Consider the following 72,089-nt stretch of genomic DNA (forward strand, 5'->3'; position numbering starts at 1 on the left):
GAGGAGTCGAGCCCAATCGAAGTTCCGAAACCTCAAGAGGAGGCCGGGCCCGATCGGGCAAGCATAGACCCGATCGGGCGAGGCAGCAGCGTAGAGGCTTGGTGCGTGGCCTAGGCGCGCCTGATCGTGCGAGGCTTAGCACGATCGGGCGAGGTGCGCAGCAAGGGAGCACGAAGCAAAAGGCGCGCCCGATCGGGCGCGTGTTTCTGGAAGTGCTTGTTTGTCAAGGCACTTAGTTTCTAATTAAGAGTTGTTAATTAATTCGTTTAAGTACGTTTTTAGGAGAATTATTTTGGGTACTCTTTCCCTTTTACTTTCTCTCTCTACTTAATATTTTCTCTCTCTAGACTTTTCTCTCTACTTTCCCTTGTTCTTGACTACTTTGTAATTCTGCCGTCTTGGTACGATTTCTATTTTAATTAATTTCAGTAATTTCTTCCTTTCAATTCCTTATGACTTATTTTATTACTCTGCATGCTTTAGATTTAATTATGTCCGAGTAGTTTAATTCTAGGGTTTATGGGGATCCATAATTAATATGAAGGGATAATTTGTTATTATTGATTATTGATGTTGCATGATAATTTCTTATTGAATTGTTTTAATTCTTTGTAATTGGATTATGAATCGAGCAGATGTAATTTGATTGTGAATGTTTAGCAATATTGAATTAATGAATTGAGCAGATGTTAATGTAATATTAAAGGCTATTTTCAATAGGAACTTAGATCTAGTAAATTGCGAGAGCCTATTAGATCTATGTTGGTTAATAAATTGCGAGAGCCTGTTAATTATGTTAACTGTGCAATGTTGATTAGTTGATTGTTATGTTTTATCCCGGAATATTAATTATTGGTGAACCTGTGACCCTATGCCTTCTTATTATTGATTTTCTCCCTAAACTTAATCTCCGTAATATATTTTCATATTAAAAACAACAAATTGGTTACCTTAATAATTTAGATTATAATTAATTAATTAGGAATAAAAAGACTTGTTTCCCTGTGGATTCGACCCTACTTCCCTATCTACTTTAGTTAGAGGACTTAGGTAATTACTTTTGATTAGGTGATACGACTTTAGCCTGTCATAAACTAAAACGATCGTTGTTGCAAATCGTACATTTTTCATACCCTCTTTCATATTGTTGTGATTTATAGTATTTTTCGACTAAAGGTCAATCGATCTGTTGTAACCCTGAATAAATTTTTTGCCTGCTTGTAATCAAAGAATTAACCTCTTTCTCGATCCCGCACAAATCTTTACACAAAATTGAAAAAACAAAAACAAAACTATAGCAAAGCCTGCCATAAGGGCACTTACTATACTCAAACCCACTATATAAAGGGGTACTTACTGCTTTCAAAGAGTGTATATTTATTGAATTCAATAACAAAAATATAAAGAAACTAAGGGGGAAGGGTATTTTTTGTTGAATTATTTAGAGAATTGTAGACTAATTTCATGTTATTTAATTGATTTACTTAGGTTAAGGTGTTGTATTATTAATTAAATAAGTAATTACAGCAAAAACCACAATTAACGGTTGTTGTCGATTTTACAAATAACGTGTGTTTAATGCTTTGTGTCGTTTGCCTTGAATAGCAAAACAAAACTCAAGTGACAGTTGTGTCAGTAAGTTTCCTTACATTGTTTAGCTTTGGTATTATGCTTCATATATATATGTTTAATAACATATGATGGATATATTCAAGAGATTAGTCAGTTTATTATTTTCTTTTTAAATGCTATTCCAAGTCACAATAATTATCATCATCATAACTACTTGTAAAGCTAGTATTAATTTAAATACAATGCTTATACATTGTGTATTAACTACTGTCCATTAGCCTTGTTCAGCACTATAAATTGATATGGTTTTATCTTCTCTATTATAGAAGTGAAAACTTTCATCTTTTTCCCTTTCTACTCTTAGTTTCACTTCACATTTTAGCATGGCAGAAAATGGTAGTAGTATATTTTCTAAGCAACCTTCTACCTTCCAAAAGTGCAACATGCAAGCTAAGCTCAGCTTCTTGAACTTAGAGAAGCTAATTTACAAGTCCAATTAGCAGATGCAAGGGCCATTCATTATGATATAGAAATAAAAGCAGTTGGTTGAAGTGTCAAATGAAATTTTAGAAATTAGGAGCTATCATTAGACGAGGCTCAAAATGGTTTATCAAAAAAGATTGCATATTTAAAGAGTGAACACGGTATAATGGGCTACAAGGGGTGCCTTTAATCATGGGTATACCTTGTACTTAATTCGGCGATTTTGTTTTTTTTTTTTTTTGCTCATTTTATTAAAAGAAAAGTAAATGAAAGTCCTGTAAAGTAAAAACTAGAAGAAAATGAAAGGTGCCTATGCTAGACTTATTGGGGAGGGGAAAAAAGAAATAGAAAAAGAGGTCGCAAAATCTTGTCGTTGAAGCTTGCCTCTCATCTTGTGCCTTGTCATCACTCAGTCTTCTTGCTGACTGGAGGTATAGGAAGCTTGTTATTGTCGATCAAATATTGGATGGCCTCCTTTAGCTTCCAACAGCTCTCAGTAGTATGACCCCTACCTTGATGGTACTTGCAATGTGCATCTGGATTCCAACTAGGCAATCTCTTTTCAGGTGCTGGATCTTGAATAGGTCCAATGGGAGTAATGAGTCCCTTAGTATGGAGTCGATCAAAGGCAGCATCATAGCTCATCCCGATAGGAGTGAATTCTTTCCTTAATCTTTCTTGGATTCTTGGTTATTCATGGCTAAGACTTCATTGAGGTCAAAGGTACTAACATTGTTACTAGAGTGGGTGTTTTCGGAAGAAGAAAGATTGTCATTCTTCTTTCCTTTCCAGCCACTGTGGTTGCTATTGTTAGTAGCTTTTTGCTTTGCAAGGTCATCTTCAATCTCAATACCTATGTCGTAGACTGCCTTGAAAGTGTTCAAGTTGTGTTGACATTTCAAGTGTCTTGAATACTTTTCTTGTAAATTCTTGATAAACAACCTCACAGACTCCTTCTCAGTAGGGACTTCAATCATATTAGCGGAAGTTTCCCTCCACTTGTTGAAGAAGGAAGTGAAACCTTCGTTTTCTTTTTGTTTTAGTATCTCAAGCTGTCTATGGTCAGTTTCAACTTGAATGTTACATTTATATCTATCGATGAAAGCGTTTTTTATTCCTTTGTAATTGGAGGTCTTTTCCTTATCAAGGGAAAAGAACCAATGTTGACAAACGGTTTCTAAAGATAGTGAAAACAAAGTGTGGAAAACATTCTTATCAATCCCCTTAATGTTCATTATAGTTTCAAAGGCCCTTAAGTGAAAATAAGGATTGTCCGTTGGCTTGAACTTAGGGATGTCATTGGCATTGAACTTCTGCGGAAGAAGATCCTTGTCCACCGAGACCCCTTGTGAGCTAATGCCCTGGAATCTATAGTCATTGGATAGTTTGCTCAAACTTTCCTGAATGAGCTCCATTTGTTGTTGTCTTGCAGGGTCATTGATTTGAAGAGTTAGACCCTTCAAAATCTCAGCCAGGTTAGCCACCTCTCCCCTAACTTCATTGAGTTCTTCTTGACTTGCCATTATCTTCTTAGCTTTTCTTTTCCTACCGACTGGCTTATCAAAAAGTAAGACTTGAATGAAAGTGTTGTCCTTGATTAATCGCCTTTCTCTCCTTGACCAAGTACTGTGGAAAGGGAAATTAGGGGTAAGTTTTATACTAATTATTTTGACTCAAGCTCTATTCAACCTGCAATAGATGGGAAGAGATCATGGAAGAATGAGAAGAATGATATGCATGGGGAAAGAATGTAGTGACTGGGAAGATGATGTAGATGGAAGAATTATGGAGGAAATTAGAAATAGAATGAACCCCCCACCCCCCCAACTCAAATGACGAAAAAAACGACTCATGCATGAACCTAAGACATGGTCATGGTGACATATGCAAAGTGTGTGCTAAGACTAATGATTGTAGGTGGCATGTTAATACTTGTGTCATGACCATGTGGTAGACCATGTGACTAGACTCAAGCAAAGACTAAGTTAAGACTTCACGTATGTGCATTAAAATGGATAGACTGTGGTATTTTAGTCATAACTTTTGATCTTTGACTCTGATTGGAACAAAACCAACGCCAAATTAAAGATAAAACTCGGGGCTACAGATCCATAGGTTATACGACTCGTATTTCTTCCTAGAACTCTGGCTATGACCAAAACAAGTTGACGCATATGCAGTATACGGGAATAAAAACCGGGTTGACTTAAAGGAACTATGACTCGACTTAAGACATATTCATTAGTTTAAATTAATTAATTAATTAATTAAAAAAAGTCCTTTAGTCATTGGTTAGTTTATTAAGACTTATTTACAAACACGAGTCAAACCAAACAGTTAGTTTAGTCACATGTAAGCTATGCACAAGTAAGAGATGCACAAGTAGTCACAATATGATGCAATGAGTTTGCAACCTAACCATGGCTCTAGTTCTCTAAAGTTCAAGGATATAGGTTAGTCAAAGAGGGTCCATGGTTATGAGTCCGGATGCATCGCGCGGAAGCCTTACCTTTAGAAGGGTTGGCGCATATGGATGGGACCCCGCAAGTTAAAAACTTGCTTCCACGGTTTGGTGGATTCACAAACTCGAATGTACCCGTCGTTGCCAGGAGCGTTCGATTGGGTAAATGGAGCGTGAACCCCCAGAGGGTTATGGCCATATTTAGAACACATATGGGTTTCAGAAAAGAGAGAAAAACTCAATCAGGAAGTTGGTTCGAGCCAACAGTGCTAGAACCAGTCAAAACAAGAAGGTAGAGTTCTGGCTCGGTATTGGAAGAACTTGGCGCCAGACTACAGAGACTGTTGCCACAAAAGTAACCCTGTCGCCAGACGACAAAATTGTCGCCAGGCGACAAAGCCACTTTACGAGCGACAAGCTCTGTTTTCTAGACGCTAGTTCCTACATGCCTCAGTAGGTATCTGTGTTCTTAGAATTTTCCAGTTTTCGCAGTATTATTTCGATTCTAATTGTGAAAGATATTTCTCAAATTTCCTACGTGTAAAAATCCTATGTTTTTTACTCATTTCGGATGGTCTTTCGAATGAGGACCTTTTTTATGCATATGACAATAATGTTAATCAAAATTACGCACATAAAATACTTAGAACTTTTCGAGTCTCGTCCGCTCATTCTAAATCATTGCCAAAATAAATTTCAGGAATTAAAATAGAAATCCTCCCCAGTGGAGTCGCCAAAAAACTGTAGGGAATATTTCAAGCATTATAACCCCAAGCTTGGACCCCACTGTGATCATACATTTAAGTATGGTGGCGTCCAAAGGGAAAGAAAAGAGAGCAAAAGAGTCGCCAACAAGTTATAGGAACTTGTAAACCAATCACAGGGTGAAGGTTACACCCCTTAATGATCCATGAGATCGTCAACTCCATAAGGTCTTGAACCAAATAGGGTTCGGGGATGAAGGTACGAATCCAATCTACAAAAGAAAGGACCCGCCCTATAAAATAGGCCTCTACTTTATTCTACTCGTATTCATGTGCGTTTTTTGACTAACATGCAATCATTAGATTTAGCCCTAAACCTGTTTATCTATGTTGGTTGAATATTAATGCACAAATAAAACTATTATTGGCGATCACTTGAATTAAAATCACATTAGCCTAAACCAAAATATTAATTATCTTATTAAGCGTGATTTCAAGTACAAATTCCGTTTAACATGCATAAAAGGTGTGATCAAGCAATAACAAATAAATAAATCAAGCAACATAATAATAATCAGAAATAATAATCAAAATTATAATAATGATAAAGCATAATAACAATAAATATAATCATGATAATAATAAAGCTTAAATATAATAGCAAGATCCTAGGCATGATACTAACAAGATTAATAACAAATCCTAGCATGTCACTAAGCAATAAAGATCAAAGCTTTAAACCTAACATGGTACTAACATGCTATTAGAAAGAATAAAAGGCACCCTAAACATGATACTAGAAAGTAATAATAACATCCTATCCTAACATGATACTAGGAATTAAAATAAAATCCAAACATGCTTTCTACAAGAATAGAGCAATGAGATTACATACTTTGATGCCTCGTACCTCTTTCTAATAACAGAATACACAAGTTAGTAAACTTCAATGAAAATAATAAATCAAAGAATTAAATTAAATGATTGAAAGAAAGAGTTAAAAAGTTTAGACTGGATTTGGGACCAAACCCTCAGAAATTATCAACCTTTCACGTCTAGGGCGAAGGTAACTTCGAACTTGGCTAGGTGTTTCAAGATCTTGTGAATGCGGAATTGTGTTTGATAAAAAGCTACTTAAGAAAACAAGAGGGAAAGAATAAGCTATATTGCTTAGAGAGAGAATAGAGAGAATTAATGATTGTTGATTGATTGAAAACGGAGGTCGAGGACCCTATTTATAAGAAAAATAGTCCGGAAATTGACAGAATTTGATAAGGAATAAAACTACACGTTGTCGCCCGAAATACACTCTGTCGCCAGGCGACAGACTTGTCGTTTGGCGACAGCCTGGCTTTCACGCGCTTTCCACGCGGAATCCGATTTTTAACCAAATTTGATCTACGGAATCCGTACAGAAGCTAAAAACGTATAATTAAAAATAATAATATAATAACAAAATAATAATATTTTATTCCAAATAAAAATCCATCTTAAAATAATCATTAATCCTTACTCTATTAGAATTTAAAAGAACCTTCTAGAACTTCTAGAAAATCATAATTAATCCTAATATTTCAGGAATAATAATTAACATTGGGCCCTCCTCTAGATCATTGGGCCGTATGTAAATAACGAACCGGGCCCAGTTTAGTATTTTGGCCATAACTTCCTCAATATTCATCGGAATTGGGCTTATAATATATCGTTGGAAAGGTCTTTGCGAGCCCCATCCAATTACACTATTATTGGACCCTTATCATGGACAAAACTAAACTGGATTGGCTATTTTTAATAAAATAAGGTTGTTTTCAAAAACAGAGAGAAGAGAAGTTTAATAAAAAACTAAACCGCAACACTTGACTTTCCACACTTTCACCTCATTCGATTATGTTTCGACGTGAAAGGCATTCATCACTGGGTTTGGTTTTGGGGAGACACAAATGGGTGTCTACATACGCCTAGCTTCTTCATCTAACAAATCTTGAGTAGCATGTACACTACAAGAAGAAACTGGATCCGTCTAAGACTGTAACTGCTGCATTCCACCCATAGACATTTCTTTAGACCTTGAGTCCACCCACAGTCACCATAGGGAAATAGTAATGAATATTGCAAAGGATCATTGCAACCATAATAATGTTTGATTCTATGAGAAGAATCATTTTGACTAGTGACCAATATGTGTGGACTCTCAGAAGAAGTAGTCTATGGCCAAATAACAGCAACCTCATCTGAAGCACGAGCATTATAAACACGCTAATCTGGATGTAGTCTTATTCAACAGAATTTGTGTTGAATCACTAATTGAGCTCCCCTCAAAGATCGAAAGAATTTGGCATATGGGTTTAGATTAGTAAACTCCATCAATATAGCCAAAATATTCTCTCTTAATGTAGGAAAACATTTAAGACGATTAGCTAATTCTTGTTGACCATCATAAAAATACAATTGCATATATTTTGGCCCTTCACTAGGAATATGATGATAAATATGTCCATGTTATTTAAAAACATAGATTCCTTTCTTTGTTTTAGCATCATAATCACCACCCAATGAATTAAAAAAGAAAAATTATTATATAGTCACACATATTGCCTGAAATATTTCGCTTCTTCATAGGTTGATTTGAATAACCTCACAAGCTGTGAAGGGTACTCATTAATAGCAACATTGACTTCTCCATCATCACAACAGAAGTGAAGTGCTTCAAAGGCAAATTTTTTAGTCATACACGTATGACAGTAAGTAGGTGCAGGAAGCAGATAAGCTTGAGTAGGGATTTTTTATTCCCAAAATCTGCATCGGAACCCTCTGTGAGAAATACGAACAATTGTCATTACAAAATATTGTTTTTTTTTGTAAGAATATTTGTCGTAAACATGTGATATCAAAAAAGAAGGCTCTTAAATTACTTGTCACTTGAACTCTGCTGCTCTCTATGTTCTAAGAATTTCCATTAGCTTGTCTTGTAACCTTTAAAATAGTATTTGAAACACATACTCAGTTAAATTTTAACTATGAAAACAAATAACAATAATACACCATAATCTTATATTTTGAAGTCTATAATTAAAGTACAAAGTCTAAATATACCTTTGTATTTGATCACTACATTCACCCTCAAAATATGTACGACATTTATTTTTGTAACTCCTTGTTAACGAAGCTGCTTATAATAGTAAACATCAAATTCGGAAGCCAAAATCTTTAAATCAGCTCTATATAAAATATGCAACACCAAAAATAAGGACACTGAAATTACTTGTCACTTGAATTGCAGGGGGTGCGAAAACCTGAAGAGTAATTCTTTTACCAGTTACTGCATCAGGATCCTTTGTGAAAAATGTGATCAATGAAAATTAAAAATTGATTTTTTTGAATAAATATTTATATGTAAAAACATGTAGAAATACCAAAAAAAGACATTCGGCTGTGTTGCCTTTTTCTTTTCCTGAAATTTCATTAGATTGTTCCTGTGTCCTTTAAAATAATTACTGGAACACATGTTGAGTTTAATTTTAGAACTAAAAATTAATAACAATGACATAGCAAAGTTTTATATATTTTATTCTACTACCATAGTATACAACCTCCAAGTACCTTTGCATTTGATCGCTACATCCACTTTCCAAATCTATTAGGCGTCTATTGGCGTATATCCTTGTTAACAAAGGTGCTTATAATAATAGACATCGAATTCATAAGCTATTATCTCCTCATCAATTCAATATAAAATATGTATACTACAAGTAAGGGTATTGAAATTACTTGTCACTTGAATTCTTTTTCTTGTTTTTTTTTTTTTTTAGATTCATTTATAGCCTCTACTTCATCATATCCACTTTCCAAACCTCTTTGACGTTTAGTTATGTTTCTATTTGATGTCGATGGCTCTTGTAATAATTGATCTAGATAATTAGTAATTAACATCAATTTGATAAACTGTTATCCTCAAACCACTGCAATGTAAATAAAACTTTTCTAAATCTAAATTGTTAGATACATGATAAAACTCACCCATATCCTGCTTTTCTTTGCAAATTCCACGATACGTTGTCCTTGCAATTCTTGTTGTATTAGTTAACTAATCTACTTACTGCACGTAACTCGTGATCTAAGTCATCTGGATTTTCATAACAAAACATACAATAAGCTTTTGAATTCCACAAACTGCAAGTTAAAAAAACCAACAAAAGGAGAGCCAAACCCAAAAAGTATTCATTGTCATTAAATATATATAATCCATTACAACAATTACATAGCCAAATAGATACCTTAATCCAAACTCCTATCTATTTGCTAAAAAGAGTTCAATGCACAAGCATCACAAAAACTATCATGTGCAACATACTGTAGGCGTCGTTTGAAGTGTGCCTACGTTAAAGCATAGTGGTGAATATGCTTGGCACTCATAGGAAGTGGGAATTGACATATACGATTAGGGACAACGATTAGGGACAAGAAAAGTAGGGAGCCGCAAACAAGTTTTTAAGGAACTTGTAAACCGTTCACGGATCATTATAAGGCAACCACGAAAAGGGACAACGAAAGGCAACAACGATTGACCCGTGAAGGTTACACCTCATTCATAATCCATGAGTTTACTAACTCCATATGATTCGGAACCACGAAAGGAGGATCGGGGATGATGGTACGAAGTGAGTCATGGAGTCACGTTCGCCCGTATTGGCCTCTACTCGATTCTTATTGTGAAAAGTATTTCCTGTGATCTCAAAAACATACAAACAAAATATTCAATTTGCTCCAAACTATTATTATGCTAAATTGGTTGAATATTAATGCAACATATAATTCTAATTATTAGTGATCACTTGATTAAATAACAAGATTAAAGGAACTAAATCGGTTGTCCAAATTATCTTATTAGGCGTTGTATTCAATAACATATTCCCTTTAACATGCAATATCGTGATCATAATAACAATAGAATAAACATTAATATGGGAAGCAATTCAACAATAATAGCGTTAGTCAAATAAAATAACAACCCTAATCATGATACTAGCAATATAAAATAATTAAATTAGTTAATTACTCACATTCCGCGCGTTCCTTAAAATTGCTACATTATGAATAAATTGTTAGTAACTTCAATAAAAATATAAATTAAATTGAAATTAAATTAAATAAAAAGTAGAGTTGATTTGGTCCAAACCCTCAGTTAATTCCACCTTTCACGCCTTGGCTTAAGTATAGAACTTCGGGTGTTGTATGGACTCCTTGGAGTGCCTAAGGGATGTATTATGAGAGAATAGGGTGGCTAGAACTTAGGCTAAAGAGGGAGAAGAGAATGATTTTTTGGTCTATGGAGAGAGAGAATGATTTTTTATGTAGAAGAGAGGAAGAGAGAATGATTTAATGATCAAGCTTGTTAATGATTGACAAAGGGGTGATATGACCTCTATTTATGAGGAAAAAAAAAGGGGTTGAAGAATCAAGAAAAGATCGAGTTCGAATCGAAATAAAACTCTTGCGATGACAACAATTTTTGCAGTTTTTGTTTTTATCATATCTTTTGATCTAGAAATCGGAATAAGATAAATAATATGTCGCTGGAAAGATATTGAAGTCTCTTTTTAACCCGATTTGAATAAGATTAAATATTTTGTAGAATAAAAGATATGGCCGAAATAGTGAGACGGTGTCAGTTTTGGATAGAGTTTCGTATTTCTTTTATATCTTTTTCGTTATAGCTCGGAATTAATATTAAAATATATAATTAGAAAGATAATTTCAAGAGCTATCCAACCATCTAAGATTTATATAAAAATTATTAGGAACGAAAATCATATCTGACTATCTTTGAACGTCTTTCAATTCGGATAGAATTAGGACTTTCAAAAAGAGGAGTATTATTCAATTTTAAACTCTTCAATCTTATCTTTTCAAAAAGGATAATTAAGATATTTTAGAAACTTATAGAATCTTCTAATTAATCCTAATTGGTTTAGGAATGGGATTTAAGCCTTTGGACCCTCCACATGATCATTGGGTCGTAGGGAAGGTGGGCTTAGGTTAAGTTTGGACTCAGTTTAGTATTTTGGCCATAACTTATTCGTTATAACTCGGATTTGGGCTTATGATATACTGTTGGAAAGCTTTTTTCAAGCCCCATCCAACTATTAAATCATTGGACCTAGATAATGGACCAAAATAAACTGGTTTAAACGTTTTTTTAAAAAAGACACGAAATAAATGATTTTAAGGGACTTGAAATGAATTATTTTGGGTTTAAAGGCACGAAAAGAGGAAAATAAGTTATGGTTTGAGGAAGTGGGCTAGGATTGGGGTTGGTTTATCAAATGTATTGGGATTGAATATGGATTTAAGCACTCCAAAGATTAAATTCTCAACCCGACCAATAATGGCGGTAAAAGGTTATTCATCATCGGGTTTGGTTTTGGGGAGATATTTTTAAGTGTCTACACATACAAATGCTAAACAACTACAAATTCCTGCTCCAGCAACAACCTAACTTAATAGAAGCAACAAGCAATAAAAGGCCAAACAGTAAGCAGTCAATACTTCTTCAACCCCATCTTAAACTTAAAACATCTAATCATGTAAGAACATTATACGCTTAAAACGTCCTTGTAAATCTTCTGAGTCTGCCCTCTTTGGGAATTCTTCACTGCTAGAATCAGAAATAGCAAACGATTCTGAAACTCGAGACTTTAGTTCAGTCTTATTGAAAGTTATAACAGGTAGAATAGGCACTAGAATCTGGAAATCCTTTCCAACAGGAACTATGCAATCCTGTTCTACAAGACTTGTAGTAGGTTCCAATTATTGTTCTTTAACTCCTAACACATGTTCCTTCGCACTTAAATAACTTTCCCTCTCCAAAACACATAGCAAAGCATTCAACCTATATGTCGTTTCCCTATGATTAGCATCCACTATCTCAAGATTATTACACACATCAATGAGATAATCAACAACTTTCCTAGCTAGATCTTGCTTGGTTGCAACTTGACTTAAACAGTAATCACTGAACAAACACTTGAATTATGAACTATTCCTATGATGAATGATGGTAAACCAAGAAACATATTGATTGGGAATTGTTCAACAATTTCGATTGGAGTGCACTTTATATCAACACAACTAAAGATAGCCCTCAACACTTTAAGGAAATCTATAATAACTTTCCTTTGATTGTGACCAATTTCAATAGAAATATCTCCATGAAATTAAACCTTTGATTTTCCTTGTTCAATCCCCTCCAATTTCTCTTTCTTATAACTATACAATCATCCACTGCACAACGTTCATACATCTGTTTATGTAAAGCTGTTACATCTTCAACAACTATGTCATATCTTTTCATAAGATCATACACAACCTTTTTAGCCGCTATTTCACACGATTAATCTACAATGTCCGAATCTCCACCGAGATAAACAGTAAGAACATCACTACTATCACTCCTAATAGCCACACAATCAATACTTTTACGGAGATTGAGATATTGATATTATGGATTAGGGAAATTCAAACAGCTAGTAATTTACTTCAACAAAGGACGAAATGATATCACTACTTGTGTAAGTGGAGCATCCATAACCTGTAATTCACGTACAGTCAACCAATTAAGACTAAACTTAACCCAAATCAAATGCAACTATGGACACCAAAGATTAAACACTTTACACTCAAGCCATATCAACCAGCTACCAATAGACCAATAGACATTGTTAACCTTAACTTTCTAATACACAATGTTAACCTCAGTTCATCCCACAAACTTCGCATAAACTGCAAGCAACAATCAGAGAGTTCTAAACCATTTGAAGTCTTTATCAATAAACCAATCAATATTATAAATCTAAAACTTGTGCTACTCTCAAACCATATAACTTATACTAAGAACACTATCATACTGTAATCTTGAAAAAAAATACTAAGATGCATACCAAGAACAACATACATAAACGAAAACTTGCAACCACATACATGCATGCCAACTTTGCAACCTCAAAATTAATGTTTAAAACACCGTTATGCTCAAATCACTCAAAAACAATAGCAACCTAAAATGCATGCAACAATATTATTCTGAAATCATATATATGGCACCAATCTAAATGCATGCACAAATCAGAAAAGAACTTAGTGACACAAATAATTTCAAACCAAATCAAAACAAATAAATTCAAACAAATAACGTACATCATACATATATATGATAGCAATCTAAATTGCATGCAAAAATCAGTAAAATATTTAGTAACTCAAATAAAATCAAAACATATGAAAACATTAAAATCAAACAAACAGAGAATGTGTGAAAGTAAACTCACATCCTCAAACCATATGAAAACATAATAATCGAACAAATAACAAAATTCAAAAAAATTACACCCATAAATTTTTTATAAACGCAGGGAAACTATTCCACATGCATTAATCATCTTCGTAAAATAATGAATGCTTGAAATTACCTGAGAAATTGCAAAAATTAAACAAACAGAGAATGCGTGAAAGTTAACTCACAATGAAGTTCTTTTATAGCCAACATTTTAGAAAAAAAAAAAAAAAAAACCTTCAAAAGAAATACCTAATCCACTTAAAAATCACATGCTTTAAAGCAAGGAAAAGCTAGATTTCTCATGCAATTACACAAAGAAAGCCAAATACTTATTAGAAAAATGTAATATTACAGCAATTGATTAATGAATATAATTATGTTTATACATATTTTGTGTTTCAATTTAATTTAAAAAAAAGCAATTTTTTTTTTAATTTTTATTTTTCATAATGGGAAGCGGTTCGTAACCAAATCCGCTTCCCATTACCTTCAAATGGGAAGTAGTTTGTTTAAAGGGGCAATGGGAAGCCCCCCAAGCCCGAGCAGTTCAAAAACCGCTTCTCATTAGGGTTTTGAACCGCTTCTTAATTGTTTTTTTCTACTAGTGAAGAGATGGTATCTTAATTAATCAATCCAATTATGCCAAGAAAGTATTAAAAAGGTTCTATATGGACAAAGCACAACCATTGAATTCACCAATGATTTTTCGCCCTCTAAACATCAAAGATGATCCATTTCGACCCCGATAAGATTGAAGGTGAAGATGTACTTGGTCTAGAGGTGCCATACTTAAGTGTAATAAGAGCTTTGATGACTTGATGTACATGACCGTTAACACTAGGCTAGACATTGCATTCTCAATGAACTTGTTAGAAAGGTATATATAACTCTGAACCTACATGCAGACACTAGAATAAAGTGAAACACTTACTTCACTATACGCGGAACAATCGATTTAGGGCTAATCTATCCAAGAAATGGAAATCCTACTCTCGTGGGATATGCTGATGCAGGCTACCTATCATTTGTAGTAAAATCAAAATCACAAACAGGTTATCTTTTCAGCTATGATAATACATCAATCTCTTGGAAGTCAACCAAGCAAACATTAATAACGACTTCATCAAACCAAGTCGAACTGATTGCCCTTTATGAAGCTAGTAGAGAATACAACTTAGGCGATCTATTCACGAAGGCATTACCACCTAGCAAATTTCAAGAGCTCGTGCATACAACCGGCATGTGTCGTCTTTTGTGATCTATGTTAAAACTGAAGGGGAGTCCTATACGTGCTGTATTCTTTTTCTTTCGTGCAAGTTTTTATCCCACGGGGTTTTTCTTGGCAAGGTTTTAATGAGGCAAATAAACATACAGATACAATAGCGGTAATATTTGTTTTTACATAAATGTAAATTTTAGCTATAGAATTGCGTTCAAGGGGAGTGTTGTAATACGCATCGTATACGTAATATGAGCGGATTAAGAAATACCGCCAAATAACACCGCTTAGCTTCCCATGCTAGAGTAATTATTGCCGCTCAAAAACTCATGCTCGATTTGACATTTCATTGATATATCGAGCAAACACTGTTCATGCAGAGGTACTATAAATCCCCGCATGATTTGAGGAATTATACACGATAATTATGGAATTATCTAAAAGCTTTCTTTTTTTATCTCTTTAAAATGCTTTGTTGTAAAACACCTACATGTTTTTTTTTTTTTTTTTTTTTTTTTTTTTTTTTTTTTATGTAAAAATTAATACTAAGTCAAAATTGACTTTGTTTGACAAAGAACAAATGGTAGAGAGGTGGGAAAAGTAAAACCAAAGTATATTCTTATCCATCAATATTCGACTTCAACTTTCGTGTAACACAGAAAAGCATATTCTAACATCTACCATTCTAAATTTCTACCTCATAAATTTCTGCTTTTCGTGCCAATTTTTTCTTCACACCTCTTATTTCTTCATTCTTCTTCAGCTACCTTGTTTTCCCCCTTTCTCAAATTTCTCGAACCCTAATTTACAACACACTAAAATCAGGGACAAATTCTTCTCAATTTCTCCGTTTTAATCATGGCTACTTCTGGCATTTTCCAGAACGACAAAGATTTGCTTCTTTATACCTCCATTTTCGGAGATGATGAAGGTTTGACATCCCTATTCCAGATTTTTTTTCATAATTTTTTACGCTTAATTATTATATGTTATTCGCAGATTTCACTTGCTGTAGATTAATTTTGTGATGATTTTGTTTTCAATTTTTTGATTTTTTTTTGTTATTGTTGCAGGAGATACAGTTAAATCTCGGGGCGCTTTGATTGAGAAGAAGATCGAAATGCTTGAGGGCTTAGCTTCCAATGTAATTTTCCTTTCGTTTTCGTACTATTATTTTCTGTTTATTCATGAACTGCATTATATGCTAGTTATAATGCTAAATGTTACTATTGTTTTTCACTTAAAATATTTTCTATTGATATGGAAGCCTGTCATTATAGTTTTCCATTATGGCTATTTTAATTATTCCGTGTATAGAAAGCCGCAAAGGGTAATGAGGTAGACAAATCGGATTCCATTTCTTGATGGTTGTATATTATTTTGTTCATAACTAGTATGTCTAATTACGTAGTACATATTTTGTGGCAAAACTTAATTTTAATAAGTGCGGACCTTTGCTGTTTTTCATATCAAAAAAGGATAATCTAAATTATCTATCCGTTCTTCTATCTTCATGTGGGTGGGAGTCTAGAGCTCATGAACTTTTGTTGTTCTTAATTTTCATCAGTAAACGTAGACAGGTCGCATGTACTGTAGCTAAAAAGATTTCGATGACATTTTAATGCCGTAAATGAAGGTTATTGGGTGTTTGATAAGGGCCTAGACTCACTTAGGTCCCCAAATTGGTCCATTCCATGTCTTGTGAATGTTGTTGATGAGGTATTCAAGTTTCTATGATAAGAGGTGTAGCTAGAATTATTTGTGTTCTTTTGCCCCATGAATTTGTTGCTCTTGTTTGGTTATTAGAATTTAGCAGTTGCTATTGTTTATGGTGGAAATTGTGTAGTGAATTCTCATTTAGACATGATTGTCATTATCAATTAAAAGAGTGATAAATTAATGTAAATATTGTAATGTAAATGACTACTTTGTTTGTTGTTAATGATTAGTCTGTGTTAAGTAATGCCTTTTTTTGGTTTAAATTAAAAAATAACCGAGTATCATCTAGTGCTAAAATTCAATCGGGTGTGCTCATGTGATAAAGCATTTATTGTACTTATCAAGAAGAAATTACTCAAATAAATCAACAACAATACATCAATATATCTGTTATGCACAATATAAAAACAAGAGTTGCACAATATCAATCTAAGCATAAACAACTAGTGTTAGATCATTCATCTCAATGAAACTATTGCCACAATTAATAATAATTTGTGCATAAGGATTAGACAAATCGCCCAATTCATTGGGTAGAATGATCAACCACTATTAAAAGGGATAAATGTTAGTACCACCAACATCCTCTGTATCATGACTTAAGTACTTCAACAACCTACATGTGCACCTCGTCCTTTTGTAGTAGAAAAAACACTAGTAGTATGGGTTATACATATGAAGATATGAAAGTAAATCGCTAGGGTTATCACCCATAGACGAAGAGGAAGGTTTTGGGTAAATCATTGTGATGGCGTATCTAAAACAAGAAATTTGAATTGGTATTTCTTTTGCCTTTGGTCTAAGGTATACCCTACACGTTTAGTTTAAGGAGTCTAGGTATATTGAATGGGGATTTTGATGTCGACTGAGAATGATAGGATTATGATGCATGCTTCATGGCTTGTGGGAAAGATTAAGACTTTGGGACTTTTGTATATCACATAGGAAGACTTCAAAGGGGGAGAGGATTGATTGGGTCATGGAAAAATATAGATTGGATTATAAAATGCTTGCTGACAAAGGCGTGCTTTAGAATTCTTTGAAATGGGTGATTTAGGCTGAAGAATGGAGAAGACTATGGGGCTTGTTATGCGTAAGAAGAGTGAGATAGTGTGTGCTAAATAGAGATTTCAAATTTGTGTAGCATGATATGGGTAGCAGCACAAAGAGAATATGAGCGGAGAAAAGCACTTGGCGTACCCACTTATAACCCATATAATGCTACACAAGTCTATAATCTATGTATTGCAAGCGCTATCTCATTCTTTTTCAACGAAATGAGTTCGTAGTTTTCTCCATTCTTCGGCCTAATTCATTTCTCAAAGAATCCCAAGGCATGCTTGTATCAGCAATTATTTTATCATCTAATTAATGTTTGAACATGACCAACTCGGTTCCCTCCCTCTTTGGAGCCTTTTGTCATGGCTTCTTCGAGTAATACCGTCGTCTTTATGGGTACTCAATACAATACTGTTGCTTCCATGGGTACTCCATACAATACTATTGCTTCCATGGGTACTCCATATTGCAATGTTTGTGTGGATGTACCAAATGATGACAAGGTTATGTAGGAATTGCTAGTGTATTTCCTCCTATCGAGGATGGGGTAGACAAGGTGTTGAAGTGGTATTTTACTGATATTGCGAATGGTGTTGGTGATATTTGTAAAATCAGAGCCTTTAGAGGATTTGGTTGATCTTTCTACCCAAAATATTGAGGTAATTTGTATGATCTTTCGACCCAATTTATTGACCGGAGCAACTTGGGTAAATCTCTGCGATAGCATATCTAAAACAAGAGATCTAAATTGGTATTTCTTTTACCTGTGGTCAAAGGACTCAAAGGTATATCCTACTGTTAGAATTTAGGGAGTCTAGGTATATTAAATAGGGACTTTGATGTTGACGGAGAATGATAGGATTATGATTTATGCTAGGGGTGCACATAGATCAGATATCCAAAAACTAAAAACTGTGAAATCCGATTTCCGATATTCGATTCGAGAAGTTTTGGATCCGATAACTTTTTGGAATGGATATTGGATATAAGATATCTGAAATACTATGTAATTATAATATCCGAAAATTTCGGATCAGATATACCTGAAATTCGATATTCCAAATACTATATAATTATTTTTAATTTTTTAAAAAATGTAAGTACCGCCCATTTTTTTGGATATTTGGACCGGATATCCGTTATCTGATATCCGAATAGGTATTCAATATGATATCCTAAATTATTGGATCAGATGCAGATTGGATCCTCAAATATTCGGATCTTTAAATAGTTTTGCTCAATTCTAGATGCATGCTTCATGGTTTGGGGGAAAGATTAAGACTTTGGGACTTTGGTATTTTACATAGGAAAGACTTCGAAGGGGGAGAGGATTGATTGGGTCATGCAAAAAAATATAGATTGGATGATAAAATGCTTGTTGATAAAGGTGTGCTTTAGAATTTTTTGAAAGGAGTGAATTAGGTCGACTAATGGAGAAAACTATGGGGCTCATTGTGTGTAAGAAGAGTGATATAGCGTGGGCTAAATAGAGATTTCAGACTTGTGTAGCATGAGATGGGTAGGATTACATAGATAGCACTTGGCGTACCTCGTACAAAGTTATGGCTAAAACTAAACCGTCGGAACGAACACAAGTATAACCGTGTCGTGCTACATAATGCCATAATCTATATTTGGCACGCGCTATCTTACTCTTTTTCCACAAAACAAGCCCCGTAGCTTTCTCCATTCTTAGGCCTTAATTCACTATTTCAAATAATCCTAAGGCTTGCCTTTATCAGCAAATATATTATCATTCAATTTATATGTGTACATGACCTATTCAGTCCTCTCCTCTTCGGATCCTTTTGCTATGGCTTCTCCAAGCAATGTCACTGCCTTTATGGGTACTCCATACGATACTATTGGTTCCATGGGTACTACATATTGCAATGTTTGTGTGGATGTGCCAAATGATGACATGGTTTTGTAGGATTTGCTAATGCCTTTCGTTTTATTGAGGATGAGGTAGACAAGCTGTCGAAGTGTTGTTTTACTGATAATGTGAAGGGGTTGTTGGTGATATTTGTAAAATTAGAGCCTTTGAGGATTTGTTTGATCCTTCGACCCAATATATTGACCGGGGAAATATGTCTGATCCTTTCACCCAATATATTGACTGGGGCAATTTGTCTGATCCTTCTACTGTTCCAATTTGTCTGATCCTTCTCTTTTGCTGGGGTGCTTTTTTCATTAAGATGAGTGTTCTAATTTAATTTAGTTATGCTTAGATTGATAATTTTCGACTTGCGTATTACTTTGTATTGTGCATATGAAATATATTGCTTTATTACTGTTGATTTGTTTGTGTATTTCTTCTTTGTTAAGTATAATAAATGAAACTTTATCATTTGAGAATGCCCGATTGTATTTTAGTACTTTGTACACCCGAATTTTAGGTTATTTTTAATTTAAACTTGAGAAGGCATTACTCAGCTAATAATAATCATTAATAGATAGAGTTGAATTATATTGTAACAATTTTGATGTTGAATTATCTCTCTTTTAATAATACTTTGTGCTTCCATTGAATGTTATAAAAAATTATTGTTTGAAGTCAGTAGATTTAATCATTCCTACCTCTAGAGTTGTTGTATCATTATCCTTCTTCTCCTCATCTTTTTCTTGCTATATCCGTATCAGGCATCTAAGCCTTAGTTCTGTTTAGGAAATAAGGATTTTGGATATTGGGGGCAATTATTTAAACAAATGGTCTACTTGCCAACATGAAATTAGTTGCCTTACTTATCAAATACCCACAAGATACTTTACACTCTTGAAGCTGAATTTTTATGAATTACCATAGTCTCACTTGCTTTGACTAGGGTTTGACTCATAATAGTATCTGAATTGGGTGGTTGGGCTATGCATTTACTAAATTAATCCTTTTATCAATCCTTTTAAATATCTAATTGAGTACTTTAAGTATTTAATTTATATAGTCATATGTATATCGCTATATCTGATCTGACTGTCTGGTACATGATGTATGCCCCTATGATTTCTTTTTAATGTGCTGAATACCAAATTACAAAGTAAAAGGGAGGTATAGATTAAGAGCTGAGGAAAAGGGATGTTATTGTATGCCCCATTAGACCTTGGTGTAAGAATCAGGTGAGATGTATCTTTTATTGGTTTGTACTTTATAGGGATTATGATCTTCAGTGTGTTGTAGTCTCGAATAGCATATTGCTTTTTCTAAACTGTTAAGATGTTTTAGTTGGACATAGTTACTAAACTTACTGAATGTACTGTGTTACTGTCACACCTAGGCAATTTAAGTGCTCCTTTGTAGGGACTTTATGCTTAGTGACTATCAATCTAAATTCTCTTATTGCCCTCTCGCCTTTTCCTTTCAAATATGATGCAGGTTGGCAATCGACGGTCACGAAGATTATTGAATGACCGACTTCTAATGGAGCTCGTCCCTCGTCTCAATGCTGAAGAAATTAGGGGATTATTTGCTCCACCACCCTGGGGTAAGTTGCTCCATATTGAGAAATTTGTTTAATATAGGGAGTTTCACTCGGTGCCCTTGGTATTTAGTAAAATTCATTTGGGTACCCTTGACAAATTTGGTTTTTACAAGGTACCTCTAAACCCCTTCGAGGTATTGTAGTATTTCAGTTTGAGACAAATCCTAAAAAATGTTAACTTAATGTGTGGTTGTTTGAAGTCTGGTTACTCTTAAGAACTACAAATATCTTCTAAAGAACTTTGTTAGGCTTTTACTCATAATGTTGTGGTTATTTATGGTTCTTGATATTATGTAGGACTTGTATGTAAACATTAGTTGATCGGCTTATAAGTAACATTTCCCCATTGATGGTATTATTTCTTGTTAGTGATGTAAAGTTTGTTGCAGGTGATGAGGTTCCATTATCATCATTTTGCATGGCAAATGTTGGGGATTGGGACAAAGTTAGGAACACAGACATGGATAAAGAGGTCATTTGCTTTCTTTCTCATCACCACCCTTTCTCGCTTCTTTTATAAACATTCATCTAAGGTAATTAGATTGTGCCTTAACATTGAAGTTTCAGATTTTGAGGATCTTTTTGTGTCATTTTGAATATTCTGGTTTTGGTATCCAGATATTGACAATAGTATGTGATTACTTGCATCAATTGCCTATTATATTGTTAATCTTGTGAGTCCTCATAATTATGATAATCAGGACTGGATTTCACAAAAAGCGTTGTTCGGAAAAATATTTAGTTTCCTAAACGAGAAAAGCTGGAAATTCAAAAGCAGTACTGAACTAGTTTTAAATAGACAATGTTTTGAAACTTATTGTCATCAATCAACATTGTATTCACGAAAATGAAATTGTAATTGATAACAGTATGGAGTATCACTTGATTGCCACGTGCATTTAATGCCTATGAATATATGCATTAATATATTGATAACAATAAGTTTTGCTTTGTGGACCATTGAGAATTTGTCAATGATTAAATATGCTGCTAGGCATTCTTAGATAGTTAGATGTGTTTCCCTCTTATTTATTATTCTTGTATAAAAGTGAAGTATGGGAAGCTAAGATTTTGAGTTACAAAGTTGATTTATTAGGTTTAGTTTGAAATGAAACCAGACATTAATACAATATGTTAGAGTGAAAAATGAGTTGTATTTATATTTTGCTGAATATTAGTACAAATTATATTCAGTTGATTAGCAAATTTTGAAGCAAGGTATAATGTTTTTGGAAAAAAAAGTAAGCTATTATTTTCTGGATAATTGGCAAGGGGACAGGCTAGTTTTAGTAGGCAAAAATCTTCAACTTATGGGAGAAATGCCCTCTTCCCTGTGGAATGGTCTCCTAAGGGAAGGTTCTCCAAGACCAAAGCAAGATATAATGAAGTCATTGGATAATGCGAAATCTCTGTGATGCATTCTTAATATCACAAACTTCTAAACTTGGAGGATCAGTTACAGTTAGAAGTCAGTAATAGTCATTGTTTCAGCCAATTTGTATATGAAATTAGAACTGATGCCTATGTACTGTGGGTAAATGCTAAAATATTGTTTATATCATATATGAGCAGCACTTTTTTCCAAACTTTGCAACCTCAAATAAATATAGCAATTTCAACAACTTTTTTTTTTGTTTTGTAGGCTAACATGTTGAAGGCCGTAAGACCAATTTCTCAGAAGCGTAACAGCCCTATTGATGCTGATAAAATGGCTGTCATGAATGCATGGCATAGAATTGATTGTCGGACTAGGGAAGCTTTTCGACGTAGCTATTTACCAGAACTCGTTGAGAGCTATGAGGTATATTTGTATGCCATATAATTTATTTTATGTTTATCTATGGAGGTTTTGTGCCACATATGTTTATGATTTTGCCCATTCATTGATGAGATTAAAGCTTGAACTTTGTTTTAACTACATAACCTACTTTATGAATAAAAATTGAGTGGTAAAGTGCAGTTTGGCTGGTTAACTTTCAGATTGGGTTGAGCTCTCTCAATTTTTTTTAGAATTAGCTGTCTAGTGAGTAGTGTCCTTTTTTTCATTATTTCTTTACTGCTGATGTGCTTTGGTTGAGGCTCTCCTAATTTCCTAAGCATATGTGCATTTTTAACCTAAGGTCTCCTTAGGAACATGATATTACATGTAAAAGTGTCTGATGGGCGATCAAGAAGTTTATGCGCTCCTAATTGGGAAATCCTAATGTGTATGACTTGATGTGAATAAAGTAAAGTTGTTGGGCCAACCGACTCTGCTTGTTCTCTTTGCTCAAGTGTTCTATCATTTTTGATTTTTTGGTGCATATTTTAGAGTGTGGTATGTGGTGAACATTTTTGTAGCATTTTAATTTCCATAAAATCTGTTCCATTATATCTACTTCTACTTTATGGATTATCATATTGATTATGATCATTTTTATAAAGTCAAATTGATATTTTCTCTTTTGGGTACATGTTCCGAGGGGGTCTGTTAATCACAAGTTATATGCTTAATTTTGTTTTTCAACTGGGATATCCTTTCTAAAGAGCAAGGAGAGAACTCTGTGAGGCCATCAAGAACTTGTACCTCTGGTTTTGTTAATGTTTCTTAATGGCAGGGATTACTGATAAAATCCTTATATTGGCGAAATTTTCCAAGTGCAGCAATTTTTTTTCTTCTTTTTGTTTTATTCTATTTTTATATTACTTTATTTTATTTTTTTGTTTATTGAATTTTGATTCTTCTTGTTCCTAATTAGAAGAGTTAGAACTTCTATATTGATTCCATATCGCCTTATAGTTATTTCTGAAGCTTGGTATAGCAGTAAAGTTCTGTGCTTGTTTTAGTTCCTTCATCTCGTAGCTTTCCTAAATTTAAATTAGAAATCCATGAGCATTTTATTTGCGCATTTGTTATTGTTGCTATGCTTCCCCAACCATTCGCAGCCCCCACATACCTCAATTTGTGCTCCTTGTCTGGCAAATTTCTGATGCTATCATCTATTCCCTTCCAGAATCGCATACGCTCATTTATTGGGAATGACAATGGTTCAGAAGATCTGTTGCTTCAAGTCCAAGATCCGTTCCACAGGTTGTTGCTTCATGGTGTGTGTGAGGTAATAGCTTCCCTCTTTTTTTCCCGGCAGTTTTGTAGCTTGTTTGTAAATACTTCTTGGGTATCTAAAAGGTTTAGAGGTTTAAGCAGGAGTTGGGAAGTGAGGATGATATTTTTATAATCTGTAAACTGGATTAGGGTTGTATAGTTTTTGTGGGCAAAACTAAAAATATGATCTAAATTTGAGGGACATTATATAAAATCTGAGATAATTGATGTATGCAAGTCATGAAGTAAATGAGAATGTGCATAATCACTGAATTGATGAGAGTCCCAAAGTTCTCGTCCCACCACAGGCTCATGTGTCAAGCTTGCCTCCCCCTCCCTCCTTACAAATCGAGCTTACTCATGGACATGCTTAAATACCTGAGATAGGTGTACAGAGGCCCAGAATCCATGTGCACCTATCTCCCAAAAATTGGCAGCTAAATTGTACTTTTATAGTTTTATTATGAACAGAAGAGGGAAAAAGAGGATTTTTTGTATTTTCTTAGAACAATATATGAACAGCAGGGAAAAAAGAGGATTTTCTGTATGACACCTCCATGATTTTGAACGTTTATCTTTGGTAGACCAAAGAGATTTCAAAAATGTAGTAACTATTGAGTAGCTTCTGTATTTCCTTTGTATTGCCTCTTCCTTTTTCTGTATGATGCTAATAATAAGCTTTTGAGTAAAATAGTTACCTTGCCATTGTAATTTTGTTGTGGAACAGTTCTATGATTTGATATCAGTCACAGAGACACAAAGTAGAGGCTCAAAAGCGGTGAAGACCACAAAGATAAAGAAGAAAAAATCAGGTCCATTGGAGATACCTAACCTTACACTGTCCCATTTCCTAAAAATGTCCAAAGAAGGGATTTGGTGACCCTGTGGGAGACTGGGAGGCGAATTTTGTTGTAATTTGCAGAACTGTTGCAATTTCCGGATCTGTGAACTCTGTTGCTTAGTCGGAAACTCTCTTATATTTCTGACTGTCAATTTATTTTCAAAGATGTTAGGGAATGGCTGTATTACTGTATATGTAAATAATTACTAGTGTTAATTTATTTCAACTATTAATAATTTACTCAAAATAACATCTTTAGTGGTTAAGAGTCTTAGACTAATGTATAAACATCAAGTCAAAAGATCAAAATTTGTACAAAGCGTGTTCTATTTTTTATTGTATGTGAATGACAAGAAATAAAACTCCTAAAGGGGAAGTTGCCGTGTTACACCAAGACTTGTTTAGTATAGATGTTCTAACATCCAACATTTGATACTTATTTTTAAAATTTCTTATTTATCCTATAAATTTCCTTGGTTTTAGAAAGTTTCACTCACTTTTTATTTTAAATTGTTTCCAAACATTTGACTCACTTTTACAACCTCATTTTAAAAACCTCATTTACTACCTTGGTAAAAATCAAGTGAAACACACCCTTAAGGCCTTAATGTCTTGTCCACCGAGTCACTTGACGTCTTCACCCATCCCACCCACCACCTTCTACGCACAAAATGTTTGTACATTCACTACACACTTATTTTATCAACCTATTTCTTACCCTCATCATCCAATTTTGACTTTATTTTTTTCTGGTGTTCCACCGGTTCACCTTTGAATTAATCCTGATTCGGAGATCAGTTCTGGATAGTAAGGTTCCAATCCCCTCCCGATTGTTGTTGCGGAGGATCGAACACGGAACCTCCCTACCAAGTATAGTCTCAATCATCATTACACCAACAACCAATTGATTACCAATTTTGACTTCATGTCTTACCATTTTTCACATTTTGGTTACATGCATCGTTTCTATATATTTACACTTAAAGGAAAGCAAAACAAAATTTTTTTTATCTTGCCCAATAGCACGAGTGTGTTTAATTTTTTGGTATCCTTTGTGTAAGACCCTATTCATTTCTTAAAATAAAAACATTAAAAAAAATCAGTTCAGAAAAACTTTTAAGAAGAAATATAAATATAAAATTAGTAAAAATAATTTCAGTTCAGTAAAAATAATGAAATAAAAAAAAATATATTTAGTTCATTAAATAAATGGTGAAGTAAACAAGTACTCCCTCTGTCCCATAATTACAGGCAAATAACTCTTAAAAGCACGGTTTTTAAGGAAATGGGAAGATTCCTTGTACATTAATCGTTGGAAGTACAAAGCCCCATGTGGAGTTGTTTTAATGCATTATTTAAAAGCTTTAAAATATCATAAAATAGCTGTCATTTCTTTTTAAATGGGCATTCAAGAGGAACTAGAAATGGAGGAAAGTTAGACATTTACAAATGCATAACAAGGGGTATTCATGTAATTATACATATGTACAAACGAATGCATATTCTGTTATCATTGGATGATCAAATGGTACCACTGAATATACAGTGATACTATATATGCACATAATGGTATTATATATGCATTCAGTTGTACAAAATTTATGCATAAATAGTACCACTGAGGATTCAATGGTACCATATAAACTTTCAGTGGAACAATCAACATGTGGTCCCCCATCACGTGATACAATCCGACAAAAAAATAGGTGGGGTCCACCTACATACCTCTCTCTTCCTATCTCTCTCCTCTTTTCTCTCTCTATAATGTGTTTTAATAATATTTTAATCAATGTTATGCATTAACAAATACCTAACTTTCCTCCCTTTAAAATTCCTTCGGCATTCAATCCCTTACATTTATTTTTAACTAATTGTGTTTCAATTTGACAAAGTTTGGTCCAATAGCATTTCAATATTCATGCTCACACCGATTCATCCACAAATATCACAAGTTTTCTTGAAAAAAAGAGTCGTGCAATAAATGGGGATAGATTCCAACTCAGCCTAAGTACACTTATCCCCAAGAATATTATTCCAACTCAGCCTATAATGAGGATCTATTTGTCAAATAAAAAATGAGATGAGAATATTATTGTCCAAAAATGTGATCCAAAAGTAGAAAGATTCTCTTTATAGATCAAACATTTTGAGACACCCAAAATGGTATATTTGCCTGTAATTATGGGACAGAGGGAGTAACTTTTATTTGTGAACTTTACTTTTCCTTAAAAATTACTTTATATACTAGAATCACCTAATATCTTATAATCAATCAGCTTCTAACAATATAATACGTACAATACTACAATGATAAACATTTCACACTTTTCAATCATTATTGGTTATTAAATTTACAAGATTTGTATATTATACTTGTAGTCACCTAATTGTTAGTCATACTTTACAATATAATCCGATAATATAAAGAATAACTTAATAATGACTCGAAATCAAAATGGATTGAACTATTAGTCTAATGCTGAATATAACTCGATCTTTAATATAAAAGGAAGTTGAGACGACTCAAATTGAATTCATCTAGATGCTCAAATTGATAAAATTTCAAATGATCAAACTGACAAACTGTAATGATTTATGTGAATTAGATGCATCATTGAATAAATTCTCTCCTTTGAATCTAATCGAAATATTCTAAGCCAAAATTGACTCAATATTAAACTTAATGACCCGAAGTCCACTCAACTCAAATACTCAATATTACCTGAATGCACCTATTCAAAACACGACTCAAGTTGAGAGGGAAGGATAGCTTAAAAGGTTAGAATTTTCCTCTCGATTTCAAGAGATCTTAAAATCAATTTTCATCACGTACCCTTATGGCCTTCTAAACACCAAATAAAAAAAAAAAATAATAATAATAAAAAAAGAACACGACTCAAGTTCAACTAACTTTTTTTTTTTTTTTCAAATACAAGTAGAATTTCAACTAACTTAGATGTGGCTCAATTCAAATATAACTTAATTAGACCTAGATACAACTTTAACCTCAACTCAAGTTGGATGAACTCAATTCGGAAATAAATCGACTTTGTAATCGGTGAACTTGAACCCCACCCTATGACCCGAATTGACAACAAAATGATTATTTTGGCAACAATGAATTTGAATGGATAACAGGAGAAATCGTTGGTAAGACCATAACAGTGTCGTTAGGAAACATAAAAAATTATAGAATGGAAATTTTGTCAAAAACTACCAATTAGTGCGTGTTTTGAAAACAACTACCTATCAATTTTTTTTTTTTTTAAAGAATTACCATAAAGTTGTAAAAAGTTTAAGTAGCACTACCACTTTAATAATTCCAACTAGAATATTCGGCATGTAGGTTCTACTTTTTACCTTTACCTCATAAAATCATCATCTAAATTTACTAAATTACCCTTCATAAAGGTAAAAAATGATAAACAGTGAGACCCAAATACCGGAGATTTTAGCCAAAATTGTTAAAGTGGTAGTGCTAGTTAAACTTTTTACATCTTTGTGGTAGTTCTTTTAAAAAATTGTTTTAATAGGTAGTTGTTTTCAAAACACGTGCTTTGATTGGTAGTTATTGACAAAATTTCCTTATAGAATTTGAATTATTTTAAGGGAAGCAAAAATTCAGTTGTTATTGTAGACTTTTTAATTTCCATCACTCTTTTAAGTCTGTCGTGGGCATGTTTGTTGGTATTGACTGAATTTTCTTCAATCTTTAAAATCCTAATCTCAATTCCAAATTGCTTTAACGAAACAAGGCAAACCCAAAAAATGGGGATATCCAAAAAACCAGTCAAATATGCTGTGGTAAGAACTATGAAGCAAACTGATGTACATTCTTTATTTTTTCATGTAAATGACTAATTGAGTTTTGATATTGAATTGGGTTTATCAGATTGATGCATTTACTGATTCAGAGTTTAAGGGTAATCCTGCTGCTGTTTGTTTACTAGAAGAGGAAAGAGAAAGTGAATGGCTTCAATCAATTGCTGCTGAATTCAACATTTCTGAAACTAGTTATCTCATTCCTCTTCCTTTTTCTGATTCCCCACATCCCAGATTTCATCTTCGATGGTTTACTCCTGTTACTGAGGTTTGACTTTTTGTCTTTCTCCCCTCATTTTCTGTATTTTTGTTGGGTTTTAATCTATTGAGTTTTGTATTACTTTAGTTGTTCGGTTCATTTTTTATACAATTCACATACTTCACTTTGACTACTATACAAATTGATAGTTTTTCTGTTTTATTACTTATGCACTATATGTGTATTTGCTTTGACTAACTTTGATGATCATAGGTGTAATCTTGTTTAATTTGCCTCAATTATACTTTTAATTTATAACTATATATTATTGGTTGAAATAATGTTAAGTGTGAAATGAAAAGTGTTGCGAGTTGAAAAAAAAAAAAAAAAAAGCGAAAGAGTGTTATTGGAAAATCATATTGGAAAATCCTTTGGAGTTCTTCAACTTCAGAAGGATGAAGTGTGGAAAATCCTTTGGAGAAGCCATCTCTTCCCAAAATGGAAGCACTTTAGCTGGAAAATCCGAAACAATGCACTCCCTACAGCAGCAAATCTGAAGAAGCGAGGAATACAGGTGGAGAACAACTGTAGTATGTGTGGAGTGGAGAAGGAAACTATGGAGCACTTGTTTAGAGATTGTCCTATAACAAAACAAATTTGGATGGCCTCACAGTTAGGCCTAAACCCAAATGTTGATCAAAGCCACTCGTTTAGGGATTGGTTCAAATGAATAATTTTTATAATCTATGAAGAAGACAAGAAAGATTACTCCAGACTTAGAGTTCTAGTCTCAGTTATAGCTTCATAGAAATCATATAAGGTTTAAAGGTGATCAGGTTAGTCCTCAAACAGTCATGAACTTACAACAAGAATGGATAGGGAGAGCATATAATTTTATGATGCAAGAGGGTTTTAGACACCTGAAAATGCCCACAAATCATACCCCACAACTATCTACACATCAGTTAGTGTGGAGAATAGGAGCTCTAGTGAGTCCAGGCATTGCAGTAGTGCAAGTTGATGCGGCCTGAAAAAGAGGAGGAAAAAGGGTGAATGGGGAGCAGCGGTAGCCTGGGTTCTCAGCTCTGGGACTTTAAATACTAAATAGTCAGGGGTGGCATAGAATTTTGCTACTACTCCGTTACAGGCAGAATGTTTAGCAATCAGGAAAGCTTTGGAGGATGTCCTGGCAAGTTATTAGAACTTGGTCATCAAAACCGACAGCAGTACAGCACTGAAGCAGTTGCAGCTTTGTTAAATCCAGGAAGACATGGTGTAGAGATCAATAAGAAAGAACAAATAGAACACAAGGCAAAGGAAAGGGGATGCTGCATATGCTATAAGGCTCCAAGAATGCAAGTTCATTTGGAGCACACTCTTGTAGGGGAATCCAGAAGAGGCGATATTTAACTATGTTTTCTCTCTTGTTTAGAATGTTTCCAAAAAAAAAAAAAAAAAAAGAGAGCATGGTATTGGTATGTACCAACCACATTTTTTTTAATTGGCTCATTTGGTGACTAGGAGCTCCGTAAAAGAGCCAATAAGTTAAAACATAGTCTTAAATTGGTTGCACCATATATATATGGTACAACTGTTTGTGCCGTAAAAATTCTTTTGTGGTATGCCCATGGAAATGTTCATTATTGTTATGAACCATGATGATTTGTTGATTTCTTAGTATGAGTTTCAGTCATTTGCAGCTTAATTTGAAAATAAGAGAGATTGTATAAAAATTGGAAGGAAATTAGAAATTTAGAAGGATGACTTTGATCTAAATTTATCGATAGGGGGAGATTGTGGAAAATGCTTGTTGATTTTTTTCTTAGTGGCTCAGTCAAAATTTTGTGTCCTAGAAGTAGAAACTATGAACTTGTTAGCATCTTTTGAAATCAGTGGGCAAATGCATTTTTGGTTCCTTAAATCTTAATTCATTGTTCTTTTGTAGTGTGTATATAATGAGATAAAGGCAGGACAAAGTAATTACTCCGTATAATATAAAGATTCTCTAATATCTGACTCCAATATAACAACTAATGTCGAGATTCTGGAGAAATAGTATTATGGTAATAGCCTGCTTCTTGAATGGGTTTTCACTATGATGTTCTACAGAATTGAGAAAAAAAAGGTCATTTAAGATTTTAAGAGCTGGAAGCATTTGTAAACAAAGTTGTGGTCCGCTGGTCCAAAGTATGCTAACGGAACTGATCTATAATAACTGTTTGCTGAACTTTGCAGGTGGAACTCTGTGGCCACGCAACCTTAGCAGCCGCGCACTTTTGTTTCACATCCGGTTTGGTAAAGGAGAATACAGTAGAATTTTCAACACTATCTGGCATATTGACAGCCCTGAAAGTGATTGAACCAAAAGAGTCTGCCTCACTTGTGTGTAATAAAGGTGAAGTGGAACAACCATTCTTGATTGAATTAGATTTCCCGGCTATTGCAACATCTGAATGCAATTTGAATGAGACCTCGTCTATATCAAAAGTATTAAGCCCTGCTTCTGTGATCGACATGAAGAAGACTGCTTCAGATGATCTCTTTGTATGTCAAATTCTGTTCATTTTCCAAAATAATTATAATAGGGGGTAGGGTAGTCTTAGTTTGTTCAGTATGTCTGGCTGGAGTGGTATTTTTTGCAGTGTTTGGATTTCTCTTATTGGAAAGGAAAATGATTAACTTCTTAGTGTTGCTTAGGTTGTCTTGCCATCTGCAAAAGCTGTTACAGATATACAAGTTGACCTTGAGGAAATAAAAAAATGCCCTGGTCGGGGGTTGATCATATGTGCTGCTGCGCCATCTGAATCTGGGTTTGATTTTGTTAGTCGATTCTTCTGCCCAAAGTATGGCATCGATGAGGTATTATGCTTTCAAGTTTGTGTGTTTTCATTCAGAAAGAGTTCGTGCTTCTGAAAATTTTAATGCGTTGTGTTAGCCTATGTGTTCGATTTTTTTCAATATCAGTTACTTTGTATATCCTGTATCTTCTGTGATTTTGGGGCTGGAGTCCTTCATGATAAAATTTTCTGTAGCATTGTACAGAATAAGTGGTATCCGTAGTTCATCAAGAAAAAGGTAATCTAAGAATAATTACCACAGCTAACAGAATTCACTTGTAATCCAGGATCCAGTTTGTGGTAGCGCTCATTGTGCTTTAGCATACTATTGGTCCAAGAAGACGGGGAAGTCTGATTTTACTGCATACGCGGTATACATCCTACAATCCTAGCTCTACCACACCACTATCACCACCCTTAACTTTGATCACCATATTCTCCGTCTTACTATCTGCATCTGTCGTACTATCTGTAACAGGCATCATCTCGAAGTGGGGTTGTGAAGCTGCACATAGATGAGCAGAAGAATAGAGTTAAACTCAGGGGAAACGCTGTCACTGTGATGGAAGGCTCTGTTGTAGTGTAAACTCGAAGGTGTCTGTCAGTTGAACCGGAATATGAATGAATAAGCTATTTGATGGCATTTGTATTGCAAATGTTTAATTTTCTAAAGCAATAAGATTCAAGGGTCAATATTGATAACTACAATGGACTACATTAAGATTCAAGATTCAATTATCCACTTCTCGTTAGTCATATTTTTCAATGTATTCAGGTAATATAAAGAATAACCTGATAATGACTAGAATTCAAAATGGTCTAGACTACAATTAATCTAATAATGTTGAACTTAACTCATCCATGGATATATACGAAAGTGGATACAAAAGTTGAAGTGACTCAAATTGAATTTAACTCGATAATGAAAATGATCAGATTTTAAATATAACTTAAATCGTAACGATTCATGGGAATAAGATACATTACTAACCGAAATGATAATACAAATCTTTTCAAAAAAAAAAAAAAAAAAAAAAAAAAGAAATGATAATACAAAGTATGATCTAAGCTAAAATTGAATCAATGTCAAATATGACTAACCCACAATTTCTCCATTTAAATTGATTGTTTTCTCTTTTCTCTTCTACTATTTGAAATTGTTGGTAAGACTATAACTGTTTCTCAAGACTTGAAGAGTAACAAATTTAAATCACAATTGTTTTCTCAACTACTATTCAGATGTTGAACGAGATAAAAAAAGAAGCCAAATACATTTGATTGTTACTGTAGAATTTTCCGGTTTTTTCACCAAATACCCTTAAGTAGTTCGCTTATTCACCATATAATTATAAAACTTATCAGTCTTTAGATTCCTGATCTCACTTCCAAGAAAACCAAAATGGGGAGAGCCAAAAAGCCAGTCAAATATGCTGTGGTAAGAACTATGAAAGCAAACTGATGTACCTTCTTTGTTTTTTCATGTGATTATCGAGTTATTTCACTGAGTTTTGTTATTGAATTGGGTTAATCAGGTTGATGCATTTACTGATATAGAGTTCAAGGGTAATCCTGCTGCTGTTTGTTTACTAGAAGAGGAAAGTGAAAGTAAATGGCTTCAATCAATTGCTGCTGAATTCAATATTTCTGAAACTAGTTATCTTATTCCTCTTCCTGTTTCTGATTCCCCACATCCTAGATTTCATCTCCGTTGGTTTACTCCTGTTACTGAGGTTTGACTTTTCGTCTTTCTCACATCATTTTCAGTATACAAATTGATAGTTTCTCCGTTTTATTTGTTGCAACAGTTTGACTTATGCACTATTTATTACGAGTAGTTGCACAAAGATATGAGGAATCTTGTTTAATGAGCCGATTAACTGTGATGATTACTCCTTTCATTTTAATTTGATATTTCCATTTTGGCTTTTTAGCCAAACTTTTACAACTTTGACCAAAAACTCACATTAATTCATACTACATATAAACAATATAGTCATGTGGTATATTGTTAGAACGTTACGTTGTGTAGTTTTATAATATCAAATTTTTATAGCTTTTGTTAATATATAAATAAAGATACTGATGGTCAAAAGAGTATATTATTGACATGCAAGTCAAAATAGGACTATTAATTATTAATAACTTTTTCTTTGACAAGAAGAAAAATGATTTCATCGATGAAAGATAGTCAATGGCACTTACAAATAATTTATTGGAAACCTAAAATTGCAACACAAGTACATATCACTTTAGAACTAGTTACATCGCAAATTCGATTGACGATCGCCTTTTAAAAAAACTTCATCCGAAGCAATACAATATGTGAGTTAGCACTAATTCGGCTTGATATTCACGGATAATTAGTTGTTTAAGTTAAAAAACTCATTTGGCCTTCTAGGTACTTCTTGGGATTATAAAACCCTAAATCTTCAATCTTTGGCACACCAGCAAAAAAATTAAGCCTAATAAAATAAACACCATCATAAAGATGAGATCCATTTATTGTATGCAATTAAAAAGTTTTTTAGGGCCTACCACCGATAAAAACACCGGTAGAAGCCCCTATGAAAGTTTACAATCGAGATCAGAAAAAAAGAGAAGAAAGAGAGATAAAAAAGGAGAAGAGTGAAGGAAAACCCTTTTTTTTTTTTTTAAAAAAAAAAAAAAAAAAAAAAATCTAGCAATGGAGGCTAGAAAAACTCTCCAAGGGAGAAACTCTAGAGGGAACCAAAAACCCTCCACCTAGATGGAACTAAAAAAAAGGACTAATTGAAATGTAGGGAATATGAACTTGTTAGCTTCTTGTAATAAAACTACGAATTTACTGTGCTTTTGTAGTGTGTATTCTAGACTTCTAGTTAGACAAAGGCAGGAAAAAAGTAATTAGAGTATGAAGATTATCTAATATGTAACTCCAATACAACAACTATTGTGAAGATTCTGAAGAAACAAAATTGTGGTCGGCTGGTCCAAAGTCTGCTAACAGAACTGATCAACAATAGTTATTTGCTGAACTTTGCAGGTAGAACTCTGTGGCCATGCAACCTTAGCAGCTGCGCACTTTTGTTTTACATCCGGTTTGGTAAAGGAGAATACAATAGAATTTTCAACACTGTCTGGCATCTTGACAGCTCAGAAAGTGATTGAACCAAAAGAGTCTGCCTCACTTGTGTCTGATAAAGGTGCAGTGGAACTACCATTCTTGATTGAATTAGATTTCCCCGCTATTGCAACATCTGAATGCAGTTTAGATGAGACTTCGTCTATATCAAAAGTACTAAGTCCTGCTTCTGTGATCGATATGAAGAAGACTGCTTCAGAAGATCTCTTTGTATGTCCAATTCTGTTAATTTTTTGCAGTGTTTGTATTTCTCTTGTTAGAAAGAAAAATGATTAATTTCTTAGTATTGTTTAGGTTGTCTTGCCATCTGCAAAAGCTGTTACAGATACACAAGTTGACTATGAGGAACTCAAAAAATGCCCTGGCCGGGGGTTGGTCATATGTGCAGCTGCGCCATCTGAATCTGGGTTCGACTTTGTTAGTCGATGCTTCTACCCAAAGAATGGCATCAATGAGGTATTATGCTTTCAAATTTGAATTTTCTTTCGGAAAGAGTTCATGCTTCTGAATTTTTTAGTGCGTTATGTTAGCTTGTGTGTTTCAGTTTTCCAATATCAGTTGGTATATCCTGTCTCCGCTGTGATAAGTGTTTGAGTTTTCCAATATCTGAATAAGTGGTAGTCGTAGAATAATCTAAGAATAATTACTGCAGCTAACAGAATTCACTTGTAATCCAGGATCCAGTTACTGGTAGTGCGCATTGTGCTTTAGCATACTATTGGTCCAAGAAGACAGGGAAGTCTGATTTTACTGCATACGCGGTATACATCCTAGTGATCCTGCAACCCTCTTTTTCGCTTGCCTAAACTGTGATCGTCATATTCTGCATTTTACTATCTGACTCTGTCTTACTATCTGTGACAGGCATCATCTCGGAGTGGAGTATTGAAGCTGCACGTAGATGAGAAGAAGAATAGAGTTAAACTCGGGGGAAAAGCTGTTACTGTGATGGAAGGCTCTATTGTAGTGTAAACTTGAAGGCATTTGTTAGTTGAACCGGATTCTGAATGAATGACCTGTTTGAAGGCATTTGTATTGAAAATGTTTCTCTTAAGGAATAAGATTCATGTGTTGTGTGAAGGAATCATAGTTCAAGTATTTGAACATGTTTACAAGGGAAAGAAAGGTCTACCAAAGTACCATGTCAATTAATGTTTAATAAAATTTCCTTATATTAAAATGAAGGAAGTTGAATTGCGCAAATTTTGGGTCTTGCTGTATCCTATTGCTTTGATGGTGTCATGATTTGTTTTTTTTTTTTTTTTTTTTTTTTGGGTGTGCCGAGTGGTGGACAACCAAAAAGAATATTGATGTAGACAAAATTTGATTCCGAATTCAGGATAATATCCCTAAATAAGCTACCTATTATCCACTTTGATCGTTTCATGTCAGCTGCGAAGGGAATTATATTTGAATTATACCAAATAGTGCATATGAAAACCATCACACTATATATAAAATATTGGAAATGAGAATAAATCAAACAGCTTCCATTTGTAAACATCTAGTACATCGTTATTGAGATTGTATTGGTGTAACCTCAATGGACAAACTTAAACTCCTGAGGTGAAATTAAAATTATTACATGTAGTTTGAAAGAAAAACAACAAAGAACTAAACCCAAGCCTAGATTGAACCAAATCAAAGAGTAAGAAATTATGTTGCATTTGATAAGACCCTATCACAATCGCATTTTGAGCCTTCTTCCCACCATTCACAAATGCTAGGCATGCCACATCGTTGGATATTTGTGCCATCGAGTTCGCTCCAAATATGGTCCAGTTACCTCCTGTGGTTAGTTGCAGATCCACCTGAGGGACAGGCAATCCAACTCTTGTAGACCCCAAATTGCTAGTATTCAAGCATAGATCAAAAGGAGCAACCTTAGGAACTCGAGGAATCCCACGAGTAGCCTTTGCGAATTGTCTAAGTACCGCCTTATAAATGTAGCTTTTGAGCGTAGTGTAAGGTGTGATCGTGCTAAGCTTCACTAGTTTGTCAGATGGAATCATCCTCTCCATGAATTTGACTGCTTCTCCATTGATCGAAATACCTTTGAACCCAATGTAGTGACCCAAAGCGTCTCTTGGGTGCTTTAAAAGTGGAGTATAACTCAATAGTTGGGTGACATCCCTTCCAGGAGGGGGTAGCAAATAAAAGGGGCCTTCTCCAAAGAAGATAACTCCTTGATCCCCAAGGCACATCCCAAACTTTTTGGGCACTTTCGAATTAGAAAACTGTGATGCAAGAGAGAGAGATCCATTAGAAAGGCTAGCAAAGCCAGAAGAGCCTTTAGGAAGGGACTTAATGAGAGACTTGGGGGCACATGACAAGAAGAACTTCTTGTAGTTTGTTTTAGCAAAGGGATTGTGGCCATCAGTGAGCGCGATTGAAACATTAGTGTAGGTTAGGTGAGATGAGGCATTTAAATTGCTAATTGGGTTTGAAGGTGAGGTCAAACATGAAGTTGTAGATGTGTACAAAGGACAAGGGAGTTGGTTTGGCCGTGCAGTAGTGCATTGCTTTGCATGGCATGGAACCCGGGGGGATGCTTTTGGACAATGGTGCCATGAGAATGGCGACTCAAGATCTATCAGGAGTTTCTCTTTTTGGTTGAGAGTAATAGTGTAGAGAAAAGTAGAAGAGTTTACTTGGGTTATGGGAGCGACTAATGCTTTAAACGATTGAGCTCCATGAACACGAGCTGTAAGAGCGAGCAACAGAGCGACTAGGTGAAGTATTTGAGCCATATTCAAGAAGAAATGATCTTGAAGATGACCCAAATGGTGGGAATATAAATAGGTGTTTCAATGTATCATAAATAATTCTTGTAGTACTAGACTAATAATGTATGTAGCACCTACTAACCAGTAAATTACAAGTTAAGACTATATTAATAGTGTTGACTTCTGATACTTAATGAAGATTTATGAGTGCTCTCAAACTCTCATAATGTGCACGTGCTGATTAACTGGATAATCCCAAAAATTACGCCATTAATAATGTGCGAGATCACTTAATTGGTAATTTAAACACGTAATTGTGTACGTTCCGGAGAAACTTGGGAAAAACGAAATAACAGGTCTAGTAATAATATCATACCAATAGAACATGAATTGTTTAATTTCTACAGAATTAGCTACTGCCGTTTCCTTCTTAACAAGTACACTCTTTGCAACATCTATTGATACTAAGGTGCTTAAGTTGAGATGAAATTCATAGCTCAGCCAACAAGGCAGACAAAGTCAAAACATAATCTGCGGTTGCACCTCGTCACTGATGAACTTTCTCGGTCACATAAGATCTGTTTACAAGGACCAAAAGAACAAAGGTCTGACCAGCCTGCCACAACTCTAACGACCACGGCCCCTTCCACGACCACGGCCTCTGCCTCTTCCACGCCCCACAGGTCTCCCTAAATTTTTGTCAAAAGGAAAATTAATACAGCAGAACAGAATTTTCATACGTTCAGTCAATACTACTAATGTATGACAACACCCCACCCCCTTTCCCACCAAAAAAAAACCGAAAAAAAGATATACCAGCAGCTGCCTTCTTAGGCTTGACTCTTGGAGCCTCCTCCACAAGTAGGGTTTCAAGGTTCAAGCTGTCAGGGAGAATGTAATACCGAATGTTGTTCCCACGAACACTCAAGTGATCCATAGTTACTGGGTTTTTCCCCTTGGGTGTGAGTTTGACAGTCTTTAAATGTGTGTTCATGCTAATATCAACACCTACAAATCAGCAGTGGCAAAAAAGGTCAGCACATGATGCAGGGAGAAAGATGAGACAGACTCATTAATTAAAGTAGATTACCAAGCAATTACAGAGTAAAATGTGCTAACATGGACTAGTGGTCAGCGAAGCTTTTAGACAAGATTCCATATTTTCTATAGCTATCTACAATTGAAAAAAAAAAAAAAAAAAAAAAAAAACGCCAATAACTTGGCTACCTGCCATTTTCTCTCAGCTCAGTATACATAATAAAATTATGATTTCAGCCATGATATCTCAATTCACATATTTGTTGAAAAGAAATGATGCTGCACACAGTTGATAAAGAGCTACTGTCAACGGTTACAAGAACAAGAGCTCTAGGCTAATAAAAGAGAACGCCCCCTTTCACTTGCTATTCTAGATAAAGCTCTAGGCATACCCAAAAAGCAACAATAATCAAAGCCTTAATCCCAAAGATGGGGTCAGCTACATGAACCGAGATTTTATCTCATATACACATCAACGATGATCCTCTAGGGTATATATTTATAATAAAAGAAGCTCAAACATGCAACAAGTAAAAGAAGTATTCTCGTAAACAAAAAAAAAGGTAGGTATCGGACTTGGGTTCCCATGGTCTTCATAGACCATATTGGGGAAAGTATGTAGCATATTGGAATACGATCAAATTGCAAATAAAACATGATACGCAATTTGCTTCACATGAATTCTGTATGCATAATTACATATCACTAGTTCTCTCTTTTACTCTGTAAATACATGAAACTAATTATATTCTTGCACATTTTTTCAAAAGAAAGAAAAAAATTGACTAAATAAAAATAGAAAGGAAAGTATCTATAAAACCTTATGTTACTCGGACTCGGGTACCCATGTCCGACACGGATACGTGTCCAAGTGTCCGACCCGGCTATTTTTTAAAAAAATTCAATGATTTTGAACTAAAATGAAGTGTCCAAGTGTCGAGGGTCCGACACGGGTACGTGAGGTGAAATGAAGAGTCCAAGTAACATAAACCTCACTTAACCACTTTAGCACATTATATAAACAATAGCCGATAAAAATAAAAGCCTGTGTGCCCACTATACTATTCACTTCATATCATATCATAGCCAATAAGAATAATTTGATTTGACTAAACATATGAATTGTTTTGAAAATGACCCTATTTACTCAACTGTCAAACAATAAAGATTAGAGAGAGACCCAGCCTCAAATCCATCCCTACTTCCTAAAAATGAAAATTAAACACAAGATATGGATAGCAACCAGGTAGAAGAGAGGTTAGCCATTGCCACAACCACTGTGCTTACTTCCAACGTAATACCTAATTACAAAGGGAATACCATATTCTTCGAGGACATGATCAAGTTATATAAAGGTGATGGTCAGAATCCAGGTAACATAACTTGCTTCTTATAAATCACTGCATGTCTCTCTTCAATCAGTCTAGTCACTTGCCAATTTCACCCTATAAGAGTACTAGATAATGAATATATGTAACTTGGTTCAGCGGTAAGATCCCAAACAAGCAGCCTCAAGCAACATTCTCAAGAAAGAGGTAAAGATGAATTTGGTAAACATAGATTTGAGGCATTGGACAAAAAACCCATCAACACTTCTACATGCAGGTGTGTTATCTGCACTTCTAAGTTCTGACACATCAATAAAGGTGCCAAATACAACTTTACAGGATTCCTAAGCATTAGAAGATTCATGTATGGTTCAGGTAAGACAGTAAAAGGACACTTATTAGTTATTAGGAATTTAGGAGACCTTAACTTTGAGATAATGATCAAAGCATGTAATATATTGATTGAATATTTCATATACCCCAGAGTTGATCAGTCAATAAAGCAACGAGGGCTTGCATTTTACACTGTCTTTACAAAGGCTAAAGAAAATTATGCCCCAAGGATTGAGCAACAAACAGATACTGTTTTAAAAAAGGGGGGGGGGGGGGGGGGGGGGGGGGGGGGGGAACTATTTAAGTAAATTTTGCAGAAGCCCTCCATAAGGCATAAGATAAAGTATTGTCAAGCACTCCGGCTAAGCAGATCTAAGTAAAATGAGAATACAATACTTCATGAATAAGCACCCTCAGTAGAAGGATCAAGTTAAAATAATTAAACTGTGCACCGAAGGGAAAACAGAGTATACATGAATTTAGAGGCAAAGAGAAGCTCTAATGAGAATATGTGAAAATAAATAAGGGTAGAGGAAAGAACTTTTGAAGGAAATGATTCAATATCAGGCTCTAGGGCTCTCTAAGGAAACTAACCAGTCCCTCATAACATACCCAAAAAGCCAAGGATCTTGTACAATAATATTCAGAAGCAAGGAAATTTGAACACAGGCACATAGGTGGGAATTTTAATTGATTAATTATTTCACTCAAAAAGGATTGTGATATTCAATAATCAATAAATTAGTTTGACACAGTTTTCGGCATGATATTCAAAAACGTGGGCATAAGGCAACCGGGCAGCGATCATTATGAACTTTTGGTTATTAACAAGTGTAAAAATCAAACAATAATATAAGAGACATACTGTGACACTCATACGGAAAAATTCAAACTAGTCTCTCTCCTTTTCTTCATATACCAATTGCTGAACTGTCAGGAATATCAAAGCCCTATGTCAATGGCCAATATTGATAATTAAAATAGTATAATGGACTACATTAGATTAAATATTACATAGAAGTTGACTAATTTTAATAGCACAACATTACACCAAAAGGATACACAAATACCTTTTTAGTTATACATTGAATTCATACATTATTCTGCACACATGTCCCTCATTTTTCAGTTACCAACTTTCATCTGCTCATATAATGTTTGAACTCATGCCAGCAACTGTGTTACATGCTAAATCCAGACCATTATCATTTCCAACAGCTCCCCTTACCTCTCTCTAAGTTCTAATTAAGCATCCTGTGGTTTTCCAGACACCTACTTCATAAAACACCCCCGCTCCCACCAAAAAAGGCTTGACTGTTTAAGTATTCATAATTTGGATACTTTACTTTAACCTCTTGTGTTTCTGTAAATAGCTTTTCTTCTAAACAAGATGATTATTGTTGAAAAAATTCTTATTAGGTGACAATAGTTCTGTATATGTACAAGAAACAAACTGGAACAGATAGTACACCCCAGTGAAAGTCTGCCTAGTAGAAAAGCATAGCAAAATCTAATTAGAGCACTACCTTACAAGTAAAGTGGGATGAAGCGCAAAATTAACTGTTTAAACTATGGAAAATAATTTGCAAGCTGCATATTCAAAATTTTCTTTGTTAAGTAGCTAGTTCTGAATATGAAATTGAAGTTGGAGTCAACAGATTTCAATACTTCCGTGTATTACAAGATGGTTCCTTTTTTATGGATGAAGAGTTATCAACTCGTTTTAGTTTCTAGTGTACTAGAGTGACTTTGGAAAAAGCTAATATGTTGCACACCTTTCATATGGAGGAAGAGGAAGGGATATCACTCTGGCAACAATAGTACATCTCCCCTAACCACACAACCCCCTCCCCAAATAACTTTATTAACAAAAATAAATAAATAAAGCGCACACACAAACACAAAGGTGAAAACAGAGCTTTAACCACAGCTCAATCTCCTAATTAACTAAAAAAAAAATCAAGATGTACTCAAATATGATTCAATAACAGGTAACAGTGGGAGTCAGACTATCCACAGCCTGAAAGTAACAATAAATATGAACACTTAAAGAACAGGTAAAAACTTAATTTGAAGCAACAAGTTTTCCTTTCCACTCTGGATTAGAAAAGAGAACCGATTCCAATACTTAATCAGGCTACTTAAAACTTTGGAGCTTGGAAGTAAGAATGGGAAAGCAATTGGTGACTGGAACTCATTTATTAACTCTCTTGCTTTTCATGTAGTAATCATTGATCATAGGTTAGTATATAAAGTACTAATCAACTGTCCATTAATATTCAAACTATTCAAAGAGACTGTTACCCTACTTCCTTTCACTTCAATCCTTGTGGAAATCCTTTATTTATACCCTTTCTTACAAAACAAATAATTGCCTTCCAAATTCCAATCACAGAATTCTACACTTGTTAAAGTCACTAAACAAACACTCGCTCAAACAAGTAAACAAAGCGAGTGATTTGGTTCATCCAAGAACAAATGGGAAAGCCATTACTTGCACTTGGACACCTAAATTGACAAAAATTAAATGATTTCACAAATCAAGCAAGTAAATGTTTTTTCAAACACTGAAGACATGTTTTCCATATCATATCAATTCGGCAATGTACAAACAGATCCATCCCGTTGATATTTTGACAAATAATAAATAACAGCTTGCTTATTCTAGACAAATTCAACCACACTTGCTACTAACCATCAATTTACATCCCCATGCATTTTATTTCAAACTATACCACACATTGATAGCACACTTATTCTTAAGAAACATGTATTACTATACCGCTACAAACCATCAATTTACCTCGTACACAACAACACAGCCCTTGAAGCTTGATTTAAAAGGCTCTAATTTTAATACCTAACTCAACTTGGAAGCATAATACCAACTCAATCAAGATCATAAAGTTAAATCATACTCAATTGAAAATCACCATGAACATAAACCATTCGCATTGATTTTGAGCAACCTAAAGATAACATCATCCAATGCTATCAAACAACGGACTCGAATAGCTGTGAGCAACTGAGTATCAATGCCACACAAACAACACTAAAAATAGAGATCGTAAATTTTTTGCTAAGCAGCACAAATTCACTGAATCTATCAAATTGAGCACAGAAGCATTATTTTCTAGAAGTAAATTATGACCAATGCAAACAATAAATCACTTGAAACAATACACAAAAACCCTAATTCCTCGATTTAAAAGAAAGAGAGAGAAAAAGGGAGAAAAACCTGTGATAGTTCCATGAACTACAGTGCCATTCTTGAGCTCAATGGAAACCGTTTCATTGTTCAATTTCATCAAAAACCTGTTCCATTTTCAAATCACACAACAACAAATTCCAACCATTAAAACCTAAATTATTATTCAAAATTTTGCAAGAGAAGAAGAAGAATTACATTGAAAAATCAAGAAAAATAAGAAAGAAGAAGAAATTACCTGACGAGCTTCATGGTGTTGATGTGAGAGAGAGGAGAAGAGAGGAAGAATTAGGGTTTAAGGTGAAAATGGAGTCGAACTCAAAGAGCGGGAGAAGAGAGTACGACTAGGGTTCAACTATTGAGTTATGGTTTAAAACGACGCGCTTTGGTTTTGTTGATGAAGAGAGAGATGTGAAGCAAATGATATCACAGTGGGCTCGATACTGGGCTTGCCTGGTTAATCCTCCTTTTGCCGATCAAGCATCAATCATAGATCAATAATCAATCATCATCAATCAAGTGAATTAATACTCCCTCCATTCCCTTTTATTTTTGACGTTTGGAATTATGTGCGGTTATTAAGAAATTGGATAATGTAGAGGTATATTGTAATAATTCAATGATTGAAAGTACAATTTTCTTTTACAAAGGAATATTATACATGTGGTGCGAAGAAAATAAGAAGGAAAATGAAGAGAGGGGTGAGAGGAGAGAGAAAGTAATAATGAGCGTAGAAAAGCATTAAAATAGTACTCCCTCCATCCCCAAACTTCGACCATTTTGGGTTGATTTCACGGTTATTAAGAAACATAAATAAAAAGAAATAAAAACATAGTGGAAAGATTAATTTACATGGGATTTGTAAAACTAGAGAGATACTTCCTCCGTTCTTTTTTACTTGACCCACTTTGACTTTTACACTATTCACCACCCCTCCTTTGACCATCTTTTATGAATGATATGTAAGGAAAAATATATTCATGTGAGATCTTTTTGAATTCGTCTTAATAAGTACTATCATAATATACAAGTTTTATAATTTTTACTTATGGAGAATTAAAGTTATAGATCGCTAAAGTTTTGCATTGGCAAGCGTGATAAAAGAAACAGGTCAAGTAAAAAAGAACAGAGGAAGTAAGGTATTAAAAATACACGAAAAAACAAAATTTTGTATGGGGAAGCTAATTTTGCACAAATATTGTTGTAAATTGGTGGGCATTTTAATGCAAATGGGTCAATCATTTTGAGACTAAAATTAGGCCAAAAGGGTCGAAGTTTTGGGGACGAAGGGAGTACAAAAATTACAATTGCACATGGAAAAATAAGTAATATTTGAGTATTTAAATTGTAAAGTAAGGGTAATTTATCCAAATTCTACGACTAAAAAAGGAAAGATACTAAATGTAAATAATAAAAAGGAACACCAAAAATGGGAACGTAAAAAACAAAAGGGAACGGAGGGAGTATATACTAAAAGACGCTAACAATGACCCGTGTTATCTCTTGATATGTTTTTAGTTTTTTTTTTAAAAAAATTATTTTAAAAATATCTTTATTAGAGTTTTTTTTTTTTTTTTTTTTTTTTTTTTTTTTTTTTGACAGCTGAGAAAAAGGGAAACTAATCCCCAAAAACAGAACACTTCCTGTGACTAGTTACACTAAAACAATGGAAAATGTTGATATTATCTCTGATGCTGCTTAGTATGTCTCGAACTTGGAGAACTCCTATGTAATCACCCTGAAGCCACTTTTGCACTCTAAGATCCTTAGCAGCCACCTGTAAGTGCCAGATTCTCCTGCGAATTGCTTCTGTTATGCCTTCCTGCAAGCAGCTGACCATGTCCTGCACCGAGTCACCTGTCTGTCTCGAACTTGTACTAAAGCAACTATAACCATCAGGATATGTAATATTCCAAGACCACAAAGACCTGTTACTTCTCTTAGCAAGCTTGATATCTAGGGTGGCCTGGCTGCAATCACTACTACCCTTAATCAGAAAAATGGTATCACATTGTTGTTTAGGCAACTGAGTTTGATGTGAGTGCTGTTGCTTGCTCCCAGACACTCTGGTGTTGAAACCAAGGGGACCATCTTCTTCCTCACCTGAAATTCTCATAGTATTATCATTGCATTCCAAGTTCCAGCAGATAGATCTGTTTTCCATCCTTTTCACAGCAGCCCAAGCATCTTGCTTGACATTGGAGAAGATCAGTCTGTTCCTAGCTTCCCAGATGCTCTCAATTCCAGCCAAGAAAACCTGATAGCTTCTTTCTAAACCCTTTGCTTTGTCACATAAGAGTCTTTGCCAGTTTTGCAGCCAAGCAGCAATGGGAATCTGATGTTGATGGTTGACATTGATCCCTAAAATGCATCCTTTCCACACATGGCTAGCAAAGGGGCAATCCCTAAAAAGATGCTCTAAGGTTTCCAGGTGCCTAATTGCATTATTATCCTTATCAAGACATAGCTGACAAGAGTGATCCGAGCCAAGACCTCTCTTTTTTCTTTCACTTCCTACAGGTAAAGCATTTTTAAGAATCTTCCATAAAAGTACTTTTTGTTTTGGGCTGCTAGGGCTGCACCAGAACCTGTTCCAATCAATGCAGTTGGTCGTACTCTGGGAATCAGTCTGGAAATGAGTGCTCTTGAAGAGAATTTTGTACCCACTCTTAACAGAGTAGCTACCCCTCCTTTCCCCATTCCAGACCAGCAAGTCTTCAAAGCCTTTTTCCATGATGGTTATGGTAGCTATCTTCTCAATAGTGGTATGATCAAAGAACTGGTTGCAAACTTCCCTGTTCCACACACCATTGGCATCCAAGAGTGAGGCAACATTAGCATTGTTGGTGACAAACTCACCATTCCAGCCGGGCATTTGCCCATAGATCCAAGGATGGTGAATTTTAGCTGAGCACCCATCCCCAATAGACTAAGAGCAACCTTCTTTGAGAAGTTGAAGACCCCATTTGATACCTTTCCACCCCCATGAGCCCGACTTGTTGTTACTCCAAGTATTATCAAAGAGATTAGATTTCTCAATTCCATACTTGGTCCTGAAAACTTTACTGAGAAGAGATTCTTTGTCCATAATTATCCTCCAACCTTGCTTTGCAAGGAGAGCTTGATTAAAAAATCTTGCATCAAGAATACCAAGACCCCCTTCTTTCTTAGGAGCTGTTAAATGCTTCCAGCTTTTCCAGTATACACCTTTGCAATCTCTATTGCCCAGCCACCAGAATTTAGCTACGATGCTATTAATTTTTTTGAGAATACTCATAGGGCATTTGAAAACCGAAAGAACATAAGTCCCTAGACTAGAAAGGACTGACTTGATCAAAGTTAGTCTTCCTACAGCTGACAGAAAAAGAGAATTCCATGCATTGAGTCTTCCCTTAACTCTATCAATCATGAAACTGAAAATTTCCTTTTTAGTAGAGCCAAAATCAGCCGGGATCCCCAAGTAAGTACCAAAATTATTGCTTCTATTGATGTCCAGAATCTCACTTACCTATTAGCAGCATCTTCTTTTGTGTTTGGACTAGCTAGGAAGACAGACTTGGTGGTGCTGATAATTTGACCCGAGGCTCTACAATAGATATCTAGGACTTTCTTTAGGGACATAACCTTACTTTCCTTCCCTTCCAGGAAGAAGACTGAGTCGTCAGCAAAAAATAAATGGCTAATCCTTGGGGCATTCCTAGCAGCACAAAGACCCCTGATATTACCCAACTTCTCTTCCTGTCTTATTAATCCGATAGCGCTTCCATACATAAAATAAATAAGTACGGTGATAAGGGATCACCCTGTCTGAGCCCACACCTCGGCCTAAAGGGTTTTTGATTTGTACCATTGATAATTACCGAGAAAGAAACTGAAGTGACACAAGTCATTATAGTTTTGACCATCAAGTAGGGAAAACCGAATTTGTGCAACACTTTCTCTAAAAAATCCCGTTTGATTCTATCGTAAGCCTTACTCGTGTCTGTTTTAATAGCAACCTTCCCTCCCTTACCTCTTTTGGTCTTCCTAATGTTCTCCAAGAGTTCATGAGCGAGAAGAATGTTATCTGAAATTGCCCTCCCCGGGATAAAAGCATTTTGAAATTGATTCACCAAGTCATTGATAACCTTTCTAAGCCTATTAGTAATGCATTTGGAGATAATCTTGTATATAACATTACACAGACCAATCGGCCTTAACTTATCCATAGTCTCTGGGTTGTCACACTTGGGAATGAGAGCAATATTTGTGAAATTAAATTCTCTTAAAATGTTACTTGAGGATAAGGCAGATTTGACAGCTTTAATTACATCATCCTGTACCCAGCTCCAGTTTTTTGGTAAAAACCTGCCGGAATTCCCTCTGGTCCCGGAGCTTTCCAAGGACTCATAGCAAAGAGAGCATTTTTTATCTCTCTACTCGAGTAAGGTCTAGATAGCAGGTCTTTTTGGTCTTCTGTCAACGAAGTTGTGATGCCCTTGATCCCCTGATCCATCTCATATGCTCTATTAACTCCCACATGGTTGTTCTCACCATACAATTGCTGGAAGTAATTAACCGCAATTTCAGCAATGTTACCTTCCTCTGTAATCCAGACCCCGCTCTCATCTTTAATTACTTCAAGATTATTTCTAGCTTTCCTCCCTTTAACGAAATTGAAAAAGTATCTGGAGCAAGTATCCCCTGCATACTTCCAGTTGAGTTTCGATCTTTGTCTCCAATAAGAGGCCATGTTTTCCGAGTATTCCTTTAATTACTTACCAATCCTTACAAAATCCTCCGACCTGCCATCCCTTTCCAGAAGAAGCTGCGCTTCAAGAAGATCCTTTTCGAACTTATCCCACTCCCCGTTCCACTCGCTTCTTTTATCTAGAGTCCAACGCTTAATCCCTAATTTAGATTCATTGAGTTTTCTGGCAAGAGTGAACATCGGTGATCCTCTTTGTTCCTTACTCCATTTTTCCTTTGCCACTTCTATGCAGGCACTGTAGTTTAAACTCCAACTGTCCAATTTGAACCCCCTCCTCCTTTTTGGGATGACAGGGTGGGTATGGAAAACAATTGGGGCATGGTCTGAGGTCTGTATCGGTTGATGATAGATTAATGAATGTGGAAATAAATTAAGCCACTTAGCATTCGCATACCCTTTGTCTAATCTTTCGAGGACTAAATCATCACCCTCCCTTCCATTTGACCAAGTGTATCTAGGCCCTTGAAAAATAATGTCATGGAAGTTGTTGGTTTCTTTCCACTCATTAAACAAATTAGCCCCTCTAATTATTGTAGAATTATGTCCTGTTTTGTCTAGATGAGAGTCCACTTGATTGAAATCCCCAATAATGGCAATCGGCAAATTTAAGGATGGATTAACCCATTGGTTGAGACAATCCCAAACCCCTCCACGTTGAGAAGTACAAGGTTCACCATACACCAAAATCAATCTCCATTTTCCATTAATAACATCATTGACATTGACTACAAGGAAATTGACACAAGTGAAAACTACATCAAAAAGGGACTTATTTTTCCAACCTAACTAAAGTCCACCACTTAAGCCCCTAGGATTGACACCTTTAAAGAAATTAAAACCTAAACTTCTAAGCCGATTAAAAACTACGTTCGAATTGCTTTTAGTTTCCGCAAGAAAAATAAAATCCGGACTAAAAGACCCAACAAGTCTTCTAAGTTTTGGAATTATCGGGGTTGTTGGGCTTTTAATGCCCCGACAATTCCATAATAGCCCGATCACTGAGGACGAGGTGGTTGAGTTGGGTCAACCACCTCAAGCCCATCACCCACATAAGAAAGAGTAATACAAGAATCAAAAGCAAAAGAAGACTTGGCCCAACCCTGATCTTGGAAGAGGATGGCCCAGCAATTGAAGGTCCACCATAATCAAGGGTTTTTCCTTTCTTCTTTTTTCTAGACATCAGGGAGTCAGCATCATCCTCAGTTTCTTCTATAAATTGGATTGAGACAAGATCGAGATCTGAAATTGCCTTCCTCTTCAAAGGGCAGTTCTCCCTCTTGAAACGCCTTCTATTCTTCCTCTTCTTGAAGCGGCTATCCTTCAAAGATCTACCCCTTCCATCTTTTTCACCCCACCTTGAGAAGATGATAGCACTGTCTGACATAGTTTCTGTCGGGGAGGTTGAGTCGACTTCCTTATTTCCGGAGATAACCACCTCTAGACGTTCGATCTGGGCTTGGGGCTGAGTTGGTTGCTGCTGGAGTTCCTCTAGAGCTTCAACACTATTATGCTCCACCTGGTTATCTTCATCCACGTTAATTTGAAATTCCCCCACCCACGGCCCTGGCGGAACTTCTGGAATGTTTCCCCATCTCAAAAGCATCTTCGTTGTCGCCCCCTGGAAATCCATCGGCTCATACTCCGGCGATTCAGGTGAGTCGGGTTCCCTGATCTCCACCGCCCGTGGGTTGTTTTGAGAGTCAAATTCAACGAAGAACCTTTGGTTATATCCAGAGTTATCTAGTCTCCTATCTGCTATCTCGTCATTCAATTCCACCCTAGATTGTATCGCCGAACTCATTAACACATCAAATCTAATTTGTTCAATTTCTGGCCCGTACTGCGGCACTGAGTCGATCTGATCCGCCAAACCCTGTTGCGTCTCCGATCCCGGCTGCTGAGCCACCGCTGCGGTTTGGTACGGATCACCACCAAAGAAATTAATTTGTGAGTTTTGTGAATTACCATTAGGCAATTCAGCGGTGTCATGCTCCGGCGCTGGCGTCGCTGAGGTGTTTGAACCACCACCCATTTCAACTTCCATGGCGGCGGTGTTGTTTTGTGTTGTCCCCTGTTGCTGAGGTTGCGGCTCTGCTTCCTGATGACCCACCACAGGTCCCCTGAACGGCGCTCCCCTGACATTGAATCGTTGACCCGGTTGTACAGTCCTTCCTCCATACTGAATTCCTAAGTCGAAGTCAACCATGATGTCTGAAGGCCTGAAGTTCGGCGACGGTGGTCTGTTGGGCTCCTCCACCAGCCTTGCCCTGGTGGTGATTGTACGTTCCGACGAGGGAGTTGCACGCATGTCTAGCGTGAACATTGAGAACCCCTCCTCTGTTTCCATAGTTGGAATTCCCCTTGAAAGGTATTCCATCATCTTGTGGTCAACATCTGCTTTGATTAGATCTTCATGCCTTGTGCATCTCGTATACTTATGCCCAATTCTACCGCATCTTGTGCAATATTTGAATAAGCTTTCATACCTTAATTGTATCCAGATAATGGCATCATCATCCAATTTCAAGAAGAACCCAGGGATTAAAGGTTCTCCCAAATTTAACAGCACATTGATCCTTAGATAATCGTTCCTAGGAACAAAATTTGGTTCCAAGTCGATTTCAAATGGCAATCCTAGCATTTTGCCAACCGTTTCCGCCATGTGAGAGTTGAGGTACTCACATGGTAAGCCACAAATTCGAACCCAGAATTTGGCTCGTCTGAAGCGAACAGTCTGCGGGACTTGGTTTGGCCACCATGGAGAGAAAATCATCAAAGCCCCGTCAAAGCAGGCTTTTGTCAATGCAAGCATTTCCCTCTTGTCTTCATCATTTGAGCATTTGAAGACATAGAGGTCATTCATTCTGAGACATCAATATATCCTATCTTCCTCCAACGAGTGTTAATAAAGTGTCGAATTGAGCTGACAATTAGGCTACGCTAGTCCATCAAGTAACCATAAACACATTGCTGCCAAAAGGACCTACTCCCCTACACTCGATATGACTCAATTTCAGCCGGGGGAGCAGCCCTGTTAATGGCATTTGCGTTGACTGGGTGAGGGTTGACATTAGAGTTATTATTCATAGTGAATTAGAAGAGTGAAAAAGCAGATAAACAAGAGAATTGAGAAGAAAGTAGAAGAAGGGGGGATGAGAAGTGGTTGCGGAGGTGGATTTTATTTATAATAGCCACCATATCAAGGAGGTGTTTCAAATCTAACCTCGGTGAGGGCGTCCAAAAGCATGCAGATTAGCTTTGGTTAACTCAAAGTTACAGCCGTAAAGAAAAGTTACTCCGTAAGACAAACGACCACTAAACTTAATTACTGTTAAAATCCGTTAGGAAATTAAACACACCTTGACAGAAGCACACTAAGAGGGAGGGGATAGGAAACTAACGGCATGAAACTGGGTTAAAAATTACTTAACTCTGTTAATAGGAAATGATTGCACTAATTGAAAGTTATTGGCCTTTAGGTAAGGTGCCAGTAGGAGATGCCAAGTGGCAGCACAGGGTGAAAGGAAGCTAGAAAGTTTAGGGAGTAGGCACAACTTACCGTGAGAGATAATGATGGTTTGGAGATAATTTAGTTGAGATAATTGGGTGGTAGCCACCACTACAAAAAGTAAAGGTAAAAACTCTATTTCTAGAGTGAGAAGCTCTCTAAATCTAGAGAGAGAAAATTTTTAAGTTTTTAAGCTCTCTATCTTTTTACCTACTCTATCTTTATTAGAGTTAACTAAACAAATTGGCCCTCAATTGTTACATTTTTTACTCTTTGGGTACTCACTTTTTTTTCCCACTCTTTGAGTACTCTAACCGATTTTTCGGCCAATTGACCCCTTTTTTAACTCAAACTAATTAAAATTTATTTTTTTTCTAAAAAAAACTGTGATAATAAAGCCCCAATTAGAGTAAGCCACGTGGAATATCACACACAAAAAAAAAAAATCTTGAATATTTTCCCTTTCCTCTTCATTCCTACCTGAAAACAATTTTGCACACCTATTTCTTCATTTTTCTCTCCTCAATTCTTGCAAATTTCATCTATTCCTTTGTCCTTTTACTATATATACCTGTACCTGATGATGATGAAATTAGTGGTCTTACCTCTCAAGTTCGAAGGTTTAAAAATGTAATTCTATATTTATTATTCTTTCTTGTCTTAATTATTAGACTTTCGTATACTACTTAAATTACACATGAAATTAGGTAATTTATAGCATTATTGGGTGAAAATCTTTGGAATTAATCATATATTTTGAAGAATTGTTGTTCAACCTTCACTGACACACGCCAAAGAGGAAAAAAAAAGAGGAACACGGAAAGGGGAGTTGAAACGCCACGAAAGAATTGTGATCCACAATTTTCAATTTTCAATTAATAACTTTATTAATTTGCTATGGATGAAAACGAAGGTCAATATTGATGAATTTACTAGATTAGTGACCGTGCGATGCACGGTAGTGACAAATTTTTCCCCATAATTAAATTGTGATATATAATACAAAAATGAGAAAATGAACTCATGTACGTAGAAAATAATTGCAATGTGTATAAGAAAAATGAAATAATATAAGAAAAATTATTAAAATTAAAATTGAGAGATAAACATATACGGAGTAGTTGATGAAAATATCATATCTAAAATATAATTTATGTTGAAAATATCTAAAAGTAGAATACAATATATTTCATTAATGATGCATGTTTTCCCAATAAAGCTGTGCAACGTAATTCTAAAAATAAGCTAAGTAGGTGTAGAACAATAAAAAAAAAAAAAGGAAAATGCTATACATAGCTCTTAGGGCTACATATAAGCATTAAATTTACACTTGAAAATCGTAAAAAATTAGAAATCATCAAAATATAAACACTAATTACACTGATTTACGCGTGTTTTTGTCATGAATTCATAATTTTATACAATTTTCTATAGTGTATTTAATGCTTATATATAGCCCTATAGCCCTTAGGACTATATATAGCATTACCCTAAAAAAAATAAAAATCATAAAGTTGACATCATATATTGTTTTAGCGGCAATTTTCTTATGTTAACTTGACATGTGTCCAAAGTAATGTAAGCATAACCTGTTTAATTAATAGTTAATAGATTTGAAAGAATAAATCATGATTTATTATGCTATTTAAAGATATGATGTACAGAGTACAGAATAATATTTATAAATTTTAAAATAATATTTATGAAAAATATTTTATTATAGGTATGGAAAGTAGGTGAATCTAAATTACCACAATTATGATTTGGTGAAGATTTTGTGCATATACGAAGTATTATAATAAGTGAAATTGACTTAAAAAAGAAAAAAAAAAAAGGGGTGATTTTAGAGGGAAAAACAACACCGGGAAATGACACGTGTTATTCCTGGTATCTGTTTTTGTATTATACTAGATTAGGTCCCGTGCCAGGCACGATTATTTCACTACATTTAATTAATAAAAGAAAAATGTTAAAAAAAATAAAAAAAAAACACAGCTATAACATATTTATTATCTTCTAAGAGTAAGGGATAGCTAAGTGGTTAATACTCCCCTTCCAATTCTAGGTGATCCTGGGATCGATTCTCATTATTCGCCCTTGTGGCTCTCTAAGCACCAAAAAAACATATTTATTATCTTCTAATATTACATATATAATAAATTGAAACAGGAAATATAACGAAAGAGTCAAAATGAGTATATTAAAACTATATATTAGACCAATGTTTTAAAAATTCAATGATAAATTAGTATCAATTTTCTTTTTATTAACCAAATAGGTATCTAAAATATGTATTACACATAATAGGTAGAAATAATAATTCCAATTTAATGATAATTGGTCAAATTTTTTCCAAAAAAATTATAATATATGAAAGTGTTGGAGATGTACAAATAAAACGAATGAAATTTTAATTAATCAAAATTTCTTACCTAATTACATGCATAGATAAAATTTTTATAATGTTACACTATGTTGCTAATCTTAGCTCCCTTCATTTTGTTATATTCTTCATATTAGAATTAGGCGAGAAACCAAATAAAGTTTTAAAAAAATCAAAATTTCCGTTTAATAATAATAATAATAATAATAATAATAATAATAATAATAATAATAATTTGTGTAGTAAGAATCAATTTAGTAGATTCATCATTTTATATATTGTTACAAAATTACCTTATTTGAAGGGATAAAATATGATGTACTAAAGATATGACATACAAAGTAATACATTAAAAAGATATGAAAAATAGAGTAAATAGCTATAAAAGAAATATATTTATATAATTTAAGATTTGTAATAGTATTATGATAGTTATATAATATTAAGATTATCAAAAAAGATTTTAGTAAAATAGGGAAAGGGGTGTTTTGGAGGGAAAAAATAAAACAGAAATTGACAAGTGTCATTCCTGGTGTCTGTTTTAGTATTATGTTATTGATTGATATTGAATACTTTTGTTAATAACTTTATTAAATTGCTATGGATGAAAACGAAGGTCAGTATTGATGAACTTATTACTTTTGTTGTGGGTTGTTTGGGCCTTTAGAAACTTTGTTGTGTTCGATAATACTTGGAGTACTTGTGTGGTGGGGGCTATGGGTTTTGTGAGGTTGGTGGAGGATTACCTTACTACTCCGTAATAAGGTGGGATTTGATGTTGTTCTAAGCTAAGGGATTATGAAGGGAAGTTGTGTGCTGTAGCTATTCGCAGAGAAGCTGGGATTGATTCGATGAAGACGGCAGAAGCAATGTCTGCAAGGTTGGGCATCTCTTTGGTTGTGCGACTTAAATACAGATGTGTGGAGCTAGAATGTGATTCAGTTGTTGTGGTAAAATTGATAATAAAATGCTGCTATTCGTTTCTTCTCTTAAAAAAAAATAGATAATAATCAATTGCTTCAAAACTTGTGCTGTGCTATACATTAATAAATTTAACTCAAGGTACTCAATTCTTTTTGGGTATTTAATTTTTTTGGCCGGAAAATGGGTTTGAGCACCCAAACTGTGAAAAAAAAAGTGTTGGACTCAAACGGTGAAAAATTTAACAATTGAGGGCCCATGTGTGATATAAACTCTACTTATTACTATTTCTTTTTTTCCCTCCAAAAGCATTATAATCCCACCCATTTTCTTCTTGTATTTTTTTTATTTTTTTATTTTATTTTATCACCTCAACTAGTTTTTTATCCAATCAAAGTTGTTACACTAATGACTTCAATTATACATTTACACTTAGTATTTTGCATCTCGTGGTTTTTTTTTTATTTTTTATTTTTAATTACCTACCTATTTTTAGTTGTCATTTAGTTGGTTGGTTAGTTTTCTATTCAAGCTTATCCAACACGAATGAATTTAATCAAATATAATGCTATAAAAATTACTACTATAGAGTATTAGCCAAAACTACAATATTCAATTGACAGTATATTCAAGTAGATTTTTTTCTCTGCATATATTCCAGTAATAACTAATTTGAATATGTTAACAGTAACTTTTTTTTTTAGTTCAATCATAGGAGATGGATTCCAATATTAATCTCAATGAAGAAATAACACCCATGAAGAAAAACCAGAAGGTTTAGCTAATTAGGTGCGAATAATTCCTTAAGGAGATCTGATCTCGAAGTTCTATCAACTCATCCGAAGTAAATAGAATTGATATGATCCTCATGTACGAAAAGGTTAATGAAATCTTTATTATTATTATTATTAATATTATTATTTATCCCAAAGTGAATATTATATTTTAATGTATATTAAACAAGTTTAATTTACTTAATTAACTTTTATTTGTATGGTTCTAAAATTTCAGCGTATAATGAAGAAATCGTTGGTACATAATATATTCTCTCCCATGCTTTCAGAAGGTGATGTTCGTAATATAATATGAAGTAAGATTTTTGTTAACAACACTATTCTTTATATTAAATTACTAAGTTTGACTACTAATTTCTATAATACCGATAATTTTTAATATATATGTACTAAGTTAATTTAACATCCTGGACATCGCACGGGTACTATCTAATCTTATACTAAAGTAATGATTATTTTCATTAATATAGTAATTACTTAAAACTAAAAGATTTAATATACTCCGTATTTTAAAACATAAAAGATTGAAAGCTATAAATATAAAATAAATATAAAAAGTACATCTTAATCAAATTTAACATTACATGTTGACATATTGTACTACTAAAAATAATATAATTGTTATAATTTATCGAAAAAATATTTATCTGATCTAATTATGTAAAAAAAAAAAAATTATTATAAAGTGCAAATTTTTCTTACCAAAATATATTTTTCTTTCTCATTTATTTCCTGTTATAATAATGGAAACTTTAAATAAATTGTTAGCTTTGACAAATATATATGACAAGAACCAATATCTAATTATTTGATTAAAACAATTGTGACTTCATAGTGCTATTTCCACTTAGCTTGCCAATTTTTTTCCTGGCCTACATATTCTAAATTTTATTTTATACTGTGTAAAATAAGGTTTGAAGTATGAAAGAGCAGACCCCTTTTATTTTGTAATTGAATAAAAACTTCACATACATTGAGATGGTTCTAACAAGTATCCAAATGACTATATTTAAATCGTGTATAAATTTCCCTCAAAAATGGTGTATGAAAATTGCGCAAAAATTAAAACAAAAAAGTTACAGAGATTCTTACTTTTATCTGGGTACACATGTATAATGTGTATGTAGACACCTAAAAATGTCTCCCCAAAACCAAACTCGATGATGAACAACCTTTCACCGTCATTATTGGTCGGGTTGAGTATTTAATCTTTGGAGAGCTTAAATCCTTATTCAATCCCAATACACTTCATAAAATAAACCAATTCCTAGCCCATTTCCCCAAACCATAACTTATTTTCCTCTTTTCGTACCTTTAAACCCAAAATAATTCATTTTGTGTCCTTTTTATAAAAACATTTAGACCAGTTTATTTTGGTCCATATTCTGATTCCAATGATTAAATGTTTGTATGGGTTTGAAAAGAGCTTTCCAACGGTATATCATAAGCCCAAATCCGAGTTATAACAAATAAGTTATGGCCGAAATACTAAACTGAGTCAAAACCGAACCTAAGCCCACTTTACCTACGACCCAATGATCATGTGGAGGGTCCAAAGGCTTTAATCCCATTTTTAAACCAATTAAGATTGATTGGAAGCTTCTATAAGCTTTTAAAAGATCTTAATTATCCTTTTTGAAAAGATAAGATTAAAGAGTTTGAATTTGAATAAAACTCTTCTTTTTGAAAGTCCTAATTTTATTCAAATTGAAAGACGTTCAAAGATAGTCAGATATGATTTTCGTGCCTCATATCGTTAATCCAAATCTTAGATTGTTGGATAGCCCTTGAAATTATATTTCCAATGATATATTATAATATTAATTCTGAGCTATAACGGAAAAGATATGAATGAAATACCAACTCTATCCAAAACTGACACCGTCTCACTATTTCAGCCATATTTTTTATTTTACAAGATATTTTAACCCGATTCCAATTGGGTTAGAAAGTAGACTTCAACAGCTTTCCAGCGACATATCATTTATCTTATTTCAATTTCTGGATCAAAAGATATGATAAAAACAAAAATCGCAAAAACTGCTGTCGATCGAGTTTTATTCAGGTTGAATTCGGTTCTTATCTTGATTCTTTGACCCTTATTTTTTCTTTATAAATAGAGATCATATCACACCTTTTTCAATCATCAACAATCTTGATCACCAAATTATTCTCTCTTCCTCTCTTATACATCAAAAAACTTCTCTCTTCTCTCACTTGCTTAAACCTAATTTCTAGCCACCATATTCTTCCATCATACATCTCTTAAGCACTCCAAGGAGTCCATACTTGACCCGAGGTTCCGTCCTTAAACCAAGGCGTGAAAGGTAGAATTAACTGAGGGTTTGGACCAAATCAACTCTTTTTATTTAATTTTATTGTTTTCATTTGATTTATATTTTTTTTGAAGTTACTAACAATTTATTCATGATGTAGCAATTTAAAGGAACTCGTAGAATGTGAGTAATTAATTAATTTAATTAATTATTTTTATTCTTGTTGCTAGTATAATGATTAAGTTTATTTGTATTTGATTTGACTAACATTATTATGGTTAAATTGCTTCCAATATTAATGTTTATTCTATTATTATTTATGATTACCATATTGCATGTTAAAGAAAATATGTAATTGAATATCACACCTAATAAGATGTAACACCCTAGAAATTCCTTTCCTTTAAATACACATTTTACCCTTTTAAAATACGTTTTAGGAATATCTAAGACATTACCGCAACCATAAAAACGACTAAGGCAACTATCAAAGATACACAGCGGAAGACTTAATAATTAAAACTATTTAAATAAATCAATTCAAAAGTCAAACCGGCGAAAGTAAAGTTTAAAACCAACAAACCAAAAACAAATGAAATCCACTACAACTTGGAACCATTGAAGGCCCTTATTCAAAAACCGTACCAAACCAAACTTTTGCGTTAGTCCACAAAATAAACATCATCGATAATCAAAGCATAAAACACATCGTAATCTAATGAAAGCTAGCATGATTCTCTCTTCACTCATGCCCCGTCATGAACATGCTTCAATATCTGAAAATTGTATCTCTACTTGCCCCCACTACTCTCCATTAAAAATGGGTCATCATAGGGCCAAGATAAAGACATGGCCAAACACACACAACACGCATAATCAGCAAATCTGAGTACATAAGCGTAGTTAAACACACTAACATGCTTTCACCTATCATCACACACTTACCTCAATGCACCTGTTAACAAGCTGTAACACCCTAGAAATTCCTTTCCTTTAAAAATACCTATTTTACTCTTTAAAATACGATTTAGGAATATCTAAGACATTACCGCCACCGTGAAAACGGCTTAGGCAATTATCAAAGACACACAGCGGAAGACTTAAATCAAAACCATTCAAAACGAGTCAGCTTAAAAGTCAACCAAACGAAAGTAAAGTTAAAACCAAAGTCAAACGAAGTCAAATAAAATCAACCTACAACTTGGAACCATTGAAGGCCCTTATCAAAACCAATTAAATTACGAAAACCTTTGCGTTAGTCTCATAAGCATAACATAATATAATATTTGAAAGCAATAAACCACATCTCAACTAATAGAAACTAGCATGATTCGCTCTTCACTCATGCCCCGTCATGAATATGCTTCAACACCTGAAAAGATTATCTCTACTTGTCCGCACTACTCTCCATTAAAAATGGGTCATCATAGGGCCAAGATAAAGACATGGCCAAACACACAAACACACACAATCAGCAAAGCTGAGTACATAAGCATGATTAAACACACTAACATGCTTTCACCTATCAACACACACTTACTCAAAGTACCTGTTTACAAGCACACACAACAATCAACCAGACACTTTAACTAGACACTAAATAATTCATTTAGCGATGATTACGCATCGAACGGGTTTCCAACTATACCTCCCCAATAAAATGAGGTTAACTGACACGGGAGCTAACCGTGCCAGCGACAAACCTGTGCCACTCATAGGTGGCGGAATTCCGGCGCATAATAATAATAAAAAGGAATATACAGCGTCCTGTACTCCGTTAGAAGTTATGATCAAATATAAAGTCACATAACTCCCCCCATATGTTCATACTCAAGGTATATACATTCCAAGAGTTTTGGTGCGTAATCTCTTTCACTTTACGTTATTTACAGATTATTAGACTTGGTGATGACTCTCAAAGCATAATAAATCAATCAACAATAACTATTGAATCAACCAAACATACCAATTTAACTCTTGAATAATTAGTGACCACATATTATTTTTGTTGAACCCTTTTTAATTCTACCTCAGTGTGAAAGACGCCTTAAACACATAAAGCGCCAAAAATCCTATCCCTCGGTGTTAAAAACACCTTAAGTGCACAAAGGCACCAACATACAATTTATTCCTTGTGTACATAGACACTTATATAGCTCATTTCTCATGCTTAAAGCATCAATAAAAATTATATGAACCATAATAAAATTCCTTTTCAATATTCCAAACATAATTAAACAATTAGTTTGATTAAACATGCTCTCTATCAAGCCATAAATAAACATGTGGTTCATAAATAATATTCCAAACTATAAATTTCCATTCAATAACTCATCACAAGTAAATCATGCTTCTCAATTCAATCACTAATAACATCCAAATCACAAATTTCCATTCCAAACCTAGCATGATACTATTTTTAATTAATCAAACACATTTAGCATGCTACTACATCAACATAACTATGCTAAGTACGCAAACGTACCTCAATAAAGCCCTTAAGGTGGCCGAAAACACTACAACAATTCCCGAATCAAGTCTCCTACATAACGGGACAATAATACTAAATTAATTACCCTTGTATACACAATTTCCAGCAACTTAAACTCACTTAAAACCATTTAAAATAATCTGAAAATTATTTAAAAACCCCTAATTAAACTCCTTTTTAATAAGTAATCACACCTTTTTATTAAAATCACAATTATACTACTTTAAATAAAATTCCAGCATTTTAAACTAATCAAAAACCACTTCAAAACTTCATCAAAATACATCTTTATACTTAAATTATCCATAGAAAAATTAAATTATCTCTTACCCTTTAAACTCAAGGATAAAATAAAAATAAAAACTTCGTTAAAAACCAAAAACTGCCCGAAAATCATACTTAGAGACTGAATTTGGCCACGAGAGGGTGGTGCTCACTACCATAGGTAGTGAATCTTTCTTAAAACGTTGTTTCCACATGGAAAACACTACTTTTTTGTCAAAATCGGATGAGTTTAGAACCTGATTGGGATTAATACGGGATTAATATTAACGAACGGGAATCTAAAAATTAAAACACGAATTTATGTGTTCAAAATAATCTAGAATTAAGTTAAACTAATTAGTAGTTATAATCACCAAAATTTCAAAACATCATTACTATAAAAGCTTTAAATCAATTGTTCATAAAAACCCTAAAAATCAAGTCTTTAATAATTTTAAAACCCTAACTTATAATTTTATGAAATCTGAAAATAAAACACTTTATTATTTAAAATTTACAATCTTTAATCATCAAAACATAATTATGATACTAATCAAACATACTTTGAATAATTAAAACCAAAACCCATAAATAAAATCATTAAAATATCTAGAATGAAAAGAGGAGAGAAAAGGGATGAAAATAAGACTAACCTTTTTGTGTGGGAAATTTTTGGGGATAAATGAAGTATTTATAGTGTAGAGTAGGTTAGGGTAGGTTTGAGCTTCATAATATAATGGACTTTAAATGATGAAATAGGTGGCCCAAAAATAAAAAATAGGATGATTGGGTGCATAAGAAAGATGGGCTACATTTGGATTAAATACTTGTTGCCCCAAATATAAATACTTGTTTTATCTATAATCCAATAATTAAAATGGTTTGACCCAAAATATATTTTATAATTAAATAAATAATTTATAAAATACATTAAAAATACGGGGTATTACACAAGCATTCACAACAATCAACAAGACACTTTAACTAGACACTAAATAATTCATTTAGCGTTGATTACGCATCGAACGAGTTTCCAACTATACCTCCCCCAAATAAATTAAGGTTAACTGACACGGGAGCTAACCGTGCCAGCGACAAAACCACTCAAAGGTGGCGGAATTCCTGCGCATAATAATAAATAAAAAGGAATGTACAGCGTCCTGTACTTCATTAGAAGTTATGGTTAAATATAAAACCCCATAACTCCCCCCACTGTTCATACTCAAGGTATACATGTTCCAAGAGTTTTGGTGCGTAACCTCTTTCACTTTACGTTATTTACATATTATTAGACTTGGTGATGACTCTCAAAACATAATAGATAATCAATCAACAATAATTATTCAGTCAATCAAGCATACCTGGGCATCAAGTGATTGAAAGGGGGACGCCAATTTAATTCTTAAATATTTAGTGACCACATATTATATAATGTTGAACTCTTTTTAATTATACCTCGGTGTCAAAGACACCTTAAACGCATAAAGCGCCGAAAATCCTATCCCTCGGTGTTAAAAACACCTTAAGCACACAAAGGCACCAACATATACTATTTATTCCTCGTGTACATAGACACTTATATAGCTCCTTCCTCATGCTTAAAGCATTAATAAAAATTATATGAACCATAATAATATTCCTTTTCAATATTCCAAACATAATTAAACAATTAGTTTAATTAAACATGCTCTCTATCATGCCAAAAATAAACATGTGGTTCATAAATAATATTCCAAACTATTATTTTCCATTCAATAATCCATCACAAATAAATCATGCTTCACAATTCAATCACCAACATCAATAATCCACAATTCCAAACATAAACCTTAGCATGGTACCACTTGTAATTTAATTCACCAAACCTAGCATGCCACTACATCACCCATAAAATGCTAAGTACGCGAACGTACCTTGAATACGATCTTAAAATCGCCACGACTAGTAAAAATTGCTTACTTCGAATTCTCCTACACATTAAAATTATAATAGAGCATTAAAATCCACTCTAAACAAATTTCCAGCAATATATACTATTTTAAAACCCCTCATAAATTAATTAGAGTAAGCTGAAATTATGTTTAAAACACCATAATTAAGTCCCAATTAATGGGTAATTAACATTTCTTTCAAGAACATAATATTAAGTGTTCTATATAAAATTCCAGCACTTTATTTTTAATTAAAATTTGCTGTGATTTAGCCTTAAAACACTTTAATTGAAGATCTAAACATTAATACATCATATACTTTCAATAATTCATAAATCAAGAACCTAGGGTTTCAAAAATTGGGGCTTTTTAATTAAAAACCAAATATGAAAATTAACTAACATAATTACTATAATCAAATATCAAAAGTAAATCCCAAAGCTCATAAATTACAATTAGATCTAAGCATAGATTAAATTAAAATAGGAAAGCTAGGTTTTTTTTTTTTTTTTTTTTTTTTTTTTTTTGTAATGCTCGAAAAAAAGGGGAAAAACCGGCAGCCACCAGCTGCCGGCGGCTGGCAGCGGTGGAGGGGGGAGGCAGCCGAAAAAAAAAGAAAGGGAAAGGGGAAAAGAAAAAGAAAGAAAAATAAGGAGGAGAGATAGAGAAGTTTACCTTGGGTTTTTCTCCACTATGGGCAAAGGTGATTTGCCTCATAAGTGGGATATTTATACCCCTCCTCTACTAACCCTCTTACCTAAACTTTCCTCTTTTACTAATTCCTTCCCTAATAAAACTTGTTAAAATTAAACTTTCTTAAAATTAAACCCCAACTTTTATAATTAAAATAATTAAATAAACTTTCCTTTTATAATAATATTAATTAAAATACTATAATTAAAATAATTACAACTATTTAAATACTTTATAAAATACATACTTTAAATAAAATACGTATAAAATACGGGGTATTACATAAGATAATTTGGACAACCGGTTTAGGTTCCTTTAATCTTGTTATCTAATCAAGTGGTCACGATATTTTAGAATTATATGTTGCATTAATATTCAACCGATTTAGTTTAATAATAGTTTGGAGCAAATTGAATATTTTGTTTGTATGCCTATGAGATTACAGGAATACTTTTCACAATAAGAATCGAGTAGAGGCCAATACGGGCAACTCCATGACTCACTTCATACCATCATCCCCGATCCTCCTTTCGTGGTTCCGGACCATATGGAGTTAGTAATCTCATGGATTATGAATGAAGTGTAACCTTCACGGGTCAATCATTGTTGCCTATTGTTGTCCTTTAATCGTGGTTGCCTTTTATGATCCGTGAACGTTTACAAGTTCCTTAAAAACTTGTTAGCGGCTCTCTACTTTGCTTTGTCCCTAATCGTTGTCCCTAATCGTATATGTTAATTCCCACTTCCTATGAGTGTTAATCATTCACATATGCTTTAACGTAAGCGCACTTCAAACGACGCCTACAATTTGGCGACTCCACTGGGGAGGATTCTTGGTTATTTATCATTTGAGTGATCGATATTTAACTGAGATGAGTGGATGAGACTTGAAAGATTCTTGAATTGTGTTCCTGCGATTTAATTGGCATTTTCACATATGCATATGCATTTTAGGTTACCTATTTTTTCCACAATAATACGTGTTCTACGTATGTGGCTAGCCCGGGGGATTTAAGCTCTATTAACCCGAAAACGTTCATGACAATAAGGGTTCATCCGAGTTTTTAAATCCACCCAAACCATGGAGTCGAGTTCGATTTCATCACGAACTCGCGGAGCCGCCCGTTGGCATACACCCTCAAGGGAGGCTGCCTTGCTAACGTGTCCAAACTCTTAACCATGGTACCCTTTAACACCCTAAAGCTTGACCATAATGGAACATAGAACTTGACTTTAGGTTGCGTACTTCATTGCATCATGCGTGACAATGGCTTATATGTACATTTTTATTTATTTCTTTTTTCTCTTATCAAACCCTCCTTTTTTTATTAGAGTCGAGTCATAGATTTTTTTTAAAATTTGAGTCAACCTGGATTTTTATTCCCGTATCCTGCATAAGAGTCAACTTGTTTTGGTCATAGTCAGAGTTCTAGACAGAGTTACGTGCCGTACCACCTATGGATCTGTAGCCCTGAGTTTTATCTTCCATTTGGAGCTGGTTTCATCCCAATCAAAATCACACAATAGAAGTTATAACCGATATAGTACAGCCTGTCTAGTTTAGGTGTCTTTTTAGCGTCTAACCTTCTTTTTTTTTTAATTTTTTTTATTTGTTCTTTTTTTATTTCTATTTCGGTGTCAAGCTAGTATTAGGAAATCTTCCACCCCTCTTAGTCCTCTAATCCATGTCAACTCGTATGACATAGGATTATAGTTTTTTATTTTTATTAATTTATTTATTTAAACCCATGAGTTCTAACTCTTCTAGAACTCCACTCATCTTCCTAGTTTCTTGTGATTTTTTGTGTTAACCTTAACATGTGCTCTTTTTCTTTGATTGTGGTTGATCTTTATTAATGACTAACGATTGCCAACGGATATTTTTCACCTAGTAAATAGCATAAACATTAAAATTGGACAAAATTAGTCCAGTAAGTTTTTTTTAGTCTTCTGTGCTAATTTGGTCCTCGCGTCAGTCATTTTGGTTACTGTTCACATCTCTAGCCATACGATCATACCCCGAGTCTTATAACATCACTCTATCACTCACGAGTCAAGTATAGTCCACATAATTTCTTTATTTTCCGACTCGAGTCGTGCACCATGTCGTTATGATCATATACTAGGTTCATGCACCCCTTTTTTTCGTCATAATAAAAAATGAGTGGAGTTATTCTCACCTGTTTTCAAAGTCTACTTTTTCCCCTTCCTTCCCTATCTTGAGCAATGAGACAAACAGTTAAGTGAATTTGTTTTATTTCACAACACTTGGTCAAGAGCAGGGGTAGATTGGTACGGTTTGAGTCATTACTGCATCAACCTCTTAGACCTAAGAGGCGTTTAAAGAGAACTTCACCATCTCCACATCACTCATCACCTTCAAACTATTTTCAGTTTGTCCCAATGGCCACTAAGGAAGATATTGAGAACATTAACAACTCCATTGAGACATTGTCTACCATGTTGCAAGCACTCACTACTAGAGTTAACACAGTAGAGAAAAACAATGTTACCGCGGCTGTAATGGACAAGATCAAAGAGCAAATGAGCAAGATTTATGAGGATTTCACCTATGTGGAATGACCTCCCACTCCTTTGGATATGAAGGACAGACTGCTTGAGAAGTTCTCCACTGCTGATATTGTAATACCCAAAAATTTTAAACCAATTTAATTATTATTAATTATAATTTTTAAGCTTAACTATGTCTTATTTTGGATCTTATAATCCCGTTTATAAAAATGGACAAATATTTTTCCTATACGCTAATAAAATATTTTCTTAAGATATTTAGATTATTAGATTATTAATTTTTCCTATAAACATATTACAACTTTCAAGAATAAGAAAAACAAAAAATACAATTCCACTCTCAAATTCAAGTCGTCCCTAACAACGACCACACACATACGAAACACACGTACTTGATACACGACAACTTAGGATAGATGTTTTCATTTTAATCAGAAGTTGTTCTAGCACTAATTATTAAGTTGAATGGGAAGATAATACTCAGTTGCACAAATATAAACAAATTACACATGATATTAGTCTATTGCGTGAATATGAACAACAATTTATTATTTTCCTAACTTATTATATAACTTCATTTAAATGCTAATTTTTACAACTGATAACACTAAAGTGGCTGGGAGACTTTAGTCATTTGTACAAATGCTATCACGTATGGCTCTTTATCATTAATAGGCAAGGGCTTCCTCTTAAATTGTCAAACTAAACAAGGAAATAAAAGCAAGGGTAGTGCACACCCACGTCAAACTGCAATCAACTAGAACTAGGGTTTTTTTTTTTTTTTTTCTCTATAAATTGACTTCTTTGCATCTCATATTTTGCTCACAACATCCTCAACTCCCAACAAAGAAAATAATACACCTAGTTAATATCATCTTTTAGCTTCCAAAAAAATATGTCTCCTTCTAAAAAAAACCAGGCAAGCCCCTCAACTTCTAAGAGGAGATGTCGGAAGCCAAATCTATCTCGTGGTGAATCCTCCACTCCTAGACGCAGGGCCGGCCCGGAGGGGTAGGCCTCGAGTGCGACCGCCTAGGGCCCACGCTAGAAAGGGGCCCAAAAATTCAAAAAAAAAAAAATCAATTTACATAACTGTAGAATTTAAACTATCTAAACTGTAGTTTTTACTCGTTAAAAAATAAGCTACTTTTAAAAAAGATAATAAATGCATTTAGTTAGCAATTAATATTAAATTACTTAGATGTCAATTAGGTGAAGATAATTATGCAATATAACCTCTTCTTCTTCTTCTATTCTTCCGATTTTATGAGTATCTATTTCAAAATATTAATCTTTTCAATTACACCATTTCATATCTATACAATTACCGAAATATTATGCAAAGTTATTACTTCAGTATTGTGTATGGAGACTTATTATTCAAATAATTTAAGTTATTTTTGTTTAAAGCTATTGCGTGTTCTCTCAAAAAAAAAAAAAAAAAAAAAAGCTATTGCGTGTAAAAATATTTGTTTACGTAAGGGGCCCTTTTCTTACATTATGCCTAGGGCCCACAAATTTCTAGGAACGGGGCTGCCTAGACGTGGCCTCCGTGCGTTGGCCATGCTTGCCAATGCAGCGGCTGTGCATGGTGCTCAAGGTGCAGCTGTGAACCAGGTCCCACAAATACCTTCCGTAGGTGCTGAGCTCATGCCTCTAAACGGTGTTAATGGTCAAGATCAACATGACCTTAACATTCCACCACCAGAAGGGCTTCAAGAGCCACACCAAGGGCAAGGGCCTGAACAGGTTCCTGCCCTTGACCTATGTTGCAACCGGTTGCTCACCACGTGCCAGCTGGGCTCGGTGTCCCCATTTTCTTCGCGTTGCAACAAGCTTAGGGAGCCGGAGGTGTACCTCAGCACTTCAATGGTGGCATTCCGACTTACAGTATTCGGGTAAGAAGTGCTAACTTGCACGATCATGGCATTACTTACGCTGTTGCTGCGAACGAGAGCATGCTTCGAGTTTATTATGATTATGCTGCAAGGGTGGATCTTAATGTTCACCAAATCATCATCAAGCGCTTTGACGTGGTTGTACCATCTTTGGGCACCGCCTTTGGAACCTGCATTCAGGACGGGGATGTGTTATCCGTTGAGCCTGTGGTATAATATCTCTTCCTACTCGAACTTATATTAATTTCATGTCACTGTTTTGGTTTTTGCGACTTTAGTCATTTATATGTAGTAGACTAGTTATTTATTCCTTGTGTTGCTGCTTAAGTAAATGCTATTATTTGATACATGCTCTGATCACATCCTAAAATATACCTACCTAAATATGTAGGTGTGGATTATGTGTATGTGGTTATTCGAGACAGAAATAACTCGAGCTAAATTACATGTGTTTACCATGTTCTTATGTGCTTGAATTATCGAACTGTTTGGAGTGTGTAAGTGAATTATATGAATTAATTGGAGCTTGTACTTAAAAAAAATACAAGTTGTTGTTAAGTATAACGATAATTAGTTTTTCCTCCTATGTTGTTGCTGTAATCATTATTAAACATATAGCCGTGTGATATGTGCTCTACGTATGTTCTTGTCAGTAATAAGGTTGCTACGTATTTGTGTTTTTGTTGAGCACTAAGATAAATTTTTCTTTGTCCCGTATAACCCTAGAACTCGGAGCATAACGTGGACACACGATTCAAGCGTTTCACTATCCAGGACCTTGCTGCTGTTCCAAGGGAGCTTAAGGTCAATGCTCTTCCCAGTGCAACTCTCTACGGTGCCTATGAGATGTGGGGTGCGCAGTACAATGTTGATCCAATCCACATGATAGGCTTTCATGAGAATGTTTTTGTCACCAGTCTCTACACTGTGACGGAGGCTGGAATTAAAAATAAAGACTGTCTGTTTGTGTTGCCAAACAATTGGAAGGAGGTGTAGTCGGTGTTGTGTTAGGTAATGGTGCTGTCTTATGCTTAGTGAAACTTAACAATGCGTAATGTTGGCTCATGTAGTTCTGCTAAAGTAGCTTATGTAAGGCTCAATTTTCTCTTTCGACTAGGCTATCTATTTATCGATGTTGTAGACTTAATGTTAGCTCTTATCTAAGTATCCCTAAGGTAACTTATTTTAGTATTATTAGGTGTTAAATGGCAAGCTTTAATCCTTGGCTAAATTTATGTTGATATCGTGTAATATGGCTCGAATATAAAAGAGCTAAGTTGGTTTGGTTATGTATAATTATATTAATATTATTAAGTAATATGAAATATTATTAGTAGTTAAGTGTGTTGGTGAAGTTCTTGGTAAGTTTGCTTAACATTTTAGTTGATATCATTATTAAATTAGTTCATAAATAATGAATAGTACCTTACTCTTGTAAGCTGATAAAGTACAACATAAATGTATTATCCATCAACCCTTATTAGATTAAAATTTTTAAATTTTTAAGCAAAACTTCCTTAACTGTAAAATGTTATACTTCAACTTGTAGGTTAGTTTCTAATTACTCCTTTACTTTTTGGTTGTTTTGGGTGAATGTTACTTATTTAATAGTTTGGTCCATTAGTAGTTCATTATTTGCTTGATTTGTACAAAAAAAAACTTAATGCATTCAAATAGCTCAAGGCCTTCTTACAACACGTATGATATGGTAACACTCCTAAATTGTAGTAGATAAATGAGGGAAAAGAAAGTAGCATACAAATTAAATATATTTACGGAAGAAACATATTTTTCTGAAATCTGTAGCATAAAATCGGATTGTATATCTTACCCTATAAGTTTTGTTTTTGTTGATGTGTAATAAGTGTATTACGAGTAATAATTTTGTTTCACCTTATGCTAAAAATTTTGCCTCTTGAATTTTGTTACTAATTTATTTAAAAACCCAAAGGGTACAGTTGTAAAGGTCGAATTTTAAGTAGAACTGGACTGAACTCCAGTTCATTTTCAAACAAATGTTACTTATGAAATCACCATTATCCAATGAAAAGCCACCTAGCTATTTTAAAATTATTAGGGACTTGTTTCCTTAAAGGACTTACACCCTCCTTCTCGACCGCATTAATGGATCACAACCACTCCCAAAAAAAAAAATAACTAAATAACCGCCTATAAAGGTTTACGCAAATCAGTACATTTGAGTGGAAGTGTAGTTGAAAATTAAGATACAAGTCACTAATAAATTTTTGTAGAGTAAAATGGAGTCTTTGGATGTACGCAATTCTTCAAACACAACATATGTTATGTCTAGGGATGACAACGGGTCGGATCTGGACCGAATGGACCCGGATCCAGATCCGTTTTTCAACATTGGATCCAGATCCGCCCCGGATCCGTCGGGTCTGAAAATTGAAGACCCAGATCCAGATCCGACGAATCCAATGGATCTGGGTCCGGGTCCGGGTCCAAAACGGGTCCTGCACAAAATCGCAAATTACATTAAAAAAAAACATAAAATCACAGCATAAATACGGTGATAGACTAGGCAAAAATAAAAAATACCAAGTACAAATAAACCCACAAAATTACAACATATAAACATGCTAGAGATCCATCAAATCAAACAAAAACTTGGACAGAAAAATCGAAAATAAAAATGAACTACTACCTTTAATTTATTTGCTCACTAAAGGTAAACAACAAAGAAATAAAAGGGAGTGAGGGGACTTACTTATCTGAATGGAGGCTAGCTTGCAATTGGAGAAGGTCATTGGTGTCGTTTTGCCGTCGATTTGACAAGCTAGGAGTATGGGGTGGAGAGTGGAGAGTGGAGATTGGAAAACTAGAGAGAGAAAGTTAGGGTAAATTGTAATGAAAGTGAAAGATACTGACTTTGGTTAATTTGGGCCGAAATTTGTGAGCTTGTGACTATTATAAATTTTAGTGTTTTTTTTATATATATAAAACGGGTAAACGGATCCGGGTCCGGGTCTGGGAGTTAGACCCGGATCCAGATCATTTTTTTTCAGCAGGACCCGGATCCGACCCGGATCCGACGGGTCCTAAATTTGAAGACCCATATCCGTGAAAAACGGATCTGGATCCACGGATCCGGGTCGGGTCCAGATCCATTGCCATCCCTAGTTTTGTCATGGGGACCGTCTTCTGGTGCCTTTGGAGCTACAAAGGGATGATCCGTTGTTAGGATCACGTTCAACATCGGTTGATCTCGATGAGTTGCTAATTGAGCAAATAAGGTCGATGGAGTCTTCTGATGATGAAGTAGCCGTGGGAGGAAGTGATTTGTTCTTAAGGAACCTGTTGTTAATGTACCCTCATTTGTCACCATCACCCTCGTTCAGGGAACACAAACGTGAACGTGATGAGATTTGTAGGGTTAATGGTGGTGTAGCAAGACTTCAAGAACCGAAGACCGTGTGTGGTACCACTATGGTTGACTTAAATGTGCAACCATCCTCACCAGAAACCAAGAAAGAAACCAAAAGGTTTTTCGGGCTTGTTAATTTCTTAAAAAGGGGAAGAGTGGCAAAAGGGTGAGTCAACGTTGGTGGAAAGCGAACCCGTGGTTTATGGAGCGAGTAATGAATGGTGAGGATAATTCGCATATGGAGGTTAGAGGTCAACTAGACCTTAATGTTGCGGCAGATGGTGGTACAGTACAAAAGTGTAGTAACAATGGCCGTGGTTGCTCCAGATCTTTGTCATGTTGGTAGTATGGAATTTGGCTACCGTATGTGGTTGAATCTCCAGTTCCGGTTTCCGTGTAAGAGTTTAAATTTAAGTTGCTACACATAACATTGTTATGTCTAAATTACTATGCAGCTAAATAATACGTATCGTAGTATAATGTCATTAGTAAAAGTTCCTGGGCCATGACCCATATTATGTGTGAGGATGTTGCTCTTATCAACATAATTATTTTGCTGTATTAGGTCCATAGTGATTTTGGGCTATAAGGCCATTATTTTGTCAACGTGTATTTGGATGAAAAACCCGTCTTATGTCATATGGTAGAATTCACTAATGTAAAATGGGCTAAGACCCATGTGTAAGTCCGTAGTCAGTAC

At 34.5% G+C, this 72,089-nt stretch overlaps 4 protein-coding genes and 1 pseudogene across 4 annotated transcripts; 3 read left to right on the forward strand and 2 right to left on the reverse strand.

The window, feature by feature from the left end:
* Positions 1-15,450: 15,450 nt before the first annotated feature.
* LOC145617569 (uncharacterized) lies at positions 15,451-25,336 on the forward strand. Its single transcript, XM_081672286.1, has 7 exons — positions 15,451-15,702; positions 15,845-15,915; positions 20,920-21,028; positions 21,415-21,497; positions 22,668-22,826; positions 24,019-24,120; positions 24,835-25,336. The coding sequence occupies exons 1-7, from the start codon at positions 15,630-15,632 to the stop codon at positions 24,985-24,987; spliced, it is 750 nt and encodes a 249-aa protein (XP_081528412.1). The 5' UTR covers positions 15,451-15,629; the 3' UTR covers positions 24,988-25,336.
* Positions 25,337-28,632: 3,296 nt separating this feature from the next.
* On the forward strand, positions 28,633-32,549 carry LOC145616318 (uncharacterized). The gene is made up of 6 exons (XM_081671017.1): positions 28,633-28,752; positions 28,841-29,038; positions 31,205-31,513; positions 31,667-31,828; positions 32,094-32,177; positions 32,285-32,549. The coding sequence occupies exons 1-6, from the start codon at positions 28,717-28,719 to the stop codon at positions 32,390-32,392; spliced, it is 897 nt and encodes a 298-aa protein (XP_081527143.1). The 5' UTR covers positions 28,633-28,716; the 3' UTR covers positions 32,393-32,549.
* A 284-nt stretch (positions 32,550-32,833) lies between these two features.
* On the forward strand, positions 32,834-36,141 carry LOC145616319 (uncharacterized). The gene is made up of 6 exons (XM_081671018.1): positions 32,834-33,241; positions 33,339-33,536; positions 34,829-35,137; positions 35,222-35,383; positions 35,605-35,688; positions 35,792-36,141. Exons 1-6 carry the CDS (start codon positions 33,206-33,208, stop codon positions 35,897-35,899), a joined length of 897 nt encoding a protein of 298 aa, XP_081527144.1. The 5' UTR covers positions 32,834-33,205; the 3' UTR covers positions 35,900-36,141.
* Positions 36,142-36,480: 339 nt separating this feature from the next.
* LOC145616264 (chitinase CLP pseudogene) lies at positions 36,481-37,677 on the reverse strand (annotated as a pseudogene).
* A 322-nt stretch (positions 37,678-37,999) lies between these two features.
* On the reverse strand, positions 38,000-43,939 carry LOC145617526 (small nuclear ribonucleoprotein SmD1a-like). Its single transcript, XM_081672234.1, has 4 exons — positions 43,799-43,939; positions 43,591-43,667; positions 38,470-38,661; positions 38,000-38,342 (listed from the first exon to the last, which is right to left on the reverse strand). The coding sequence occupies exons 1-4, from the start codon at positions 43,810-43,812 to the stop codon at positions 38,281-38,283; spliced, it is 345 nt and encodes a 114-aa protein (XP_081528360.1). The 5' UTR covers positions 43,813-43,939; the 3' UTR covers positions 38,000-38,280.
* Between the last annotated feature and the right edge of the window lie 28,150 nt (positions 43,940-72,089).

The sequence above is a fragment of the Chenopodium album genome, chromosome 26, assembly GCF_948465745.1.
Source record: "Chenopodium album chromosome 26, dcCheAlbu1.1, whole genome shotgun sequence".
NCBI classification, from domain to species: Eukaryota; Viridiplantae; Streptophyta; class Magnoliopsida; order Caryophyllales; family Amaranthaceae; genus Chenopodium; species Chenopodium album.

Coding starts and splice junctions, on each gene's coding strand:
- LOC145617569 (XM_081672286.1), top strand. CDS start 15,630: ATGGCTACTTCTGGCATTTTCCAGAACGACAAAGATTTGCTTCTTTAT. Junction 21,029..21,414: donor ATTTGCTCCACCACCCTGGG/GTAAGTTGCTCC, acceptor AGTTTGTTGCAG/GTGATGAGGTTCCATTATCA. Junction 22,827..24,018: donor AACTCGTTGAGAGCTATGAG/GTATATTTGTAT, acceptor ATTCCCTTCCAG/AATCGCATACGCTCATTTAT.
- LOC145616318 (XM_081671017.1), top strand. CDS start 28,717: ATGGGGATATCCAAAAAACCAGTCAAATATGCTGTG. Junction 31,514..31,666: donor CTGCTTCAGATGATCTCTTT/GTATGTCAAATT, acceptor AGTGTTGCTTAG/GTTGTCTTGCCATCTGCAAA. Junction 32,178..32,284: donor CTGATTTTACTGCATACGCG/GTATACATCCTA, acceptor TATCTGTAACAG/GCATCATCTCGAAGTGGGGT.
- LOC145616319 (XM_081671018.1), top strand. CDS start 33,206: ATGGGGAGAGCCAAAAAGCCAGTCAAATATGCTGTG. Junction 33,242..33,338: donor AGCCAGTCAAATATGCTGTG/GTAAGAACTATG, acceptor TGGGTTAATCAG/GTTGATGCATTTACTGATAT. Junction 35,138..35,221: donor CTGCTTCAGAAGATCTCTTT/GTATGTCCAATT, acceptor AGTATTGTTTAG/GTTGTCTTGCCATCTGCAAA.
- LOC145617526 (XM_081672234.1), bottom strand. Junction 38,662..43,590: donor AGTTCATGGAACTATCACAG/GTTTTTCTCCCT, acceptor GCTGATTTGTAG/GTGTTGATATTAGCATGAAC. Junction 38,343..38,469: donor GCCTAAGAAGGCAGCTGCTG/GTATATCTTTTT, acceptor ACAAAAATTTAG/GGAGACCTGTGGGGCGTGGA.